The 72089-nt window shown below is 37.8% G+C and overlaps 4 protein-coding genes and 1 long non-coding RNA gene across 6 annotated transcripts; 4 read left to right on the plus strand and 1 right to left on the minus strand.

Annotated features, from left to right (window-relative positions):
* The first annotated feature begins 1541 nt into the window (after window positions 1-1541).
* On the plus strand, window positions 1542-2826 carry LOC104105299 (uncharacterized). The gene is made up of 3 exons (XM_009613558.4): window positions 1542-1760; window positions 1864-2128; window positions 2263-2826. Exons 1-3 carry the CDS (start codon window positions 1646-1648, stop codon window positions 2480-2482), a joined length of 600 nt encoding a protein of 199 aa, XP_009611853.1. The 5' UTR covers window positions 1542-1645; the 3' UTR covers window positions 2483-2826.
* A 1112-nt stretch (window positions 2827-3938) lies between these two features.
* Window positions 3939-21763, plus strand: LOC138906458 (uncharacterized). Of its 2 annotated transcripts, XR_011413857.1 has the most exons (5): window positions 3939-4176; window positions 4250-4356; window positions 9027-9095; window positions 17369-17884; window positions 18199-21763. It is a non-coding gene; the product is annotated as an uncharacterized lncRNA (long non-coding RNA). The 2 variants fall into 2 exon arrangements; XR_011413856.1 differs by having other exon boundaries at window positions 17369-21763.
* A 30348-nt stretch (window positions 21764-52111) lies between these two features.
* LOC104110720 (UPF0548 protein At2g17695) lies at window positions 52112-53899 on the plus strand. The gene is made up of 5 exons (XM_009620259.4): window positions 52112-52287; window positions 52409-52502; window positions 52593-52769; window positions 52871-53069; window positions 53423-53899. Exons 2-5 carry the CDS (start codon window positions 52444-52446, stop codon window positions 53600-53602), a joined length of 615 nt encoding a protein of 204 aa, XP_009618554.1. The 5' UTR covers window positions 52112-52287; window positions 52409-52443; the 3' UTR covers window positions 53603-53899.
* Window positions 53900-57265: 3366 nt separating this feature from the next.
* LOC138904748 (uncharacterized) lies at window positions 57266-57831 on the minus strand. Its single transcript, XM_070193253.1, has 2 exons — window positions 57609-57831; window positions 57266-57474 (listed from the first exon to the last, which is right to left on the minus strand). The coding sequence occupies exons 1-2, from the start codon at window positions 57829-57831 to the stop codon at window positions 57266-57268; spliced, it is 432 nt and encodes a 143-aa protein (XP_070049354.1).
* A 9516-nt stretch (window positions 57832-67347) lies between these two features.
* LOC138904608 (secreted RxLR effector protein 161-like) lies at window positions 67348-68223 on the plus strand. Its single transcript, XM_070193112.1, has one exon. The coding sequence runs from the start codon at window positions 67424-67426 to the stop codon at window positions 68207-68209; it is 786 nt and encodes a 261-aa protein (XP_070049213.1). The 5' UTR covers window positions 67348-67423; the 3' UTR covers window positions 68210-68223.
* The last annotated feature ends 3866 nt before the right edge of the window (window positions 68224-72089 follow it).

Raw genomic sequence — 72089 nt, forward strand, 5'->3', positions numbered from 1 at the left:
TATTCGTTTTTTCTTTTGTTTTTCCACTCGAAAGATAGCACGATTTTTTTCCTTAATTCGTACATTGGGGAAAAAGAAACACTATGGGCAAATCACATACCACTCTTGCTTTTGCCTGTGCAACATTTACCAATTCCCACTTCCAAATATTGTAAGAACATTTATTATTTTAGGTTTTATAATAGATTTTTAAAATCAATATTAGTGGAAAATTTGATGAAGTAACAAACTTATAGGCACATACCATAGGTTGGAAGAATTACAGAGATTGTCCAATTGGATGATTAAAAAAATAAATTCGCACATACTCTTTGATAGGAGGTAATTAAGCTTCATTATACCACCAACCATTACCAATCAAAATCTTTTGTAATTTTATGGCTGAAAATTATTTTCCACTCCTAATCTTTCTTTAACTCTTCCTTAAATTTTGAACAACAGACACTCTTCTTCTTCTATCTTAAGCGATGTCTAATTTTTATGTGATTTGACAAATACATGCGTGTGCATTATTGTTTCATATTAAATTCAATATAAGATAATATGAAAATTGTTGCATTGATAATACCAGGATTATTAATACTATACTTTATTAATCAAATAATACAAAATTAGTACTCCATGCATTTCAATTTAGATGAGGTAGTTTGACTTGATACAAACTTTTAAAAAGAAAGAAGACTTTTGGAACCATGTGGTCCTAAAAGCTTAAGAGATAAAAACTTTGTGGGCCCATAACATTTGTTTGACTATGAAAATTTCTTATTAAGAGTAACTTGAAAATGAAAAGTTTAAAGTTAAATTGTTTTAAAATATAGAAATGTGTTATTTTTTTTTGGACCGGACTAATAAAGAAAGTGTGTCATTTAGTGGGAGTTTGGACATAAGAATTGTAAAATTCCAAAATATGGGGAAAAAAATTTTCACCCAAAATTAGAGTTCTGTTTCGACATGAATATAATTTTGGGTTGTTTTTGAAGTTTTGTGAGTGATTTGAGTGAAAAATTTGAAAAACAGCTTTTTGAAATTTTTTAAATTTTCGAAAATTTTCAAAATGCATCTTCAAGTGAAAATTAAAATTTTTATGAACAAACGTTGATTTCGAAAAAAAATAAATTTTTTTTGAAAAAAATAATTTTTTTTTTATGTCCAAACGGGCTCTTAAATTGAGACGGAGGGAATATTAATATTTCTCCTATTATGATAAGTCTAACCAAACTAGGCTAGCTGGCTACTGGCAGGTAAAACATTAGGCTATGAAGGGAAAAAGAAAAAGAAAGAGAAAGAAGATAATATATCGGGCCCAGATCTGCAGTGAAGGTAAAGATAAAGGCCCATATAATTGATCCTTGATCCAAAAGAAAGGGTCCCACGAGTGATCCAGTAGATCACGGAGAAGTGTCTCAGTAATAACACAAGGAAGCAAATTAGGTCCCACCTTCAAAACCGAAGATCCTTACGAATATTCCCCTAATATTCCTCTCCTCCCACCCCTCCAAAATGGATAACATTTCTCTTTACCTTCCCTTTAAAGCCACCGCCCATCTTCTTCTTCCTCGTCATCACTATATAAAGCCTTCGTTTTTTCCTTCAGCTTCCTCATCTTCACATAACGATTTGCAGAAGTTACACGAATTCTATAACAATGTTTTCAGAAGTTGAAGAAGAACAGCTTATTGAGAAACTCGAATTCTTCAAGATCCAAGGCAGAGATAAACGTGGCCGGAAAACCTTGCGCATCATCGGCAAATTCTTTCCTGGTACATTATTTATTAAAATCCTTTATATTTCATTTTCCTGATTTTATCCTGTTGAATTTTTGGCCTAAAATATCGATTTTGTTTTTATTTTGGGGCTAATCAGCTAGGAATCTGAGTGTTGAAGTGGTGAAGAAGTATTTAGCGGAGAAGATCTTTCCAGAACTTGAGAAACGCCCGTTTGCCGTGGTGTATGTTCACACTGATGTGGAGAAAAGCGAGAACTTTCCTGGAGTATCAGCTTTACGATCCTTCTACGATGCGATTCCGGTGAAAGTTCGAGAGAATCTGGAGGCTGTTTACTTTCTTCACCCTGGCCTTCAAGCTAGGCTTTTCCTTGCCACGTTTGGTCGCTTCATTTTCAGCGGAGGGTAAGATTGTCAATTCCTAAGAATTCGTGCATTTTAATTTTTAGTATTTGATTTTAGAACGAATTCAATTTTAGATTACTTAAAAATGGATGTGGTCCGGGTTTTGATTGGGTGTTTGGCGGGTGTATGTGCAGGTTATATGGGAAATTGAGGTATGTGAACAGGGTGGATTATTTGTGGGAACATGTGAGGAGGAATGAGATTGAGATGCCAGAATTTGTGTTTGATCATGATGAAGATCTTGAGTACCGTCCGATGATGGATTATGGTTTGGAGAGTGATCATGCGAGGGTCTATGGTGCGCCTGCAGTAGACTCTCCCGTGTCAATGTATTCCATGAGATGCATCTCATAGGCGAATCAGACGGCCTTTGCACTCTTTTTGTTCCATAGTTTTAATATGTAGAAACCTTTTTTTTTTTTTTTTTTGGATCTTTCCAACCACTTTAGGAGCCTTTGTTTTGTCTGTACATACAATTAGGTGTAGGTTAGTAACTAGCAAGCCCTTTGGCCTTGGTTTTTTGTTTTTCCCTTGTTATATAGAGGAAAGAAGGATGATAGAGCTATCAACTAAGAAAGTATTGGTGATTTCTTAGATGAAAAATCCTGCTGTATATTTTGTGATTCGGATCTGGGATGTACTTTTTATCTTATCCAAGATGAATATCCTTAATGGGGAATAAAAAGATTTGTGGTGTAGAGGATAAAGAAAATAAATTACTGCATTGTTAACGCGTAAGGACCAAAAGACTAGACACTAATTTATTCAAGTATATCTAGTGTTCACCTCTTCCCATCATTAGCAATCAAAATGTCTTATTCTGGCTAAAGGTGGATGAATTGGAAAGCCACATTTATTGGTGGATCTGTGGCGTCAAATATGTTCAAATTGATCATTTTGTGAAAATGTTGAAGTCAGGACAGATATGGAAACATAGTTTCGAATTGTAAACAGAAGATAGTTTTTTTTTTTTTAAAGAAAAATATGATTTGGTCCTTAATCGAGTTGATATATGCCAGTGCATACACATACTATCGAGAACATGATTATTTTCAAAAGGTGTTGAAACAAATGCATCTTCCACTAGATTTGATTCGAAAATTAAACTGATGTCCTTTCGGATTGAAATTGATTGCTATATGCTTCAATTTGTCTAGTTGGAAAACTTGTTATAGTTGTGAACCCGCTCTTACGGGACGAGCTGCGAATCTCCAAGACTGTAGCTTAATATTTTAGTTTGTTTCTTTTAGGTATTCCCTGTTCCAACTTGTTTGACTGAGCACATAGTTTAAGAAAAAATGGGGACTTTTGAAATTTGTAATCCTAAACAAATCAAAAAGGGGTCTAGACTATTTGTGTGGTTATAAAAGCTTTCTCATTAAGGATAGAGTTGGAAGTTTAAGTTAAATTGTTTCCAAATTTAGAAAGGAATCATTCTTTTTGAAACATAAACAGACAAAAAAGTAAATAGGTTCGCATAGACTGGAACAGAGAGAGTATTATAATACTACATCCGTTTCAAATTAGACGAGGTACTTTTCTTTTTAGTCTGTTCCAAAATAAATGACATATTTTTAAATTTGAAAATAATTTAACTTTAAACTTTTCATTTTACCCATTTGATTCTTAATGAGAAGTTTTTATAACTATACAAATGTCATGACCCCCACAAAATTTTTATCCCTTAAATTTTTAAGTCACAAGTTTTAAAAGTCTTCTTATCTTTCTTAATTTCTGTGCCGAGTCAAGCTGCATAATTTAAATAATTTAAATGGAACACTAACGAGTTTTGGTGAGAGAAGTAAAAGAATGGAGTAGGATTAGGGATAGGACACGCTTTTCGTCCACCTTTATTCTGGGGGCACTAAAGCACAAAGCACTACGCAAAGAAGGAAGGGAGACATGAAACTTTGGAAGCCTGCAGCTTAACATTAACGTTTTTGTGAAAGTCCATTCATACTCTGCATTCTTGTCCAATGACCCATCCCATCTGATATTCTTTATGAGGGAAGAGTATCACTTCGTTTTCAAGAAAACAAAGCAAGAAAGTAAGTGGTTGAGTTAAGCTACAAATGCCTTTGAAATGCAAGCTAATTCTCCTTTCTCTTTTTTTTTGTACAGGCCCTGTAATGTGGAATTCACTGTTCTCAGTTTTGTTCAGGACAGGTCTGGTTCCTTTAATTATGAGAGCAGATGCAGAGGAGCTAAACCAAAACCTTGTTTTATAGGTCAGCTAAGCCCGAACCTTTTTCAGTTGTTTAACTTTCTTTTGGGTATGGGAGGCCAAGAGTCAAAATTCAAATGGGACGAACAGACCTAACATGTTGAGAAAATACACTTCAATAATGTAGCAACTATCAAGTAACAACTCAATGCTCCAGGCCCTTAATCACAGTTCATATACTTTACTCCACTGGACCACAGAGCTAGCAAATTATGAGACTAAAACGCATTAAATACTCAATTAAATTAGAATGAGTTTTGTCTAGACAATTGAAGTAGTAGTGCTCTGAACATACAAAATATTTTTCACTTTTCAAGATTCAATCTAACACATAAAATGGATCACGGAGTAGAATTTAACCATGACATTGGAGAGGGAATCTCAGCCGAGCCAATTAGGAGGTGGCCAGAAAAAATCAGTGTACCAGGGAAACATGCCATTGGTCCAAGAAATGCATCCTCCATATGAAATCCCCCAAGTGAGTAGCCTTTATCATGTTTTAGCGCATCCCAAAAATCATGAAAATCTCCATTCTCAGCTCCCCTGAACTGATCCGTGAAGAAAATCATATTTCCTCTACACCCTGGAAAATCTTCAGCAGACACACAGTAAGACCAAAAAGATGCATCATCTCCTACAAATATGACTTGGTCGTTCAAGCTTGTAACCTTCCTCTGTTAAGAGGAATAATGACGTGGGTTAGTTAGACAATTGGTCAGTGGTAACTATAGTTAATTATGTGAGTTAGTTGTTAGTTAGTGGAAGTTAGTTGTGTATAAATATATGTGTACAGGTCATAACAGATATAGTGGAAAATGAGATTCTCTTCTTCTCTGTTTCACTCTTCTCTCTCGATCTAGAAACTTCCATGGTTGCGTCTCAACATGGTATCAGAGCTATGGCAGCAAATTGATCGCGCAATTCACATTCTTGTGACTGTAAGTCAATTGTTTCTTATTCTCTGTAGTCGCTAGGTCGAGTTCTGTTTCTCGTTCATTTTGATCGAACAATGGCGGACTCTTCGATGTCAACAATGGCGGAGATTAAAATCGATCATACTTATCCTTTGTTTCTACATCCATCGGACACTCCAAGCTCTGTTTTAATTCCGGTTCAGCTCCAGGGATCTGAGAATTATGGGCTATGGAGAAGGTCGATGAGAATTGCACTCTAAGCCAAACGAAAGCTAGGGTTTGTTACTGGTGCGTGTGTTAAGGAATCATTTCCTATTGTATTCCACGAGGATTGAGAGACATGCAATGCAATTGTCCTCTCTTGGATCATGAACACAATATCTCCACACTTGTTGAGTGGAATTGTTTATGCTTCGAATGCACATTTGGTTTGGAAGGACCTACAAGAGCGATTTGATAAGGTCAATCGTATGAGAATCTATCAGTTGCATCGTGCAATTGCAACAATTTCGCAAGGAACTGATTTTGTATCAGTTTACTTCACAATATTGAAGGAACTTTGGGATGAATTTGATGCTATGGCTCCTACTCCTAGTTGTAGATGTGAGAAGTCAACAGACTATGTTGAGCATCTTCACCAACAGAGATTGCTTCAATTATTAGGAGGATTGAATGATTCCTATGCTCAAGCAAGGAGACAGATACTGATGAAGACCACTGAGCCTACTTTGAATTAGGCCTATGCTTTGATCATAGAAGATGAGACTCAGAAATCAAACTCTACTCAGAGCCACGTCACTCTTGGAGAGGTAAACAACATTACTGCCTTGTGGACTGCTAAGAATTCACAGCAAAAGCCCAAGAGAAGCTACAATGACAGGAGCCACAACATTGTTTAGTGTGAGCATTGTAAGATGAAAGAACACAGCAAGGAAAATCGCTACCAGCTCATTAGATATCCACCTGATTTTAAAGGGAGGAGAAAGCAAGGCGCTAATGCTGTGAGCTATGGTGGACCTAATGCTGTGAATTATGGTGGACCTAAGGAGACAAATTGTTTTGGTAGATCTCATAATACGTCTGGATCTATAGCAGCTTGCTCTACTCAACCTCACGGCCACACTCACTTTGATACATACAATGTGACAACAGGAGGAATCAACACTAGCAATGGAGGACATCATACTGGGCAGGATGCAGGTGTGATGACCCAAAATATCATCTTTAAATTTAATAAGTAATTCTGTGTTCTAACCTCGAAAAGCACCATTTATCATTTCTCGACTTGCGTGCGCAGTCCGTAAAATTTTTCGAAAAGGTTTCATGTGAAAAATGGATTAAAATGTGAAATAGAGCTTTAAAACTCAACTGAGTTAACTTTGGTAAACATTTTTTGCAAACGGACCCGGATCAGTATTTTGACAGTTCCGGTAGCTCCGTATCGTGATTTGGGACTTGGGCGTATGCCCGAAATTTAATTTGGAGGTCCCTAGCTCAAGTTATGACCATTTAACGGAACTAACAATTTAAAGGCTAAAGATTCCAAGTTTGATCACGGGGTTGACTTTTTGATATCGGAGCCGAAATCCGATTCTGGAAATTCGAACAGCTCTGTTATATCATTTATGACTTGTGTGTCAAATTTGAAGTCATTCCGGATTCCTTTAATATGTTTTAGCACGAGGTTTGCAAATTGAAAAGTTTAAAACTCAAAGTTTGAATCGGGATGTGAATTGTAATTTCAGCGTTGTTTGACGTGATACGAGACCCCGAGTAAGTCCGTATTATGTTATTGGATTTGTTGGTATATTCGTATGGGGTCCCGAGTATCCCGAGAGTGATACAGATTGAAATCGGATCAAGGATTGGACTTAAGCAAAATCTGAATTTTGCTAATTCTGTTGTAATCGCACATGCGGATTTTTGCCCGCAGGTGCGAGCTCGCAGATGCGAGCCTTCCATCGCAGATGCGCCCAGGTGTGTCAAGGCTTCGATCGCAGAAGCGTGTCTGCAGATGCGCACCAAACCACGCAGATGCGGGACTGGGCTGGCCTGGGGTCTTCGCAGGTGCGGCCATTTTGCGCAGAAGCGGATGTCGCAGGTGCGACAGGAGTGTCTGCAGATGCGGAACTTCACCTGGCAGCCTGGCATCGCAAATGCGAGCTTTGTCTCGCAAATGCGAGTCCGCAAATGTGGAACTTTTATCCGCAGATGCGAAAATGACTTGGCAGAGCCCATAAATTCAGAAGTTGCCATTTTTACTCATTTTTGAGTTTCAAGTCTCGGATTTGGGCGATTTCAAGGGGAATTTTCACGACTTTGAATTGGTTAAGTGTTCTTTAATCAAAAGTGATTATATTTCATAAATCCATGTCTATATTCATCATTTATTTCTGATTTAGATGGAAGAAATCAGATTTTTTTTAAAATCTTTCAAAAACAAAAAGTTAAGATTTGAAGGTCCATTTGATATCGGAATTGAAAAATTTTTGTATGGTTGAATTCGTATCGGAACTGGTGTTCGGATTTCGTGAGTTTTTTTAGGGATTTGAGACGTGGGTCCCACTGTCGAATATTTAAATAAATTTCGAATTTTTATCCGGAAAAGTAATAAATTCATATGGAATTAATTCCTATGATTAGTATTGAATATATCGAATTGTTTGTGAATAGATTTGAAACTTTCGGAGATAAATTTAAAAGAAAAAGTTGTGGTTGAATAATTGATTAGAATTTGCAAAGCGATGTAAGTGTCGTGGTTAACCTTGACTTGAGGGAATAGAACCCTTAAATTATTTGTTATGTGAAATGCATGTGAACGACGTATAAGCAAGGTGACGCGTGTCTATACGTCGTGAAATTTATTGTTTGCCTGCTTACTTGAAAAACCATAAATTGTTTTAAACCATAAATTAATTGTTATAATAATTGTTTCTCTCCTATTCTTTGCCAAATATTAATTCTTAAATTCCTGTAATAATTGCTACATACTTATTTGAATTATGTGCACTAATTGCTTCTTGACATTTAGCGTATTAAATATTAAACTGTCTATTTTCTCCCTGATTTCAAAATAAATTGTTATTGCCATTGTTTGTTCATAAATAAATTATAATTATTGTGTGCCTTGATGTTTAATAGTTCTCATTGGACGTGGTATTTATTGGAGTAATTTTTATTTACATTATGAGATGTTTAAAGTTATATATATTGGGGGAACGGGTTGCACGCCGCAACGGAAATGAAAGTAAATATATCAATATTGGGGGATCAGATTGCACGCCGCAATAGACTTATTTAAAAGTCAATATTGGGGGATCGGATTGCACGCCACAATAGACTTAATTAAAAGTCAATATTGGGGGATCAGATTGCATGCCGCAACAGACTTATTTAAAAGTCTATATATATACTTGATTGAAATAAATATATGACAGACTTGATTAAAAGGAATATATATATTGGGAGAGCGGGTTGCACGCTGCAACAGAATTAAATGTGAATATAATGTGAGAGCGCGTCGCACGCTGCAACAGAATTGGTTGAAATGATAATGGATTATGACTGTTGAGTTGGCTTCAGTTATTATAAATGAGTTACATATTTTATTTCTATTATTTGTTGTTGTCATTAATATTGCTTACATGTTAATGTAAGTGAACCGCCTTAGCCTCGTCACTACTTCGTCGAGGTTAGGCTCAACACTTACCAGTACATGGGGTCGGTTGTACCGATACTACATTTTGTACTTCCTGTGCAGATTTTGGAGTTGGTCCTAGCGGCGTACCATAGACTTGCTCGGATTTCAGCTATTCGGAGGAGACTTGAGGTATAACTGCATGGCGTCCGCAGTTCTTAAGTCCCCGTCTATTTTACTTTAGCTGTGTGTTTATTTCCAGACAGCTTTATTTTATTCAGACCTTTATTTGTATTTTTTCTAGAAGCTCGTGCACTTGTGACACCAATTCTGGGATGGTATTTAGACACCGTTATTTTTATGGATTATTTCACTATATTTTAAACTTTGCTTCCGCATTTGTTTCCTTGATTATTAATAATTTAAAAATTGCTTAAAAATTAGTTAATATTATTCTAACGTTGGCTTGCCTAGCAAGTGAAATGTTAGGCGCCATTACGTTCCGAAGGTGGAAATTTCGGGTCGTGACAGTTTGTATCAGAGCACTAGGTTACATAGGTCTCACGAGTCTCGAGCAAGCTTAGTAGAGTCTGAAGGATCGGTACGGAGATGTCTGTACTTATCTCTCAGAGGCTATGAAGTTTAGGAACAATATCACTTGTTTCTTATTCTGTCATGCGATTTTATTTTATCATCGATGATTGGACCATTCTATTCTTATTCTCTCGCAGATGGTGAGAACACGTAATACCTCTACCGATGGACAGGGACCAGAACCCCCGATGGCAACTATGGCCAGGGGTAGAGGTCGTGCTAGAGGCCGAGACAGAGGCCGAGGTAGAGCTCAGTCCAGAGCTCGAGCAACTGCACCTGTTGTAGAACCTCAGGTGGACCTTCAGGAGGAGGTTCCAGTTCAGAATGTACCAGCTAGACCAGTTCAGGTCCCGGAAGGATTCATAGCCACTTCAGTACTTCAGGACGCTCTAGTCCGTCTAGTAAGTCTTATGGAGGGCATGACCCAGAATGGTACATTTCCAGTGGCACCAGCCATCTCACAGGCTGGGGGAGGAGCACAAACTCCCACTACTCCCGCTCCGGAGCAGATGGCTCCCCAAAATCAGGCTTCAGCAGCCCCGCCAGTTGGGGTAGTTCAGCCAGTTGTTGCGGCACAGACCGGTAATAGGCCCGCCATGTCTTTTGAGGCCTTATTGAGACTGGATAAGTTTACCAAGCTCTTTCTAGTTCACTTCAGTGGTATACCTTCTGAGGACCCATAGGATTATCTTGAATGCTTCCTCGAGGTGCTGCGGAACATGGGTATAGTTGAGACCAATGAGGTTGATTTTGCTGTATTTCAGATGATGGGTTCTGCCAAGAGGTGGTGGAGAGATTATACATTGACTCGACCAGTCGGATCGCCTGCACTTACCTGGGAGCAGTTTTCTCAGCTATTTCTGGAGAAGTTCCTCCCTATCACACTGAGAGAGGAATTCCGCAAGCAATTTGAGCGTCTACAGTAGGGCAATATGACTGTTACTCAGTATGAGTCCCATTTTGTGAATTTGGCCCGTCATGCTCTCCTTTTACTACCTACGGAGGGAGAGATAGTGAGGAGGTTTATTGAGGGACTCAATGACCCTATCAAACTTCAGATGGCCAAGGAGACCGAAAGTGAGATTTTTTTTTCAGACGGCTGCTAATGTCGCAAGGAAGATCGAGATGGTTCTTGCACAGGAGAGAGGGCAGAGGTCCGATAAGAGGCCTCGTCAGTTTGGTGGTTTCAGTGGTGCCTCATCTGGAGGCAGAGGTAATTTTGGTAGGGCTCATCCCCAGACCGTTTCATTCAGCACTTCATGTATCTCCCGGTGCTTCAGGGAGTCACGGTCCTGTTATGCCTTACTCTGGGCAGCCAGTATTCAGTGCACATTCAGCTCCTTTCAGTGCATCACCACTCCAGAGTTACTACAGCGGTTAACCGGCCCATTTGGGTCAGCTTCAGCTTCAGCAGCCACGACATCAGGATGGGTGTTATGAGTGTAGAAACATTGGTCACATCAGGAGGTATTGCACTAGTTTGGCCAGTAACAGATCTCGGCAAGATTCTCGTGCCATCATACCGGCACCGGTTGCTTCACCGCCTGCTCAGCCAGCTAGAGGTAGGGGTCAGGCAGCTAGAGAGGGAGGTCAGGCCATTAGAGGTGGAGGTCAGGCCATTAGAGGTGGAGGTCAGGCCATTAGAGGTGGAGGTCAGACCGTTAGAGGTGGAGGCTAGCCAGTTAGAGGCCGTCCCAGAGACGTAGTTCAAAGTGGTGGGGCCCAGCCCTGATTTTATGCTTTTCCAGCTAGGCCTGAGGCCGAGTCATCTGATGTTGTGATCACAGGTATTATTCCAGTTTGCCATAGAGATGTTTCTGTTCTATTTGATCCAGGATCTACTTATTCCTATGTGTCCTCCTATTTTGCTTCATATTTGGTTGTGCCTTGTGATTCTCTGAGTGCTTCTGTGTATCTACACCGGTGAGAGACTCTGTTATAGTAGATCATGTCTATCATTCGTGTGTGGTTACTATTGGTAATCTTGAGACTAGTGTAGATCTTCTACTTCTTGATATGGTAGATTTTGATGTCATCTTGGGTATGGATTGAATGTCTCCTTATCATGCTATATTGGATTGTCATGCCAAGACAGTGACCCTAGCTATGCCGGGGTTACCTCGGTTAGAGTGGAAAGGAACTCCTGGTCATTCTACCAGCATGGTTATTTCTTATATGAAAGCTCGGCGTATGGTAGAGAAAAGGTGTCTAGCCTATTTGGCTTATATTCGTGATCCCAGTGCGGATGTCCCGTCTATGGACTTAGTACCAATTGTTCGTGAATTTCCAGAAGTATTTCCTGCAGATCTGCCGGGGATGCCACCCGAAAGAGATATTGACTTCTGTATTGATTTGGCTCCGGGCACTCAGCCAATTTCTATTCTGCCATACCGTATGGCCCCGCCAGAGTTGAAAGAATTAAAAGAGCAGTTACAAGACTTGCTTGATCAGGGATTCATTAGACCAATGTCTCGCCCCTGGGGTGCACCAGTATTATTTGTAAAGAAGAAAGATGGCTCTATGCGGATGTGTATAGACTATCGGCAGTTGAACAAGGCCACTATCAAAAACAAATATCCGCTGCCAAGAATTGATGACTTATTTGATCAGCTTCAGGGTGCCAAGGTATTTTCGAAGATCGATTTGAGGTCTGGTTACCATCAGTTGAAGATTAGGGCATCTGATGTCCCTAAAATAGCTTTTCGAACTCGGTATGGGCATTACGAATTCCTAGTGATGTCATTTGGGTTGACAAATGCCCCAACAACATTTATGGATTTGATGAATCGGGTGTTCAGGCCTTATTTGGATTCTTTTGTGGTTGTATTCATTAATGATATCTTGATTTAATCCAGCAGTCGAGAGGAACATGAGCAGCATCTTCGAAGTGTGCTTCACACCTTGAAGAATAATCAGTTATATGCCAAGTTTTCAAAATGTGAGTTTTGGTTAGACTCAGTTGCCTTTTTTGGGACATGTTGTATCGGCAGAAGGTATAAAGGTGGATCCTAAAAAGATTGAAGCTGTTCAGAATTGGCCTAGACCTACTTCAGTTACAGAGATCCGGAGTTTCCTGAGTTTAGCAGGTTATTATCGTCGGTTCGTGGAGGGGTTTTCATCTATAGCAAGCCCAATGACCAGATTGACCCAGAAAGGTGTCCCATTCAGATGGTCAGACGAGTGTGAGTTGAGCTTTCAGAAGCTCAAGACCGCTTTGACTACGGCGCCAGTGTTGATATTACCCACAGGTTCAGGATCATATACGGTATATTGTGACGCATCTCACATTGGGCTTGGTGCAGTATTAATGCAAGATGGCAAGGTAATTGCATATGCATTGCGGCAGTTGAAAGTTCACGAGAAGAATTATCCTGCTCATGACTTAGAATTGGCAGCCATTGTTCATGCGCTGAAGATTTGGAGGCATTACCTCTACGGTGTCTCGTGTGAGGTATTTACTGATCATCGCAGCCTTCAATATCTCAAATAAAAGGATCTTAATTTGAGGCATAGAAGATGGTTGGAGTTGTTGAAAGACTATGATATCACCATTTTGTATCACCCCGGAAAGGCCAATGTGGTGGCCGATGCTTTGAGTAAAAAGGCTGTGAGTATGGGCAGTCTTCCGTATATTCCGGTTGGTGAGAGGCTATTAGCTGCAGATGTTCAGACTTTGGCTAATCAGTTCGTGATGTTAGATGTTTCAAAACCCAGTCGGGTTCTGGCTTGCACAGTCGCTCGGTCTTCTTTATATGAGCGTATCAGAGGGAGGCAGTATGATGATCCTCATTTACTTGTCCTTAAGGACACGGTGCGGCACGGTGATGCCAAACAGGTTGATGTGAGGGAAGATGGGGTTCTACGAATGCATGGTCGTATTTGTGTGCCTAATGTAGATGGGCTTCGTGAATTAATTCTTGAAGAAACATACAGTTCCAGGTATTCTATTCATCCAGGTACTGCCAAAATGTATCAAGATTTGCGGCAACATTATTGGCGGAGGAGAATGAAAAAGGATATAGTTGCATATGTAGCTCGGTGTCTGAATTGTCAGCAAGTTAAGTACGAGCATCAGAGACCTGGTGGTTTGCTCGAGAAGTTAGAAATTCCTGAGTGGAAGTGGGAGCGTATCACTATGGATTTTGTTGTTGGGCTTCCCCGGACTCAGAGAGAATTTGACGCAGTTTGGGTCATTTTGGACAGGCTGACCAAGTCAGCACATTTCATTCCAGTGGCAGTTACCTATTCTTCAGAGAGGTTAGCTGAAATTTACATTCGTGAGATTGTCCGCCTTCACGATGTGCCCGTGTCTATTATTTCAGATCGAGGTACGCAGTTTACCTCACATTTCTGGAGGGCTGTACAACGTGAGTTAAGGCATGCCGGTGGAGTTGAGTACTACATTTCATCCACAGACGGACGGACAGTCAGAGCGCACTATTCAGATATTGGAAGATATGCTCCGCGCTTGTGTTATAGAATTTGGAGGTTTTTGGGATCATTTCTTGCCACTTACCAAGAACATCAGCTTCTCAAGTCGATTTTCTATTAGGCCAATTGGACAGCATTTGCTTATAATAAAAGCTACCGGTCGAGCATTCAGATGGCTCCATATGAGGCATTATACGGAAGGCGATGCCGATCGCCAGTTAGTTGGTTTGAACCGGGAGAGGCTCGGTTATTGGGTACCGATTTGGTACAGGATGCCTTGGATAAGGTCAAGATTATTCAGGGTCGACATCTCACAGCTCAGTCTAGGAAAAAGAGTTATGCCGACTGTAAAGTTTGTGATATTGCATTCATGGTTGGAGAAAGAATATTGCTCCGGGTTTCACCTATGAAAGGTGTAATGAGGTTCGGAAAGAAGGGCAAGTTGAGCCCTAGGTATATCAGACCCTTTGAAATTCTTAAAAGGGTGGGTGAAGTAGCCTACAGGCTTGCATTATCACCTAGTTTATCAGCGGTTCATCCGGCGTTCCATGTGTCTATGCTCTGGAAATATCACGGTGATCCGTCCCATGTATTAGATTTCAACTCAGTCCAATTGGACAAAGATTTGACTTACGAGGAGGAGCTAGTGGCTATTCTAGTCCGGCAGGTCCGACAGTTGAGATCTAAGAGTTATCCTTCAGTTCAGGTGCAATGGAGAGGTCAGCCGGTAGAGGCATCTACCTGGGAGTCCGAGTCGGACATGCGAAGTATATATCCATACCTTTTCTCCATCTCAGGTATTCTTTTTTTTTTCTAACTCCGTTCGAGAACGAACGTTTGTTTTAGAGGTGGAGAATGTGATGACCCAAAATGTTATCTTTAAATTTAATAAGTAATTATGTGTTCTAAGACCTCGAAAAGCACTATTTATCATTCCTCGACTTGCGTGCGCAGTCCGTAAAATTTTCCGAAAAGTTTTCATGTGAAAAATGGATTAAAATGTGAAATAGAGCTTTAAAACTCAATTGAGTTGACTTTGGTCTATATTTTTAGCAAACAAACCCCAATCAGTGTTTTGACAGTTCCAGTAGCTCCGTATCGTGATTTGGGTCTTGAGCGTATGCCCGGAATTTAATTTGGAGGCCCCTAGCTCAAGTTATGACCATTTAACGGAACTAGCAATTTAAAGGCTAAAAATTCCAAGTTTGACCACGGGGTTAACTTTTTGATATCAGAACCGGAATCCGATTCTGGAAATTTGAACAGCTCCGTTATGTCATTTATGACTTGTGTGCCAAATTTGAATTCATTCCGGATTCATTTAATATGTTTTGGCACGAGGTTTGCAAATTGAAAAGTTTAAAACTCAAAGTTTGAATCGGGGTGTGAATTGCAATTTCAGCGTTGTTTGATGTGATACGAGACCCCGAGTAAGTCCGTATTATGTTATTGGACTTGTTGATATATTCATACGGGGTCCCGAGAGTGATACGGATTGAAATCGAATCAAGGATTGGACTTAAGCAAAATCTGAATTTTGCTCATTCTGTTGTAATCGCACCTGAGGATTTTTGTCCACAGGTACGAGCTCGCAGATGCGAGCCTTCCATCGCAGATGCGCCCAGGCGTGTCAAGGCTTCGATCGCAGAAGCGAATGCGCACCAAACCATGCAGATGCGGGACTGGGCTGGCCTGGGGTCTTCGCAGGTGTTGCCATTTTGCGCAGAAGCAGATGTCGCAGGTGCGACAGGAGCGTCCGCAGATGCGGAACTTCACCTGGCAGCCTGGCATCGCAAATGCGAGCTTTGTCTTGCAAATGTGAGTCCGCAAATGCGGAACTTTTATTCGCATATGCAAAAATGACTGGGCAGAGCTCATAAATTCGGAAGTCGCCATTTTTACTCATTTTTGAGTTTCAAGTCTCGGATTTGGGTGATTTCAAAGGGGATTTTCACGACTTTGAATTGGGTAAGCGTTCTTTAACCAAAAGTGATTATATTTCACAAATCCATGTCTATATTCATCATTTATTTCGGATTTAGATGGAAGAAATCAGATTTTTTTAAAAATCTTTCAAAAAAGAAAAGTTAAGATTTGAAGGTCCATTTGATATCAGAATTGGACAATTTTTGTATGGTTAAACTCATATCGGAACGGGTGTTCAGATTTCGCGAGTTTTTCCTGGATTTGAGACGTGGGTCCCACTGTCGAATATTTAAATGAAGTTCGGATTTTTATCCGGAAAAGTAGTAAATTCATATGGAATTAATTCCTATGATTAGTATTGAACATATCGAATTGTTTGTGAATAGATTTGAAACTTTCGGAGACAAATTTAAAAGGAAAAGTTGTGGTTGAATAATTGATTGAAATTTGCAAAGCGAGGTAAGTGTCGTGGTTAACCTTGACTTGAGGGAATAAAACCCTTAAATTATTTGTTATGTGAAATGTATGTGAACGACGTATAGGCAAGGTGACGAGTGTCTATACGTCGTGAAATTTATTGTTTGCGTGCTTACTTGAAAAACCATAAATTGTTTTAAACCATAAATTAATTGTTATTATAATTGTTTCTCTCCTATTCTTTGCCAAATATTAATTCTTAAATTCCTGTAATAATTGCTACATGCTTATTTGAATTATGTGCACTAATTGCTACTTGACATTTAGCGTATTAAATATTAAACTGTCTATTTTTTCCCTGATTTCCAAAATAAATTGTTATTGCCATTGTTTGTTCATAAATAAATTATAATTATTGTGTGCCTTGATGTTTAATAGTTCTCATTGGACGTGGTATTTATTGGAGTAATTTTTATTTACATTATAAGCTATTTAAAGTTATATATATTGGAGGAACGGGTTGCACGCCGCAACGAAAATGAAAGTAAATATATCAATATTGGGGAATCAGATTGCACACCGTAATAGACTTATTTAAAAGTCAATATTGGGGGATCGGATTGCACGCCGCAATAGACTTAATTAAAAGTCAATATTGGGGGATCGGATTGCACGCCGCAATAGACTTATTTAAAAGTCAGTATTGGGGGATCAGATTGCACTCTGCAAAAAGTCTATATATATATATACTTGATTGAAATAAATATATGACAGACTTGATTAAAAGGAATATATATATTGGGAGAGCGGGTTGCACGCTGCAATAGAATTAAATGTGAATATAATGTGAGAGCGCGTTGCATGTTGCAACAGAATTGGTTGAAATGATAATGGATTATGACTGCTGAGTTGGCTTCAATTATTATAAATGAGTTACCTATTTTATTTCTTTTATTTGTTGTTGTCATTAATATTGCGTACAAGTTAATGTAAGTGAACCGTCTTAGCCTCGTCACTACTTCGTCGAGGTTAGGCCCAGCACTTACCAGTACATGGGGTCGGTTGTACTGATATTACACTCTGCACTTCTTGTGCAGATTTTGGAGTTGGTCCCAGTGGCGTACCATAGACTTGCTCGGATTTCAGCTATTCGGAGGAGACTTGAGGTATAATTGCATGGCGTTCGCAATTCTGAAGTCCCCGTCTATTTTACTTTAGCTATGTGTTTATTTCCAGACAGCTTTATTTTATTCAGACCTTTATTTGTATTTATTCTAGAAGTTCGTGCACTTGTGACACCAATTCTGGGATGGTATTTAGACACCGTTGTTTTTATGGATTATTTCACTATATTTCAAACTTTGCTTCCGCATTTGTTTCCTTGATTATTAATAATTTAAAAATTGCTTAAAAATTAGTTAATATTATTCTAACGTTGGCTTGCCTAGCAAGTGAAATGTTAGGCGCCATCACAGTCTGAAGGTGGAAATTTCGGGTCGTGACAGCAGGAATAGGAGGAGCGGGACCTATGTCTTTCACTCTAGAACAATACAACCAGTTACTCAGAATGCTAACCAAAGATAATACCTGAGCCTCAACAACTAACATGGCAGGTATCATTAGATCATTTATGGCCACTTGTATTAATCCCGAATGGATAGTTGATACATGAGCCACTAATCACATGGTTTCTAGTTCTAAGATGATGTCTGAAATGCATACCCTTGATAGTGAGTCAGGTACAGTACACTTGCCAAATGGATCTCAGCTCCCTATAGCTCATGTTGGTAAATGTAAACTTAACCAAGGGGAAATCTCAGGAGTTCTTTGTGTGCCCGATTTTAAATACAACCTTATCTCTATCTATAAGCTTACTAAAGAACTGAATTGTTGTATGGCATTCTTTCCTGATTTCTGTCTCATGCAGGACCTTCACACTGGGAAGGTGAAGTTGACTGGTAGAGTTCTCAATGAACTTTACTACTGGGATCACAAACATAGCAACTAGATGGCTCACTCAGTAGTATTACATGTGAGAGGTGATGAGGAGACTTGGCACAAAAGACTAGGCCATGTCCCTCGCAAAATATTGCAGCAAATGCATATAGTACAACATCATAATAAAAGTAGCAGCCCATGCTCAATTTGCCCTCTAGCCAAACAGACTAGGTTACCATTTCCACAGAGCACTAGTAGAGCAGCATGTTCTTTTGATTTAGTACATGGTGATGTATGGGGACCTTATAGAGTTCCCACTTATGATGGGAATAGATACTTCTTAACTCTAGTGGATGATCATAGTAGACTGCTTTGGATTTTTTTGTTAAAGCTCAAAAGTGATGTCTCAATTGTAATGAAGGATTTTCTCACTTTAATAAAAACTCAGTTTGATAGAACTGTCAAGGTCTTCAGGCGTGACAATGGTACAAAGTTTTTTAATACTCATTGCCATGATATTTTTAGCTCAGCAGGAATCATTCACCAAAGTTCATGTGTTCATACACCCCAGCAGAATGGAGTGGTGGAAAGGAAACATAGGCAAATATTAGAAGTTTCTAAGTCAATCAGATTTCAAGGAAGCATTCCCTTAAGGTTCTGGGGATTGTGTGTGCATAGTGATGTGTATCTTATTAACATGATCCCTTCTACTCCATTGTCAGGAAAGTCTCCATTTGAAGTGTTCTATGACAGGAAACCTAACCTTCAACACCTAAGGGTCCTTGGATGCTTATGTTATGCAACTAGAACAGGTGCCAACACAGACAAATTTGATGCAAGAGCAAAAAAGGCAGTACGCCTGGGGTATTCCTCTACTCAGAAAGGCTACAAACTGTATAGCCTGACTAACCATATTATGTTTGTTAGCAGGGATGTTGTGTTCTAGGAGAATGTGTTTCCTTTTAGCTCCCTTGCTGCAAGGGGCACATTTGAACTAGTTCCTTCCTCTCAAGCAGCAGATGCTGAGTTCTTTGTGTCCGTCCTTGTCACAGATAATGCACAGGTTGATCACAGTGGTAGTTCTCCCACTATGGTTGAACTAGTTAAAAGTTCAGTTGAATGTTCACCTACTACTCATCCTGCTTTAGTTCACAGTGAGCCAGCTTGTCCTGTAGAATCACCAGTGCTATTCACACCAGCTGTTACCCCTACAACAAATATTAGGAGCACTGATGCACCACCTGTTGCAGTTAGGAGATCCTCCAGGCCAACCAAGACACCAGGCTGACTTCATGGTTTTGTGCACCAAGTGCCTACATGAATGTCTTCTTGAGACTCTACTGCAAGCTCAGCTTCCCTGTATCCTATTTCATCCTATGTCCTATACTTCATTGTCAGCCCCTTACTTCAAGTTCGTGTGCAACTTTTCAGCAGTCAAAGAACCAACTTCTTATGCAGAGGCCATGCATGATCCTAAGTGGATTGGGGCTATGGATCAAGTATTGAAGGCCCTGAATGAAAACAACACTTGGTGCATGGTGGATCTGCCAGCAAAAAAAAAGGCCAATAGGTTGCAAGTGGGTCTTTAAAATCAAGTATAATGTCAATGGTGAGGTGAAAAGATACAAGGCAAGGCCGGTAGCCAAAGGTTACACGCAGCAGGAAGGCCTTGATTATCTGGAAACCTTTTCCCCTGTGGTCAAGATGGTGACTGTACGAGCAGTCTTATCACTAGCTGCTATGCATGGATGAAAGTTTCATCAGATGGATGTATTCAATGCCTTCTTGCAAGGAGATTTGGTGGAGGATGTATATATGATTCCACCACCTGGCCTTGTTAGCCAGGGGGAGTCCCACCAGGTATGCAAGCTTCAAAAGTCACTCTATGGCCTCAAGCAAGTCTCTAGGCAGTGGAATCTCAAACTCTATGAGGCCTTAACTGCTTCTGGTTTTGTCCAAAGCCTTCATTATTATTCTCTCTTTACTAAACACTCTGGTCATGATCAGGTTCTTGTTCTAGTGTATGTCAATGATCTTCTAATCACTGGATCCAATCCCACCACGATAGAGGCTGCTAAACTCATGCTGCAACAACATTTCAAGATCAAGGACCTGGGAGAGATGAAGTACTTCCTTGAACTTGAAATTGCTAGAAGTAATCAGGGAATTCTAGTTTGCCAAAGAAAGTTTGCTCTTGACTTGATCAGCGATCTTGGTCTAGCTGGATCTAAGCCGCCATGCACACCACTAGAGGTGAATCAAAGGCTTACTAGTGAGGAGTTCGATGAAGGAGGAACCTGTAGTACCTACCAAGATGAGCTGCTGCCTTATCCCACCAGTTATCAACAGCTGGTAGGAAAGGTGCTATATCTCACTATGACCAGACCAGACATAGCTTATGTTGTGCAGAATTTGAGTCAATTCATGCACAAACCAAAGAAATCTCATATGGAAGGAGCTCTAAGGGTGGTAAGGTATCTAAAGAATGCACCAGGGCTAGGTATACTACTATGAGCTGAGGCTTCATCACAACTCACAGTGCATTGTGATGCAGATTGGGCAACTTGTCCAATGACAAGGAAGTCAGTCAGTGGTTTTGTAGTGAAGCTGGGAGATTCTTTGATCTCTTGGAAATCAAAGAAGCAGAACACCATTTCAAGGAGTTCAGCAGAGGCAAAATATAGAAGCATAGCAAATGTTGTGGTAGAGATAGTCTGGTTAGTAGGATTGTTCAAAGAGCTGAATTTTGATGTAGAATTGCCAGTAAAACTATTCTGTGATAGTAAGGCAGCAATTCAAATAGCAACAAATCCCATATGCCATGAGCGAACTAAGCACATAGAAATTGATTGTCACTTCATTAGAGAGACGGTGCAAGAGGGTCTTATTCAAACAGTTCATGTGCCATCGAATCTGCAGCTAGCTGACATTCTCACAAAAGGACTTGGTAACTCACAACATGATTTCTTATTGTCCCAGCTGGGAGTATTCAATCTCATCTCACTACACAGCTTGAGGGGGAGTGTTAAGAGGAATAATGACGTGGGTTAGTTAGACAATTGGTTAGTGGTAACTATAGTTAATTATGTGAGTTAGTTGTTAGTTAGTGGAAGTTAGTTGTGTATAAATATATGTGTACAGGTCATAACAGACATAGTGGAAAATGAGGTTCTCTTATATTTTCTTTTCTTCTCTGTTTCACTCTTTTCTCTCGATCTAGAAACTTCCATGGCTGCGTCTCAACATCCTCCAACTATGCTCCTCCTCATCAAGTTTATACACACTGAATCTAACTGCCATGTCATAAACTGCTTCCTCTGTAAGACTGTAACATCAGATGTAGAATATTGATCGTATTTTCTTTGCACCGAGGATTTATCCAAGTATCTGTCCACTAGAAATAGATACAGATCTGTATCCCTTGATGATCTCACCAAGTATGACTTGTGGTTAGCAAACAAATCATTCCTGTTTGGGAGAAACAGAGGATTTGTATCTAGGCTCACGTTCAAAGAAGAATCGACTATAAACCCACGCCCGTATTGGTCAATAGCGCACCACTTGTCCTTGTACTTCACCACGTCGTGATAAACAGGCTTGTCCAGATTATGGTTTGTAAGAAGACGGTCCATAAATTCATTTAATTCTACTTTCACTCTTGGTTCACGTGTCAGTAAACCCAACTTTATTCACCCGCTCTTGGTAAGAATAGCAGCCGCTTTTCCATTACGTCCATTGCAGGTTAATTCGACCGCGAGCAGATAGACAAACAACTTTATTGGAATGATAATCATTTGTATCGTGCCAAAAGAGGGTAGATTAATGCAGTACTGAGATACGGAATGAATCTCTTTAGGGAAGTTTAATGGTATTGAGGATATAGGAGTTCCAGTGATTGGGTTCAAGAGGCGGAGACGTTGGCTTTGGCCGTCTTCGCCAAAGTGTTCCTCTACGGCTATCAAATAGCTGGTGGGAGATGATGATGTTGAAGGTGGAAGTTGTTGAAGTTCAAGCCAGTAAACCAATCTTCTGATGCATATTCTATGAGGTTTCTTAGTGGGTTCAGTTGTGATTGCTGCTCGAGAGTTTCTTACAAGGGGGACGTGGAACTGCGGATCTCCAAGAGGTACAAACAGCACGAAAATGACCAACTTGAAATGAGTATTTGAGGCATTTGCAAATCTTGACAAGTAGCTCATCAGGAAGGTCAGCCCATTTGGGCCAAGAATACAGGTTCGTCTTGGTCCTTCTCTCATTCATCTTCAGGAAAAAGTTGATGATATGGCAAGAAATGAGCTTGAAGATTTGCTTAACAATGGAGTTGCATCAGGAAATCGTGTGATGTTATGTGGTTTTAATCTTACCGTCCATGACATAACAAAAGCAGCTGTTAGCTATAAATTACCACCTAGTTTAGATTAAATGGAATAGAGACATGCAACTTTTGGAGCACGCTGCTCAACTTACTACTTCTGTGAAAGCCCATTCACTCTTTTTTAAACCTTGATTTCCTCGTACAGGGAATTTAATACCACCTTATCTCAGTTCTCAAAAACTCTTACTACCCTCCGTGCCAATTTATGCGGCAGACGGGAGTCAAACGAATTTTCTTTTACTATAATTTTTTTATGTCTTTATATTTGATATTGTTTATTATTGTGACTTTTAATATTTTTTAGGTAGTTTCCAAATGTATAAATTTTGTATCATTTAAAAATTCTACGTTCAAAATTCACATCAAAATTAAGAAGTTTAACTCGCGAAATTAGAATTTTGACACATAAATTGGGACATAAAGTGCGATAGAAAGCAAGGGGTGTTGGGGCACTGAAATTTGCCCAACATTTGTCAAGTACACTTTAACACAAATATGAAAAAATCTTATAACGTAACAAATATGCCACATCATATTGACCGAAAATAACGTTCATGTGATATAGATTGGACTTCCTAAATTTTTAGCATAAATAAAATGTCAAGGAAACATTTTTATAGGTTATTTACACGGAAAAGGAGTATACACTATACAATAAAAAGCTAGAAGAGATCAGTAGACTGTAGGCATGATGTTTCTTTTGTTTCTGCAAACGATATCCCCTTTTTCCTATGTTTCTGCAAAGATATTCCCTTTTTCCTACAACACCAAGCAAACGTTGATTTGATAATTTTTAAAGAATATTGACTGAATAAATGATACTCCATAAAAAAGCCATAAATTCAACCGAAAAGGGCCAAAAATGCCCCTTTACTATGTGAAATAGGACACGCTAGTCCTCTATTAAAAGTTGGCATCTATTCTGCCCTTACTGTGAACAAATGGGCTCGTATATGTCCTCCATCACTAACGGAGCATTCATAAATCCACGTGGAATAAAATTTGGAATTTTAAAAATCTAAAATCATATATCCCCTAATTAAAAAAGTCACTTGGATTTAAAAAATACTCCCAACCCTCTTTTTTCCAAACCGCACCCCTGCCCCACCCCCAAACAGGAGCTCCATCTCTCCTTTTCTCTCTTCTCTCTCTGAGATGCCTGCCAACCCTCCTTCTCGTCGGCCAGTGATGGTAGGCTATAATCTCATATTTTAGTCGATTATTACACTCTAATTTACTGTAATTTAATTGAGTTGGAGCTTTAATCGCGAGTGTTTTGCACTAATTGTGTGTTTTATGCCTTGTAGGAGTGATTCCGATCTATGTAGATGTTATGGAATGAATTCAAGCTATTCGGGAGCTTTGAGGTCTGAGTAAAAGCCCAAGGATTAAGTCGGGATCGAGTTCGGGGATCATCAGATGATAGTACAATGAAACGAAGAATCAAGCAGGTATATTGCGCAGTGTCTAGTAAAATGTACATAACATTTCGCTCGGAACTCCGTTTGGGCTCCACATTATATCGTTGGAAAGTTATGTAAAAGGGATACAACTTTTCAAGTTTTAAGTTTTCCCAAATTCCCAACACAACGCCGCCCACATGCGCGGCCGCGCACTGGCTGCACATTGGGCGTGCATATGAGGCAGAACAGGGTGAAAAGTGCGCGGCCAAGTGTGCGAGCACACTTCCAGGTGTGCGGCCATGCACGTCCTGTCCCGAAAAAGTGTCCTATTTTGTGTAGGAGAAGGTTTATTTGTTTGGGCCCCACCCTACTTGGTATATTGATGTTTTAACTTCAATACCACACGGGGGGAGGGGGGGGGAATGATTTGTGTGGTATCCAATTTTTCGCGTGCACAAATTATGGAAGGACCTGGTTCTTCTATGTGTTCCTTATACTATTGTTGCGGAATAATAAATGCAAAAATTAAAGAACACAAGTATTTTACGTGAAAAATACCTAGCTCAAAAGGTGAAAAAACCACGACCTACTTCCCAGTAGGATTTTCCCAAAACTCTTCACTAAATCACTGAGCCAAAAATTGCATTTACAAAACACTTTTGTAAACCTAGGATTAACTCTAATCCCGTTGTGGCAACCAGCCTCTAACTGCTGCGACAACTTCAAGTTAACTCTAACTTGAATACTCTCAGTACCTATTACAATTGCCTCTAGATAAAGCTGAAAGGTACAATATGAAAACACCTACTACAATTGAACTAGAATAAAAGACAGACACTTGGAGCTGATTCTTCTATTTGGTTCATGTAGCTTCAGGTTCACACACTTGAATCATACACGAACTGCTTGCAAAATGCCTTGCTATTTTGCTCTCAATTCACGTTTAACTTCTGCTTTTGTGCGTCACCTTTAGAATTAGAACATCCTGCGATTTATAGAGTTAGTAGAGTAGAAAATAACTAGAGTTCTAATGCTACTCTTCCTTGGTGGAAGAGTTCTAATTAATCTCAACTCCTAACTCCTTCCTTATCTTGGATAATGTTCTCGTTGAGTAAGAAGTCCTTCTCCTTATCAATTATGCAATCTTTTCGATCAGGAGATATCTATTATTATGCCACATTTCGTTTATCTCCTGCATGTGCATCTCACGTGCTTTGAATCTGCCCGTGTCTATACCTACCAGTGACGTGCTAGGTTCATCCCTGAGTTCCTTTGTCAATCTTCAAAACTATCCTTTACTTGGGCCAACAAATTTCCTCTTTTTGATGATGACAAATTCTGTACTTCCATAAGCTTAGGCCCTGTTTCAACTTAGCTCAACATCAACATAATGTTAGAAATATTTTTCCTTTTTATCACTTATCATCAAGGACCAGGTTCATTAGGTTATAAATATCATTGTTCAAAGTGTAAAGCACAAACTTTTTCCCCTTTTGGCATCATCGAAAAGTTGCATAAAAAGTGTGAGATAACTAGATTTTAAAACTTACTCATGGATACTGGGGCTACTTCAAATGCAATCATGGATTAATCATCATAGATCAAGCTAAGAATTTTAACCATCAAAGAAATTTAAACAAACAGTTAGAGAAAAAACAGTGAATTTCATTGACGATTGATAAGATTCTACCACAAAGCATAAGAAGAAATAAAAAATACTGAAAACATAAGCAAACAAAAAATATCCCAATTTGGGTCACTGGTTGATCTACACTAGGCTAGGATCTTAAGGCTGGGAAGAACTAGGTGCTTGATTTTTTTTTTTTGCTAGGAGAAGTTTCAGCATGTCTTGCTTCTCTTCGATGGAAGTTTGATTTTCTCAGAATGTATCCTAATTTTTGGCCTAATTCTTCTTCTGATGATCGATTCAACCTCTGATAAAAAAGATATACCTTGGTTATATTTCATCTCTTCAATAAGTTTAGTAATGAGCATAACAACTCTATTGTTCCGATGGAGAGAGGAACCTATGCTTAGCTTTTCGAGAAATTTCCAAACGAACAATTTCGGGTTATCAAAGGATTTCCTGTGATTATTTCTAGTATGGAATGAGTCAATCATCCGCTTTGGTATCTTCTTGAACAAAAATGGTGATATTGTTCCTCCATTGATCAAGAATTTTGATTTTTTAGGAAGTATCATGATCGTCGAATAAGAAGGGTGTGTGAGATAGGCAGACGGGGAGTACGCAACCGAACAACCACTGGGGTTTCCAGCAGTGATAGCTGAACTAATCAGATGGGCAACCGTTTATTTCTAAAATTCACAATCATATATGTCATCACACGAGAATAGGTAATATTCAGACTTGGAAGCAAGATCTTCACCCGGCTTAACCACTAAGCCGGATCGCCACCTACACAAGCAAATTGTTGATAAAACTCCAAAATGGCATTTTCTATTTGCAGATGAAAAGATGTCAAAGGGGCTTCTTACTTCCCAAACAGATCCTCCTACATCTATATATAAACGCTGGTTTATCAAGAATACGCAAGAAAAGCACTTCGAATTGTTGATTAATCGTCAGAGATGGCTTAGAACTAACAGTTCGTTATCTAATGGATCTTTCCGTTCTAATTAGAAACAAAAATAAATAAAAATATAGAGGCGAGTTGCAACCTGAAATCCGAACTGTGGACGGGTTTTTTGGAGTTAGCTCACCCTAGCAGCGGAATTGAATCAGAAAGCAAGACAGAATAGGCTCTCACTGCTCTAGAGCACAAACTGCTCCCACAGACACGTATGATAAGGGGGTGTGGGGATAACCAGGCCACCACTTTTACCAGATATGGGTCCGGACGACCCAAGAGCCCGCCACTAGAACCCAACCCTTAAGAGGCTAAGGTCCACTAACATTGAACTTGGTAAAATGAAATAGTTGAATAATTTAAAAATTAGATTATTCAGGTAATAATGGGGAACCCTTGGATGTTAATTTCAAAGAAATAAGACTAAAGAAAATACAGTGAGCTATCTCCCCATAACACAGCTATAACACATGAGGGAAGTAGAAAATTTTAGCAAACCAGTGAGCTAAAGCCTTATAGCACAGGGATAGCAGCAGTGAAAAAATACTGCACCTGATTTTAGCAAACTAGAGAGCTAAAGCCTTATAGCACAAGGATAACACCAGTGGAAAAATATTGCACCTGATTATAGCAAACCAGTGAGCTAAAGCCTTATAGCACATGGATAACACCAGTAGAAAAATACTGTACCTGGGCCTATTAATACAAGAGCGGGGAGAGAGAAGAATAAAATAATTTCAAGACTAGGGTTTTTCTCTCTATCACCCATCCGGCCAAGGCTTCCAATATACACCTATGGTAAGTTTTTAAGTATGGTTTTATGATGATTTCACTTCTCAATCACTAGTTACAACAAGGTTTTGATTGGATTCCATAGGATTTCTTCAAAATCTTAAGAACACCCCAAAAGTTGACTTTCAAGATTTGATCTACAAGAAGTAATCTTTCACCCTTAAACCTACACGCATGGATTGGTAGTGAATAAATGAGCAAGGAATAAGTACTAGCACTTATGAGATGGTGATTGGAAGCCATAAATATTTAAACTAGATTATTGGGTGTTGTAGAGATTTTGTAATGAGCTAATTTGTGAAATTTGGTGGATGTGAGTTTATTGATGATTATAATGGTGCTAAAAAAGGTAGTTAGTAATCAAAGGATATTGTATTATATCTTGTTGGTGGGAAGGAGGGATTGTTGGATGAAGAAACACCATTACTAGAGGTAGTTGAATGCTATGCACTCTAGGTGTTTGGTAAAATGTCAAAAGGACCAAAAAACCTGGAAATCTTTACTAATATTGGTCCAATTGAATTATGTTGATGTAGATTGAAGTTGTAAGAGTAGTGGGTGGTTTTAGTAGCACTAAAGAGCTCCATCAAGGTATGTTGGCTAAACTTTCTCTCTTAAAATTGAATTCCATAATATTCCCATAAGTTTCAAAGTATGGGTTGCGTATTAAAATGTTATGGCTTTGAGTCGTGCTTCAAATGAAAGCTAGTATGCCAAATTGTGTGAGAAAAACTCGATATGTTTAAGGCTCTAAATTGCTCATATGTATAACTAAAGTCTTGATAGAAAATGTCTTATTGTTGATAATCTATAAAGATGCTTGAAAATGAAATAAGTGAATTGGGAATATAGAGTGTGACCATCGTGCCAAGAATTTAATTTATAATTATGGCTAGTGCTGCCAATGAAATGAGAGGGTGTGATAAATATTATGAAATGAGCCTAGACTCAACTGTTTAAAAATGATTTCGAAAATAGAATTACCTAAAAGCTTTTGTACTCAATTCATGCCCATAAGTGGCTGTTTTAACTAATGCTTTGCTTTATAAATATATCCAGTGTGATTCGAGTTCTTACATACTCATGTGTAGAAATTGTACATTTTCATTTCTGGGGAAGAGTATTGCAAGAATAAATGGTGTATTGATTGTTTATGGTTTTGATATGTGTTTTTATTGCTGGTTGGTACACCCCATTCTTTGGGAAGAAACCATTTATGTTTAAAGTTCCCATTACAAATAGATTTGAAGTATATGATTTCTAAAATATTTTATATGTTGGTATTTGATGGTGATCTTTAAAATTGAAAGAGGTGAAAGTGTGAAATATGAAATACGGCCATCGTGACAGGAATAAAAGATTTTGTGAATGACCAAATGAGTTAAGGAAATATCGGCGTTGTGAATGACTAGAAATACTAATGATAATTTATTCAATGTGAAAGATGTTGAGGTGACTACAATTATATTTATGTTACCTCTGTGTGCAAATCAAATCAATTTTTTTTTTGGGAGAATCATTAGCAAAATTGAGGAAGGGTGGGTCATAAGGCCTATACCTGAAACTACACGTGCCGGTGTAGGGGTGGATTATGACTATTTCCCTTATTTTGGATGAAATTGAAATATTGGTAAAATTGTGATATTATTCCCCTTAATTGGGATGAAACTAGTAATAATTGTGGATTGGAAAAGTCAACCCACACGGCATATGTGGGAAGACGGCCTAGCTGATCGGGTGGAGATCTGACGCGATGTTGCACACATGGTGGTACTACTTTTGGTAACAACTTTCTTTCACATCGCATGTCAAACCACATTGTCCGTGGGGAGATGGCCTAGCCGATCAGGCGTGATCGGACTCCGTGCTAACAAAGACGGTGGTATATCGGTGCTAATGATCTCCCAACCAAAATTGTATATGAAGTTCGTATTTTAAAAATTATTATGCTTTAACTGGACATTTGGATATTATTGATTGTGACTTGCTGTTTCTATGTGTTGCCTTTTCTTATATGGGCATTCTATTTTAAAAGAGGACTTTTAGCTATACATATTAGTGCTATTCGACAGTACTAACGTCCCTTTTGCCGGGGGCGCTGCATCTTTAAATGATACAGGTGGTTCTACAGCAGGAGGCATTGATCAGTGATAGAAGTACACTCTTTTCAGATGATTTGGTGAGCCCCACGTTATTTCGGGGTCATGTATCTTTTATTTTCTCATGTATTGTGTTTTGAGGTATAGCCGGGGCCTTGTTGCCGGTATTTCCATATTACTCTTCTGCTGTACTTAGAGGCTCCGTAGACAGGTTGTGGGTTGTGGTTGATGTTGGGAATTGGACTAGAAATGTTGGTATTTGGAAATCATATTTTTCGTTAATTCTATAAGCTCATAATATTTTGAAAATTATGAATGAAGCTGCTAATGGGAATGAAAAGGAAGTTATTAATACAATCTTTTCAGTGTTTGATTAATGGAGTACATCTCCTCTTTATTCATGGATGAGTTTGGGTAGAAGGAAATCTAACAGGCTTGCTCGGCCGGGTTCTCTCGGTTGAGCGCCGGTCACGCTCCCCGAGTTTGGGGCGTGACAAACTTGGTATCAGAGCCTAAGGTTTTAAAGTGTCCTAGGATGTCTCGGAGCCGTGTCTAGTAGTGTCCTTCTTATCGGTGTGTTGTCGACCACATCTATAATGAGGAGGCTACATAGAAATTTAGGAATGTCACACTTCTTTGATACTCCATATCGTACGATAGAGTTCAAGATAGGAAGTTAATTTCCTCGCCATGTCTTATTTTCCAGATGAGTAATCCACGAGTTCAAAGTAGTGAGGAGGGAATGACCGTGCCATTAAATTTGGGGGGGGGGATTACATAAGAGTTCGTTAGGAGAATGCGTCGAGCCGTGGAGGGATTGGAAGAACTTGTTGCTAAGGTAAGTGTCCTTGTTCCTACCAATGTCACCGCACCACTGGATCGTGTGGTGAGAGAATCTAAGAAATGAAAGAGGGTTGCTGCTGCTAATGAACTAGGTTGTGTGATTTGCAGCAAGCGCCACTTGGGAACATGTTGGTGACCCTTGAAATATGTTATGGCTGTGGAAAGAGGGGACACAAGAAGAACAAATGCCCTAGGTTTGGTACACCCATCCCGGTTTGCCCGATGTGCGGGAAGGAACATTTGGCATCGTGTGGTGAGTATGCTCACCAGCATGTTAGGGGTGGCAGGTTTGGGAAATTCCAAAGGCCCACACAGCAATCCGGTGCTGGAATTGTTACTCCCGCATTGGAATCTTCGAAGAAGGATAAGGGGGATGCTTATAATGTATGCAAAAGGGTAAATATCAGGTTAGTGGGACGAGTCAGTTTAGCGGACCTCATCCCTGTTGTGTTAAGTGTGGGAGATGTCATCCGGGAGTATGTCACTATGGTACCTATGTATGTTACAAGTGTGGTATGAGGGGTCACATCTAGAGAGATTGTAATTCGTCTCGCTAGAGCATTGGCGGGGGAGCGACACAACCATCCAGTTCCATAGCTACTACATCCAAAACGCCTCCCCCGGCTAGAGGCACTATATCGCCCATAGGGCGTGAAGAATCTAGGGGTGGTATTCAGAGCTCGGGAGGGCCCAACAGGTTTTATGCTATGAGGAGGCATCAAAAGTTTGAGGCTTCTCCAGATATGGTTACAGGTATATTGACTGTCCAGTCTCATGATGTTTATGCTCTTATTGATTTCGGTTCCACTTTGTCATATGTCACTCCTTATGTTACTATGGAAGTTGGGATAGAACCGGAAAAACTTTATGAGTCGTTCTCTGTATCTACTATTTGAACGAGACGCAATATTTGTGAAGCCTCTTTATCACAATTCCTTATATTTACAGCCTCTTGAGAAATTGAGTTCTATAATGAGCTCCTTGAATTGGGTTATAACCCTAGGCTAATACTTCCCACTTACTTTCCTAAATTGTCAACAAGAGACTATACTTGATGAATTTCTGACGGAGCCTTTTAATTCAAATGGATAACATCTGCTCACTTGTGCTTATGCATGTACCGTCACAAAGTTTGCCTATGTGGTATCAAATCCAATGTAAAGCAGCCTAGTGTTTAGATCCTTCTTGAGCCACCCTTTTTATCTCCGGTGTATGTGGATCCTATGGTTTGAACAATCACTTCACTCCTTTGTGAATATTATCATGAATCCTTTTCATTGTCTAGTAACATGAGAGCATATCTCAACACCTATCATATGTGTACCTGTAATGACCCGACTTATCATTTTAAGAATTAACGCCTCGTTCAGTGACTTAAGGTCTCAAGCAACTTCGCAATATGTATTATGACCCACGAGTGTGGTCGAGTTTAAATTACTGAAGATTCAAAATTAAATTAAAAGAACAATTCTTATTTAAAAGCTTAAATGGAAAGAGTTGACCGGAGAGTTGACTTTGAGCAAAACAACTCAAGAATGGAATTTTGATGATGTAAATAGCTCCGTATGGTGATTATGGACTTAGGAGCATGTCCAGAAAATTATTTGGAGGTCTATAGTGGAATTAGGCTTGAAATGGCGAAAGATGAATTTTTGGGAAGTTTGACCGGGGGATTGACTTTTTGTTATCGGGGTCGGAATCCAATTCTAGAAATTGGAATAGATTCGTTGTGTCATTTCTCACTTGTGTGCAAAATTTTAGGTCATTTGGACATGGTTTGGTAGATTTCGACGTCGTTTGTGGAATTCGGAAATTTCTAAGTTCATTAGGCTTGAATCCGTGTGTAATTAGTATTTTTGGTGTTGTTGAAGGTGATTTGAAGGTTTGACTGAGTTCGTATGATGTTATGGGGCGCGTTGGTATATTTGGTTGAGGTCCCGAGGGGCTCGGGTGAATTTCGGGTGGTTAACGGATCATTTTTGGCCTTGGTGAGATTGCTGATATCTGTTGTTGCATTCTTCTGGTTTCCTCTGGTTTTCTCTTTCGCATTCGCGAGTAGGCCCTCGCATTTGCGAAGAGTGTTTTCTAAGTGGTGAGATTTTGTTCTTCGCGTTCGCGAAGGGGAGGACGTGAACACAAAGGTGTGGTTTGCGTGTGCATCGTGAACGCGTGAGTAGTGTCGCGTTCGCGAAGAGGAGTGAGGCAGCTGGGGACCCCAAGTCCTTGTTCTATGCGTTCGTGAGGTGGTGATCGCATTCGCGAAGGTATGAGCTAGTAAAGCATAGCGTTCACGAGTCATGTATCGTGTTCGCGAAGAGTAAAGTGGAGAGGCAGTCAATTCGGTCTATGCGAGCGCGAGATGACGGTCGTGTTCGCGAAGAAGAAAATATCTGGGCAGACATAATTAAAAGTTCCAAAAATGGAGGTTTGAGTTCATAACACAAAAATTGATTTTTTGAGCTCGGTTCTTGGGCGATTTTGAGGGTTTCTTCATGAATTCAATTGGGGTAAGTTTTCTACATCCTAAAGTGATTATATTTCATGAATCTATGGTTATATTCATCATTTAATTCGGATTTTAATAGAGGAAATCAAGATTTTTGCAAAATCTTCCAAAAACGAAAATTTAAGATTTGGAGGTCGAATTGTTATTGGAATTCGATAAAATTTATATGGTTGAACTCGTATCGGAATGGATGTTCGGATTTCATGAAAATTTTGTCGGGTTCCGAGAGGCGGGCCCCGTATTGACTTTTGTTGACTTTTTGGAATAAATTTTTTAAGTCGACATTTTATTATCCGGAATTATTTCTGATGAATTTTAATGAAGTTGTACAATTAATTTGGATGGATTTGAGCTGTCTGGAGGTCAATTCAAGCAAGAAGGCGATTTTTGGAATATCGGCATAACTTCAAAAAGGTAAGTATCTTGCCTAACCTCGAGTGGGAGAATTACCCCTTAGGCATTGAATCTTATGTGAAAATTGTGTGATTGGTAGCTGTGTACGCGAGGTAACGAGTACGTACTCGGGCTTATATGTGCAAATTGTATTGGTTTAAAGTTTTAGGTATTTTATGTATTAAATTGGATAATTGTTGGCATTAGTAAATCCTTGCATTATCACGCCTCATTCCTTATTCGTCAAGTTTGTATTTTATATAATAATTTGGTGTTATTGTCACTTGGATTTTATGTGAATTTCGTGTATTTGTTGATTTGATATTTTTCTTGGAATTTAATTTCATGATGAAATCCTTATCTGTAAATATTTATTAAATAAGTTTAAATTGAGGAGTTAATATAATTATCAAGAATTTGGATTAATGAAAGTGTTGTCCTATACTGAGTATTTTTCACCTCTGTTGATTGTTTTGAGGTTTTATATACGATGTGTGGAGCCTTGGGCTATTTGTTGAAAAATTTATCGATTCTGCTACATATTTGGAATTTGATTGTGGTCAGTGGCAAATTGTGATATGAATTATTGTATTGTGTTGTGGATTAAAAATTCTCCTTGATGTTATTTATGCTCCTACCTTGCTTGTTAATGATATACATGTGCTTGGTAAGGAAGAGTGTAAAGCACGAAGAGTGATGCCGTGTCATTTGAATTATATTATCATGTGAGAGAGAGTATAAAGCACGGAGGGTGATGCCGTGCTATTTGAGAGTGTAAAACACGAAGGGTGATGCCGTTCCATTAAGAGTGTAAAGCACGAAGAATGATGCCGTGCCATTCATTTATATTATCCGGTGAGAATGAGTGTAAAAGCACGAAGGGTGATGCCGTGCAATTATTTTTATGTTATCATATATTCATGGCACGGAGGGTGTTTCCGTGCAGGCGAGGACGAGAGACATACATTATATTGTGATATCGTTTTGTTGTGTATACATTCATGCCTTTATCTTGAGGTGTTATTGTGCACCTATATTTTCTATGTGACTTGTAGTCGTTATTGCATCCTGTGTGCCTCCACTTTATTTCTTTTATTGTTATTGGCATTTCTCCTACCTAGTTGGTACTGTTATATGTATGCACAGTGAGAAAGATATAAATGCACGAAGGGTGTTATCGTGCCAATTGATTTGATCTACATATAAATATTGGGTGATAATGAGATAAGTGCATGAAGGTATTGCCGTGCCATTTGATGTGATATGTTGAATATATTTCTCACGCCAGGAAAGTTAAATGAGGCGTCACATGGTGACTTTTATTTGAAAGAATTATATTCGGAAGATATTTATTGGAAAGAATTATACTCGGAAGATATTTATTGGAAAGAATTGTATCAGAAAGATATTTATTTGAAAGAATTATATTATAAAGATATTTACTTGAAAGAAGTATATTTGAAAGATATTTACTTGAAAGAATTATATTTGAAAGATATTTACTTGAAAGAATTATATTCGGAAGATATTTATTGGAAAGAATTATATTCGAAAGATATTTATTTGAAAGAATTATAATGGAAAGATATTTATTTGAAGGAAGTATATTAGAATTATATTTATTGAAAAGGATTATATTCTAGAAACTTTTATTGAAAAACTTATAGATAAAAGATGTATATTATGAAGGACTTGATTAATTGGTTGTACCTGTGTTTATTATTTGTTTGAGTAATGTTTATGGTGTCATGTTGCCTTGCTGTTTAAATCACTAGTTGATTGGTGTTGTCCTTATTGTTATTTATTTTCTATTATTTTTGTATGCTATATTGCATAGATTATTTGACTAGTGAGTGTCTTGACTGTACCTCGTCACTACTCTACTGAGGTTAGTCTTGATACTTACTGGGTACCGACTGTGGTTTACTCATACTACACTTCTGTACATTTTTGTGCAGAGCTATGTATTGAAGATATCAGACTCAGATAAAGTTAGAGAGTGATCTCAAGGACTTAAGGTAGAGCTACTTGGTCGTCGCAGTCCCTTGGAGTCCTTCTATTTCTATTGTACTGTTAATTTCTTATTCGAACAGTATTGTATATTCGGTTCTCGTGATCATTCTATGTATTCAGTTAGAGCTCGTGACTCAGTATTACCAGTCTTGGGAAGGTTGCTATATTTGTAATTAATTCCGTTGTTAGTTGCTAAAAAAATGGCTCGAATTGTAATTAAAATCGGCTTACTTAGTCTTAGAGACTAAGTGCCATCACGACGCCTGTGGTGGGAGTTTTGGGTCGTGACAAGTTGGTATCAGAGCTCTAGGTTCATAGGTTCTACGAGTCACGAACGAGTTTAGTAGAGTCTTGCGGATCGGTATGGAGACGTCTGCACTTATCTTCGAGAGGCTACAGAGCTAGTAGGAAAAATTCACTTCTTTCATTCCTTATCGTGCAACATTTATTCAGCTTGAAGCATATATCTTATGTTCTTTTGCATCCACTCGTGTATGAAATTGCGCACTCGGTATCAACTCTGCGCCAACAGTTTGTGATACTACAGAGGGGTTATAAGGGTGCCATGGTGACTCAACCATTGCTACAATGTGTCGTCCAGATCGAGGATGCGGAAGTATTTAGAGATCATTCAGTTGTGCACATGGGGATACAGCAGGTTCTGACATCTGATTGATAAGTATGATCTTAAGAAGGTTTAATTACTTGCCTAATCGTCACAATCGTGGTAGGGTCACGAGGTGGATATAGATATGAAGATAGTTAGTGGTATTAGAGACTATGTAGTTCGTATAGGATTTCTATTTAGCGAAGGGCACATACTAGCAGCCAAGGCACTGGAGAAAGTGAGTTTAACTGTCACGAGGATGACATGCGCCAAATAAATGGCATGAGGTATTTTATGACCGGTGAAGGTTAGTATTGTGGATCATCGGAATGTGTTCTATGGCTTCGCGCCAAGTGAGGGGGGTCCACTATCAACGATCAGATTGCGGGGTCATGTGTTATATCAGTTTTGGCTTGAGATGTATTTATGTAGTAATGAAAGGTTCTCCGAAACTTGTATATGATTAAGAGGTGAGATTTGTATGGGATGATGTTGGGGCTTGCGGTATTCCCGTGTCCTTAATAATTCTACATTTCAGTACTAGCGGGGTCACATAAACTATTTCAGAATATTCGGGGTGCTACAATAAGTTCTTTTAATGCACCACCAGCACGGGGTTCTTACAATGGTTATTCCATTTATCCGGCAGAAATTCAGTATGAGCAGCCGCGCCCGCAGAGGGGTTGTTATGGGAGTGGTGATACTAGACACATCAAAAAAAATTGTCCCATACTTGGGAGGGATAGATTTCATCAGAACACTCAGGCTACAAGCTTTATTCCAGTTAATACTCCACGTGCTCAGCCAGTTAGGGGTGGAGGACAGGCGGGTAGAGGGCGCCTAAAGGATGGAGGCCCGACCCGTTGAAATAATCGCTATGATTTGGCTGAGGCCGATACACCAGATGGTATCGTTACATGTACGATTCCGATTTGTTATAAAAGGATATTTTCCCTTAATTTGACTCGGTTCTAAATATTGAGGTGCGTCCTCCTATTATGCTCCGCTTATGGGTGAGTTTCGTAATTTTGTAGCCCACTTATATGCTTATCCCTGTTGGGAGATTTGAAGATGTGAGTCTGTGTTTGTCATTTTTATTTTTGTGCAACATTGAGGGCTATAAGTCCAAAAGTAATTTTTATTATTCACTACAGTGGGTTGATGTGTTTCGGAATAATTGATTCCAATTTTATGAATTATATGCCCTACCGGTATTAGGGTTCATTATGTGTTATGAAAAATGTTACGAAATTTATTGAAAAGAAGAAAGAAAGGAAATTGAAATTTCAGTTGGCACAATGTAGAAAATACTTGTGATTCGGAGTTGAGGACGAGATCCTCGCATTTTTATATGATGTAAAATATTTAAATCGGGCTACAAGCCACAGTGGAAATTATATAAGGACGAGGTCTTTGTGGTGAAATATTTATGAGTTTAAATTCTCCCCTTGTGAAGTTTAATTTGTACTATAGTACTAATAGGGAGTTATGCTTGATATGCTTGTGTAATAATTCTTTTATGTGTTTCTGTGCCATAATTGTGCTGTAATTATTGAGTTTTAGCCTACGAGGTGAGTGACCAGGTGGCGTTAAATGTGACTCGTTAAGTCGGGTAAATAGTTATAAGGTATTCATGCCTCACATTCTTTTGTCAGTGCTGTAAAAATTCGAAACGAGGTGTTGGTTAATACGAGATTAATTGACGATGCTGGAATTAATTATGAACAGCTTTTAAGACCAGAGATGTGGTGATGGGCATACATATGATGTGCTTCATGTCCTGATATCATTATGATAATGCAGTGCTTGTAATGCTGAGATTAGTGCTATAGATATATACCTTGTGGTGTTTTGTTGGGTTGTGGATGTGTTGTTAGGAGTTGTTTTGGTATTACTCTGGCAGGTGGATAGGCCCAATTACAGGGAAGACTCTGCCGAAATTTCTGAAAAATATGGGAGTTAGTAAAATTTGGGGGATTGAGACGTGCGAAAGAAGAGATAAGTTATGTTATGCATTTGAGGGAGGTCTCTACTTCTCATTCAAGGGCGAACGATCCTAAGTGGGGGAGAATGTTACACCCCGAAAATAAAAAAAATTTGATATACTTCAACACTATCAAGAAAGTTTATGTGTGCGTAGACACGAGTTGCTATAGCCAGTTGAGACTAATACCGTGCGTTGTTATGAAAATTAGGCCTTTTGAAAATGTTTGGAGTGTAAGAAATTGGTCTTAAAGTTTACAAATATGAATAAAAGAAATAACCTCAATTGAGATGGTGTTGTTGGGCTTATCTCCAATGTGGTAACGTGGGATCAACCGTGAGTATATGTGTAAAAGTAAAATCATCAATTTGGTAACCTCAGAATAATTCTTAGCACGTTCGAGGACGAATGTTTGTTTAAGAGGTGCAGAATGTAACGACCCGACTTGTCGTTTTAAGAATTAATGCCTCATTCAGTGACTTAAGGTCTCGAGTAGCTTCACAATATATATTATGACCCGCGGGTGTGGTCGAGTTTGAATTACTGAAGATTCAGAATTAAATTAAAAGATAAATCCTTATTTAGAAGCTTAAATGGAAAGAGTTAACTTTTGAGCAAAACAACTCCGGAATAGAATTTTGATGATGTCAATAGCTCCGTATGGTGATTATGGACTTAGGAACATGTCCGTAAAATTATTTGGAGGTCTATAGTGGAATTAGGCTTGAAATGACGAAAGATGAAATTTTGGAAAGTTTGACCCGGGGGTTGACTTTTTGATATCGGGGTCGGAATCCGATTCTAGAAATTGGAATAGCTTCATTGTGTAATTTCTGATGTGTGTGCAAAATTTGAGGTCATTCGGACGTGGTTTGGTAGGTTTCGACGTCGTTTGTTGAATTCAGTTATTTCTAAGTTCATTAGGCTTGAATCCGTGTGTAATTCGTGTTTTTGTTGTTGTTGAAGGTGATTTGAAGGTTCGACTAAGTTTGTATGATGTTATGGGACACGTTGGTATGTTTGGTTGAGGTCCCGAGGGCCTCGGGTGAGTTTCGGGTGGTTAACGGATCATTTTTGGCCTTGGTGAGATTGCTGATATCTGTTGCTGCATTCTTCTGGTTTCCTCTTTCGTGTTCGCGAGTGGGCCCTTACATTCGCGAAGAGTATTTTCTGAGTGGTGAGATTTTGTTCCTCACGTTTGTGAAGGGGAGGACGTGAATGCGAAGGTATGGTCTGCGTGTGCATCGCGAATGCGTGAGCAGTGTCACATTCGCGAAGAGGAGTGAGGCAGTTGGGGATCCCAGATCCTTGTTCTACGCGTTCGCGAGGTGGTGATTGCATTCGATTTCGCGAAAGTCTGAGCTAGTAAAGCATCGCGTTCGCGAGTCATGTATCGCATTCGCGAAGAGTAAAGTGGAGAGGCAGTCAATTCGGTCTATGCGAGCGTGAGATGACGGTCGTGTTCGCGAAGAAGAAAAAATCTGGACAGACATAATTAAAAGTTCCAAAAGCGGAGGTTTGAGTTCATAACACAAAAATTGATTTTTTGAGCTCGGTTCTTGGGCCATTTTGAGGGTTTTTTCATGAATTCAATTGGGGTAAGTTTTCTACATCCTAAAGTGATTATATTTCATGAATCTATGGTTATATTCATCATTTAATTCGGATTTTAATGGAGGAAATCAAGATTTTTGCAAAATCTTCCAAAAACTAAAAATTTAAGATTTGGAGGTTGAGTTTTAATTGGAATTCGATAAAATTGGTATGGTTGAACTCGTATCGGAATGGGTATTCGGATTTCCTGAAAACTTTGTCGGGTTCCGAGAGGCGGGCCCCGCGTTGACTTTTTGGAATAAATTTTTTAAGTCGATATATATAAATATTGGGTGAGAATGAGATAAGTATACGAAGGTATTGCCGTGCCATTTTATGTGATATGTTGAATATATTTCTCACGCCAGGAAAGTTAAATGAGGCGTCACATGGTGGCTTTTATTTGAAAGAATTATATTCGGAAGATATTTATTGGAAAAAAGTATACTCTGAAGATATTTATTGGAAAGAATTATATTAGAAAGATATTTATTTGAAAGAATTATATTATAAAGATATTTACTTGAAAGAATTATATTTGAAAGATATTTACTGGAAAGAATTATATTCGGAAGATATTTATTTGAATGAATTATAATGGAAAGATATTTATTTGAAGGAAGAATATTCGAATTATATTTATTAAAAAGGATTATATTCTAGAGACTTTTATTGAAAAACTTATAGATAAAATATGTATATTTTGAAGGACTTGATTAACTGGTTGTACCTGTGTTTATTATTCGTTTGAGTAATATTTATGGTGTTCATGTTGCCTTGTTGTTTAAATCACTAGTTGATTGATGTTGTCCTTATTGTTATTTGTTTTCTATTATTTTTGTATGCTATATTGTATAGATTATTTGACTAGTGAGTGTCTTGACTGTACCTCGTTACTACTCCACTGAGGTTAGTCTTGATACTTACTGGGTACTGACCATGGTGTACTCATACTACACTTCTGCACATTTTTGTGCAGAGCCAGGTATTGAAGATATCAAACTCGAATGAAGTTAGAGGGTGATCTCAAGGACTTAAGGTAGAGCTGCTTGGTCGTCGCTGTCCCTTGGAGTCCTTCTATTTATATTATATTGTTAATTTCTTATTCGAACAGTATTGTATATTCGGTCCTCGTGATCATTCTATGTATTCAGTTAGAGTTCGTGACTCAGTATTACTAGTCTTGGGAAGGTTGCTATATTTGTAATTAATTCCGCTGTTAGTTGCTAAAAAAATAGGTCGAATTATAATTAAAATCAGCTTACTAAGTCTTAGAGACTAAGCGCCATCACGATGCCTGTGGTGGGATTTTTGGGTCGTGACAGTACCTATCAATTGAAAGGGGTCACTTGTCCGCATAAAGTTTCTGGAAAATTTGAGATTTTCACAAATTCGTCACATGAAGATCTTTTTGATCACCCATCTCAGTATGACTTTCATGTCCACCTAGATCACGCCTCAGTGACTAACTCACTTTGTTCCTAATATAGTAGTTGCCCATGATGTGGCCTGATATTACAGCTTGAGAGTTATTATGGCAGAAACATGTCTAGCTCATAGCAAAGTATTCATTCTCTATAATCAATACATGATTTCATCCCAACATTAAGATTTCCTAGCTACATGATTTCACTCGTGTGTGGTTAAAAGTTAAGCAGCCTTACAATGACTTTCCTCCCCACTTCAGGTGGATGTTTCAGATTCTAGCACATATGGTGAGCATATTGATTTGAAAGACAAGTTTGTAGTATCTCTAGTCCTCTCATATAGGATAAACTATTGTGAAGGGTTAATCTGTTAGAATGATAATAATCTCACAAGTGTTCAACTTCGTTTTTCATCATCATGGGTTTGTGGCATATCTATTCCTTGTGTTAGTTAATGTTAAGAGCATAATGCAACTTCATGTATTTTGAAACCCATATCACATTCAGGGTGCTAGAATATTCTCATTTCGAGTTAAACTGATTTTTTTTACATTCCAAGAGGCAAATGGTGTCACGTACTTGGATATTTCTCTTGAGGCCTACTATTACCGAACAAGGCACATATGGAATGAAACAATTGTTGTTGTCCTTTTTATGACTCATAGTCTTCCAAGAATAACTGACGCTAATGTCTTTATCCTCCCGACCATGCCTCCCATATGTCACATGTCTAAAATGACTCATTTCTTTTAAATCACAATATCATGAACATGGTCCCTACATTATCAATACCTACTAGGCAACTCTATGCCTCATTTGTAGAATCAATGATGTCATCACTGATTAACCATGTCAGTGTTATTGGTAGTAACCTTCATGTCTCTTAGGATATAATCTCCTGACTAACCTCGGTGGAGTAGTGACGAGGTACAGTCAAGACACTCACTAATCAAATAACCTGTGCAATATAGCAGTATACAATAGTACTGAAAAACAACTAGCAGTGATAGCAACAAAAATCAACCAATAATATAAACAACAAGGCAATAAGAACACCATAATTATTGCTCAAACGAATAAGGAACACAAGTACAACCAATTAATCAAGTCCTTCAAATATAAATCTTTCACATATAATTCTTTCGAATAAATATCTTTTGAATATAAAATTCTTTCAAATAAATATCTTTCGAATATACTTCTTTCAAATAAATATCTTTCGAATATGCTTCTTTCAAATAAATATCTTTCGAATATAAATTCTTTCAAATAAAAGTCACTCTGTGACACCTTATTTCATAATCATAAAATACGGGTCTCAGCCCACTTTTATATTTTCGTAACACGGGTCTCAATCCATTTTCATGTTTTCACGGCACCTCGAGCCCATATTTCTATCAAAATCGCACGAACAACTCACATGCCAATAATAAAAATCATCATAGTTTTCCCGATCCCTCGTGCCCAAATTTCATATATGTTGCAGCGTGCAACCTGATCTCATATAACATTAATTATACCTGTTGCGACGTGCAACCCGATCCCATATAACATAATTCGCTCGGCACTAGCCACATGATCACAATTTCAACATAGATCAGACTATTATCAGGTTTACCAAAATAACAAGACAAGTTGTACAAGATATAAAAATAAACACAAGGAAAATCACAACATCACATGAAAATTACCAACGCAATAACCCCACATCATCACATAAAAATTACCAACACAATAACCCCAAATCATCACATATCATCCCTGATAATAGCCGCCCTTATCTCTCATATAACCACCCTTATCACTCCTATAATAGCCTCCCTTATCCGTCCGCTGTGACAATATCAATATCCACCTTTATCGCTCCCATAGCCACCCTTATCGCTCCTATAATAGCCTCCCTCATCACTCCGTTTAATAGCCTCTCTTACCACTCCGCCCAGATAATATCCCAACACACATAACAACAGTGAAATGCCACCCTTATGCCGCATAATGTCAACAATGGAATGCCTCCCTTATACGCCGCATAACAGTAACCTAAGTCACACAACAATTCATACAGAATATTATCACAACAGCACAACATCATCAACTCGTATTTAAAAATTGCCCGTAAGCCACAACTATTCCAAAGGTACAATAAAGTCAATTAATTTTACAACAGATAGTCCACGGCTCAACACAATATATATAAAATCTCAAAAAAATAACCACAAGGATGGGAACATAACTCATCATAGGACAACACCTTCTTTAATCTAAATTTTTGATAAATATATAAACGCCTCAATTTAAACTTATTTAATTAATTATTTGCAGATGAAAAATCCATAATGTGATTAATTCCAAGAAATATCAAATCAACAAACACACAGAATTAACATAAAATCCAAGTGGCAATCACACCAAATTATCATATAAAATACAAACTCGACAAACAAGGAATGAGGAATGATAAATCAAGGATTAACTAAGTTCCAACAATTTTCCAATTTAATACTTAAGGGCGTCTACAAATTTCAAACGATATAATTTGCACAGATAAACCAAGTACGTACTCGTCACCTCGCGTACATGATTTTTCAATTACATAATTTTCCCATAAGACTCAATGTCTAAGGGGTAATTCCCCCACTCAAGGTTAGGCAAGATACTTACCTCAAGCAACTCAATCCACTGGTAAGCCTTTTTCTGCGATTATCCAACTCCGAATGGCTCGAATCTAGATGAATATTTCCTTGAAAATCCTTCGAAAAATCGCGACAAACCGAGCTTTCTTGATTTAGCTCTTTAGTGATATTAAAACCTCCAACTACTCTCACAACTTCGAACTACATCAACATAATTCGATTGGACCAATATTAGTAAAATTTCCAGGTTTTAGGTCATTTAGGCATTTTATCAAACACAGGTAGGCATGAATCTCTACATCTCTTAGCCATATAATTAGTTCATCCAACTACTACTATTTACCAATAATTTATTCCACCATCATTCTTAAACAATTCATAACTTCCAACATCACATATATGACCATCCATCCATACCCAACCAACAAAATTCCATCAAATAATCACCTTTCAATCTATACAATGGTTATGTATTTAAATTGGGAATTTATGGCTTCCAATAACCATATCATAACTTCAAATACTTAATTCATACTCATATTCCCATAATATATCGATACATGTAAGGAGAGTAATATATCGTATGAAGCTATTCAAGACTTTAAATAGTTGGAAGGAGCGTAAATGTTCAAAACGACAAGTCGGATCGTTACACCTGTGATGTTTTTGCATTATCTTGTTGGTTGAATTCATTGATTCTTCTTAGTAATTGAAAGGGGCTAGTTGAATTATTGTTTAGACCTAGTTAGGAGGATAATCGAAATAGGTTCTCCTAAAAGACCAATCCACTACGAATTCGTTCATATCTTCACCAAGCAGAAATTGGTTCATATTGTGAGGTTGAGACTTAATCGAGAGAGGAGTTTCTACCAAACGTTTGAACTAATAATTGAGTGAATTCGAGAGACTCACTTAAACATTAAAAGTGAATTAACTAGAGTTAAATCCCAGATAATTATCTTGCACCTATTCAATCAACCCCTATTTTCTCCTATTGATATCTTCCTTGCTACTTTTGTTTGATTGTCATTAGTCAATTAGCTCTAGATTCTTAGTTAATTTTAGTTTTAATTCACATTATTCTCAACTGTTGATCATCTTGGATAGCAATCTAACTACAAACTACTATAATACTCTTTAACTCTAATCTCTGTGGATACAATATTATATTTTGCTATATTCGACGAGCGAGCATAATTTTGTGTTGTGTTTTTAGCTTATCAAATTTTGGCACCGATGCCGGGGAATGGTAATCAATAGTGTTGGAAATAGTTTGTAGTGCTAATTCAGGAATTTTTCTTTTTATTTTATTTTTCTCTTTTTACGTTTGGGTGCTCTTTGACTGTGCGTAGGCTACATGTTAGATTGGTGCATGGCCCGATCTTCTAGGAAGGAATTGCTACCATACGAACCAGAAATCGAGAAATATATATGACATTTGAGGAAGGAAAAAAAATCTTCTCGAGAATACAGAGACAGTTGGGCAATCCTCAACCAAAGAAAAGATGGCGGGAGATGATGATAATGTTGATTTGGCTGCGAGAGAGGTAGCCCAACTTAGAGAAAAAGCTGCATGAGATACTGAAGAAGCAGCTCTCAGAGATGCACAAATTGTTTATGAGGAGGAGATAACTCGAAGAATAGCTCAGAATCAGCCTTTGGTTCCAGACCTGTTCGAAAATGTTGCTCTAGGCCAAGGGAGACCACTTGGTGATTACGCTAGGTCGGTCTACAACCAAGGTTTATCAAGTGTGAGACCTCCTCCAATTGCAGCCAACAATTTCGAGTTAAAGCAAGGGTTGCTTCAAACCCTTCAAAACAGGTGTGTCTTTAGAGAAAAGATGAACGAAGATCCAAACAATCATTTGATTAACTTCGAGGAGATCATGAACACCTTCCAATATAATGGTGTGTCACAAGATGCAGTCTACTTAAGGGCATTCCCTGTCACTCTCAAGGATGATGCAAAGCACTGGCTTCGAAGCTTGGCTAATAGATCGATTAGAACATAGGATGAGATGACCAGAAAATTTCTTGACAAATATTTCTCATCAGCTAAGACGGGCAAGTTTAGAAGGGAAATCCACAACTTCTGTCAGAATGAGACTGAAACGGTATTTGAAGTGTGGGAGAGGTTCAAAGAAATAATGCGTAAATGTCAGTATAGTGGAATAAAACTCTGGATACAACTCCAGGATTTTTGGGATGGATTGCACCAACCTCACGCAGGACATTGAGCAACACAGCTGGAGGTCCATTGATAAAAAAAACTCCAGAGGAGATAGTCACAATTTTAGATGAGTTGTCTGAGGATGCAAATCAGTGGCCCTCTGAAGTTGCAGAAAGAAGAAGAACAACGGGTGTTCACTAAGTTGATGCTAAAACATCTGTGTAGGTACAACCTGATGCCATGACAAAGGAAATAAGGAAACTAACTTTAGCTTCAATACATAGTGATCCCCATACAGCGTGAAATATATGTGGAAGAGGGCACCCTACTCATAAATGCCAAGCCTCGATCGAGGAAGTTAATGTTATTGGTAATTACAACTTCAATGCAATGGGTCAGAAGCACCCCAGTTTTTCATGGAGTTCACATGGGGGTACAACAAATGCATGGCAACAAAACAACTCCAGATTTCAAGGAGCGCCTGGTTTTGTGAATCAATAGAGGCCGTAGTTTCAGCCTCAATAGCCAATTCAGTCGGGGTTAGAAGATCTTATGAAATCCTCTATTGTAAAGACTGATGGAAGATTAGATGATCATGGTGCAGCTATCAAAGAACTTGGAACATGTTTGCGTAACTTGGAGAGACAAGTGGGACAAATTGCAACTTTATTAGCTGAGAGAATCCCAGGTACTCTGCCAGCTAATACTAAAAATAATCCCAAAGAAATGGTAAATGTTGTGACCTTGAGAAGCAGACAAGTGTTGAAAGATACCACTCCAATTCAAAAAGAAGCTGCACTTGAAAAAGAAAGTAGGAAGGAGCTGAAAATTGAAGATGGTAAGAAGAAGAAAGGTAAGAAGGGAGTAGAGAAAGAGAAGAAGGAGGAAACTTCAAGAAAGGGAAGACCCTAATGAAGAGAGCAAGCACATGCCTGATCTACCTTTTCCCCAAAAGATCTATAGAGAAAAGCTGGACAAGCAGTTTGAAATATTTTTAGATATGCTGAGATAGGTTAATGTAAACCTGCCATTCACTGAAGTTCTCTCACAAATGCCAGCTTATGTAAAGTTCTTGAAGGAGATCCTTACAAAGAAGAGGAAGATAGAAGAGACCTCAGTTGTCAAACTTAGAGAGCATTGTAGTGCAATATTGCAAAACAAACTCCCACAAAACCATGGAGTTTTACGATACCTTGCTCTTTAGGCACTCTTAACTTTGATAAATCTTTATGTGACTCTGGTGCCTCAATTAATCTAATGCTATTGTCTATTTACAGGAAAATGGAGAAGGGGATTGGAGAGATAAGGGCAATGCCAATATCATTTGCAGCTGGCAGACCAAACGACTATAACACCCGAGGGGATAGTAGAAGATGTTTTGGTGCGGGTGGATAAGTTCGTATTTCCTATAGATTTCATAGTGGTGAATATGGAGGAGAACAAGGAGGTCCCCCTCATTCTAGGAAGATCATTTTTAGCAACGGGTAGAGCTATACTGGATATACATGATAGAAAACTCATTCTTAGAGTGAGTGAGGAGACAGTGACTTTTGAGATGAATGTAGTAACTGGAGTAAAAAAGGAGAAGTCAACTGCAAGTGTTGAGTGGAAGCTGAAGAGTTAAAGAGAGAAGGCTCTAGTGATTGAGAAAGACAAGTGTGGGGTATACCCCAAGAAGGCTGAGAAGAAGCTCTCTGCATGGATGTGTGCACTAGTTCGGGCACGTGGAATGGAGCCCAACTTTGATTCAGACCCCGACTAGAGATTCAGGAAAGTTTCCTCTACCTTATGCTTTTTAATTGTGTGTCATGGAGACATGTCACAAATTTAAGTGGTAAATTTTTTGATTTTTCCCGACGATGGATATCATTCGACGGGTTTCTTGAGGGAATTAAGTCGAAACAGAAAATACCAAAAAGATTTTCTTTTGTAGTTAGTGTATTAATTCCCCCTTGGTTTTTCTTTGTGTCGCGGTTCTTTTCCAAGGGTTTTGTTTGAACCAGGTGTAGTTAGATTTTTGTTTTTAGAAGTAGAAAAAACTTGTGCTATGATTTGAAATGGAAGAAATATCTCTTGACTTTGTTATGCCTTGAGAATAGTGAGTGCTTTAGTTGTGACGCTTAAGCTCAGTTTTTGACTCTTATATAAGTACCTTAAATTGTATGATCTTAACTTTGCTTAACAACTTTGACTAGAGTGTCTTTATGAATCCAATCTTGAGTGAGTTATGTGCCATGTGTATGTGAGGTTTGTATGATTCTGTTTATTGCATTTGATGTCTAGAACTTGCCCCGTGTATTTGTAAAGCAAAATAGTAGTTTTGTTTAGTCTTGGAAGTGATATAGACGTTTCTTTGTTGAGCCAGCTATATAGTTTTACCCACCCAATTGTTATGTATCTTAGTTAACCCCTTTGAGCCTGTAATCCTATTTATTTGGCAATCACATTTCAAGCCTTACCCATTTATTTGAATTGACCATTTATTTAAACCTTGTACCTCTCGTGAGCACTTGAATCGTTATGAACTTTGTAAAAGTTGAAGTGTGGGGTGGTTGGTTTGGCTTTGGAGTAGAACTAATGAAATAAGGAGGAAGGTGCACTGAATTGAAAAAGTAAGAGCCACTTGAATTGAAATTTGTTTTATGTAGTTGTATGATTGTGAAAAATAATTTTTGATAAGGGGTAACTCTTGATGTTTTTGTGCTTAAAGAATAGGGAGTTAATGCATATTGATGTTAAGGTGGAGTATGGTTTGACATAAGTGTGAGGTTTTAAATGTTAAATTGTATGTATTAAAGTGCTTAGGGAGGTGTAGTCATTCTTATATCCAAATATATCCTACCCGTCCCGCAGCCAACATTATAACCAATTAAAGTCCTACTTGATCCTTGACTGAATAAGCTCAATTAGTAGAGTAGTATACTACGAGCAAACTTATGGTTCATCTTTTGTGACATATGAATGTTGTTTCTAAGAGTGAGTGAATTCTTTCTATCTTGAGTTCTTGATTGTTCTAAATTTTTATGGTGTGTGAAACTACTCTCTTTTGTTGTGTGAGGGCACTTGATTCATGAAGGAAAGGTAATGTCATTGACCTCTATGTTATAGTAAGTGAGTAAATTGTGAATAATATGTGGTGCTTTGAGTCAATTCTTGAGGTGAAGATGTTACAGCATTGTGCTTAGTCTATTTTAATATTCTTAGTATGATAATTTATGAGAGTTGTTTAATAAAGTCGTGTCATTATGAAGTGTAGTTTGATTGCTCGAGGACGAGCAATGGTTTAAGTGTGGGGTGTTGATGGCAGGCTATAATCTCATGTTTTAGTCGATTCTTACACTCTAATTTACTGCACTTTAATTGAGTTGGAGCTTTAATTGCTAGTGCTTTGTACTAATTCTGTATTTTATGCCTTGTAGGAGTGATTCCGATCTATGTAGATATTATAAAATAAATTCAAGCTATTCGAGAGCTTTGAAGTCCGATTAAATCCCAAGGATTAAGTCGGGATTGAGTTCCGGGATCAACGGATGATAGTGCAATGAAACGAAGAATCGAGTAGGTATATTGCGCAGTGTCCAGTAAAATACACATAACCTTTCGCTTGGAACTCCGTTTGAGCTCCACAATATATAGTTGGAAATCTATTTAAAAGGGATACAACTTTCATGTTTTAAGTTTTCCGAAATTCCCAACATAACGCCGACCACATGCGCGATCGCGCACTGGGTGCGCATATGAGGCAGAATAGGGTGATAAGTGCGCGGCCAAGTGCGCGAGCACACTTCCAGGTGCGTGGCTGCTCACGTCCTGTCCGGAAAAAGTGTCCTATTTTGCGTAGGAGAAGGTGTATTTGTTTGGGCCCGACCCTACTTGGTATATATACATGAAAAAATGGTATTTTAAGGATTTTTGACACATCCAAGACCTAAGGAGGCTAAGGAGGAGGTGGGAGAAGGAAAAGCACAAGGGATTCATCATTCAATCCTCACTCAAGACAAGAGTTTGGATCGTTTTATGATTTTTTTTTATATTTGTGATGAATTGCTCCATATCTGTGAAATAGTTCTCTTTAGGGATTGATGGATTTGATGTATTGATATTTATTTGTGGATATTAGCTCTAGTTTTCTATGTAGTGAATTGTTTTGGGTGTTTTAATTGTTGCATCTATATTCACATGTTCATGTAATCGAGAGAGGCATAACTTGTGATGTTTTTGCATTATCTTGTTGGTTGAATTCATTGATTCTTCTTAGTAATCGAAAGAGGCTAGTTGAATTATTGTTTAGACCTAGTTTGGAGGATAATCGAAAGAGGTTCTCCTAAAAGACCAATCCACTACGAAGTCGTGCATATCTTCACCAAGCGAAAATTGGTTCATATTGTGAGGTTGAGACTTAATCGAGAGAGGAGTTTCTACCAAACGTTTGAATTAATAATTGAGTGAATTCGAGAGACTCACTTGAACATTAGGAGTGAATTAACTAGAGTTAAATCCCAAACAATTATATTGCACATATCCAATCAACCCCTATTTTTTCCCATTGATATCTTCCTTACTACTTTTGTTTGATTGTCATTAGTCAATCAGCTATAGATTCTTAGTTAATTTTAGTTTTAATTTACATAATTCTCAACAGTTGATTATCTTGAATAGCAATCTAACTATAAACTACAATAATACTGTTTAACTCCAATCCCTGTGGATACGATATTATATTTTACTATATTCGACTAGCGAGCATAATTTTATGTTGTATTTTTTATCTTGTCGGCCAGCCGCCGGATTTGACCACCGGTAGGTCTGGTCGGCCAATCATGGCTATTCCCCTATCTTTCCCTTCTCACTCGTTCTTGTGGAAAAAAACACTGCCGATCGACAGTGAATCGACGACCTCAAATTTGCCGGAAACTTCTCTCCGACGTACTTTAGCTTTCTTTAACTTCTTTTGTATTTTATCTACTTCTGCTTGCTAGATCTAATGAAAGACAAGCAAGAAAAGGTTGCCGAATTTTTGCCGGAATCTTGCTGGAAAAAGTATTGGCGGCCATTTGCCTTGCTTCTTTAGCAATGCTATTCCGGCGCTCATCGTCGTTAGAGTAGCGTCCTGGCTAATCATTTCCAGACATTCTCCAATCTCTTGATGCCATTACTGTTTTGGCTTTACTATTCATTATTGCTTTGCTTTATGACCCATTTTGGTTTATAGTTTTGTCTGGGTTTCACGACCTTTTGTGTGTAATATTTTAGTGTTGTTCCGGTGTTTTCCGCCGTGGTAGCAACGCCGTCTCCGGACGTTAATTGTGGCTATAAATTCGGGTGCATGTCTTTCTTTGAATCTAATCAGATTTTGGATTTTTGGTGACTTTAGTTGGTCGGATAATTTCCGGCGACTCCGTTCGTTTCAGCCACTGTCCCATGGCCGGCGCTTTGAATGGTCCTGATAATTTGAAGAAACCCATTTTCAAATCTTGTTCTTTAGTTGAAATCCAGGTGCTTTGAATGGCCGCCGGACATTGCTTTCTTTCTTTCTTAGTATTGTTATCCAGCAAGATTGGGGATCGGGCAGGGGTGCGGTATGAAAAAAAAGGAGGGGTGGGGGGAATTTTTTAAATATAGGTGGCTTTTTTAATTAGGGAATATATGGTTTTAGATTTTTAAAATGTAAAATGTTATTCCACGTGTATTTATGAGTGCTCCGTTACGGATGAAGGACATATATGAGCCTATTTGTTAATGACAAGGATAAAATAAAAATAACTTTTAATGCAGGACTAACATGTCCTATTTCACATGGTAAACAGACATTTTAAACCATTTTCCGTACATTAAATGAGAGGAGTACTTTTTTTAAAGTCTTTACTTTCCCTTAATTTCTTATCAATTAATTTTCACTTTTATGATTTTGCAACATATAATGTTCTATTAAATTAACGGCTATTTCAACTTTCTCAAATCGAACACAATGTTCCCAATTGAATTATCAATTAGTTTTCACTTTTATGATTTTGCAACATATAATGTTCTATTAAATTAACGGCAATTTCAACTTTCTCAAATCGAACACAATGTTCCCAATTGAATGAAATTGGAGACATTCATGGACTAACCTGAATTCATGTCCGATAAATATACTATTACAGTAATCTTATTAGATAACTACTGAAACAAATAAGTATAGTAGTACAACAATAACAAATTCAGTAAACTTTTACAAGTGAAGTCTGTGAGACAGAGATAAATTAAGAATTTGAACTTTATGGGTTCAGATTCGTAATTCTACCACATCTTATCTAATTTAATGAGTTCAAAGTTTATTATTTATATATATTTAATAATTTTTGGGCAAAAATATAGGATATGAGCAAAAACTATTAATTATAATAGTATGTAGGCACACCTTATCCCTATCCTAACACGACTAAAAAAATAAATATAGTAGTAGATTTAAGAAATTAGAAAAAAAAATCATTGTATGTAATCTGTTTTTTTTTTTCTTTTTAAGTTTCTAAACGCAAAAATTAGGAAACAAAAATCTCCCTAATCAGAATTCCCAATCTGGAACACAACGTTATAATCCCAATTCCAAGTTTTATCTGCTCACTATCACTATCGCCTCACTGCCGGTGCCGGAATCTCACGCTATCCGGTAAGTTTTAAGGCGATCTCATACTCTAAATCTCCTTTATTCCTTTTCATTTTGTTGATAAATAAATGCTTTCTGTATTCCTGTTTCAAGGTTTTTGATGCTCGTATCTTTTCTTTAGCAGAAAATTAAGTGAATTGCTTACACATTTAAGTACTGATGGTATTTCTTTGCTGGACTCGTCCATCTCCTGAAGAGCAGAAAACATGTATCAACAAGTAATGAATGCCTAGAATTTGTTGTTATTTATTTCCCTTTCTATTGCTTTAATTGTAGACATTATTGTTGAGCATTTCCCTCTGTAACAGGTCTGGTTCCTTTAACTATGATAATAAATTCAGAGGAGCTACAGAAAAACCTGCTATTCAACTTAAGCAAGACAAAGAGCTTGCAAAAGATGGTTTCTCTGTTAATTACGCACGCGTTTTAGTGGGTTCAGGCCTCGAGACTTTTGAGAAGGGAAAGACTGCCCTTCAAAGCTGGAGGTATGCAAATATGAATTACGTGTCTTTATGTGCATGAACACATATGCGATCAATGCTCCTCGAAAGAATTTTTTTGATTATGTACCGCAACAACTATGCAGGCATTTTGGGTTGAATTGGGCTTTTGTTGATCCAAAAGCTCCAATTCAAAGTGGGACAAAGTTCTGTGTTTGTGTGAAGGAGTTGTTCCCGTGGCTTATGATGCCTTTACAGGTGGTTTATGTCAATGAGAACAAGAACTTGAAAAAGGGGGTGGCCTCATTTAGTTTTGGAAGCGGAACTCTGCAAGGACATTTGCTGGTCAGCTTACTCTCCTAGTTGCAATTGTCTGCTGTTGCAATATACCTTTCGATTGTTTTGGTCTTTTGGCTGTGATATATTTAGCTTCGTGTCACTCTGAATCTGGATAATCTTTTTAGCTATAGTTGCAAAACAAACATTAACAATTTGAGATTCTGTTCAATAACATGCCGCTAAGCCAGCCATTGCGAAAGGTTAACATGGGCATAGTGTCTATCAAACTGCCATGTTTATTAGAAACGATAATATTCTATTTGAAGATTTATGTTTAGCATCACATCTTAATATCATTCTCCTTTATATTGTGGTAACTTTACAATATACGGTGTTCATGATACCTCTTATTTGAGCAGGCTGGTGAAGAACGTTTTTCAATAGCATTGGACGAGAACAACCAAGTTTGGTATGAAATACTTTCCTTCTCAAAGCCTGCACATTTGCTGTCACTTTTTGGATACCCTTATGTACTACTCAGGCAAAAGTACTTTGCTCATCATTCCGGTAGTGCAGTGAGGAAACATCTATCAGCTTAAAATATGTATAGTGCACTGAGGAAACATCTGTCAGCTTATAAAATGCGGGACTATAGCTTCCAGTTCCCCTTTGTAGACAAGAAAGCTCTAGTTGTAAAAGATTCCCTTCCATAATTGTATTGGTTTTCGATCTCATGTTTTATGCATGATATGCACCACCTTGTTGCCTATAATGCAATTCAAGTCCATTAGCTGGATAATGAGTTTGACAAGATTAAGGGAATGCGTAGAAGAAAATCTACGCATAAGGACCTTGTAATGAGTACCGTTTCAGGATAAGGTCATTCGATTCCGTGTGTATTTCTCTACTGTTTCCATCTTCCTTGAGTAGCTGTTATTGTTGTTTCGCCAGACATAAAGAACGGGAATGTCAGTTGATCAATCACTTGACAGTTAATTACAGCTGAATCCCATCCCTAGGCCACTCACACACCTTTCTCTCTCCATTATCTCATAATCAGGATTCTGTTGGAAGATTTATAATCTTGTTGCTACCATGTTTAAAGGTTTATACAATTGTGGCCATCATGCACCTTATTTGAGATTTTCTTCAGCTACCTTAGGTTTTATACTTCAAAGATCCCATGGAGGTTTCACGTGTCCAACTCCCCCTTTTAGGAGGAAGAGAATAATACCACAGTGGTGGAGCTCTGATTTCTTTGGGGTGGGGGGAGGGGAGGGGAGGGGAGAGAGGAGGAGTTACATGGAAAAAGTAGAGGAAATCTTCACAAAAAAGATTAGGGGGAAAACTTATTTATTTGTGAAAGTAAAGCTTGAAAGTGTTGAACCACTGCTGTTAGCTCCCATCGTTGGTGGAAGGTTGAGACAAATTCAGAGTAGTCATTGGAACTCTTTTGTTCTAAGAAATCTTATTTTCTTGTAACATATTGGTGTAATAATTTTTAGGTAAAAAGTGGTAAAATAAATGTAAATTTATCTAATTGATAGCTGAGCGTAGAGGGAGAGAAAGGCAGGACTGAGTGGAGAGACCGCTGCGCCCAAACTGATCCAGTGGGGGCCATACTTGTGTGTCTGAGGTATGGAGGAAGAAGCAGTATGATGTGATTAGGTTCTTGCTTAGGGTAAAGTGCTGAGTGTCGCAACTCCCACCCATTGTACATGTTACCAGACTACAAAGCCAAACAAGGCTTTGTGATCTGCCAAGTTGGTTGCAGAGATTGTGGAAGGAAGAGGCTTGTTCTCGAGGGTATTGTTTATGGTAAACCCACCAACCAGGGCATCACCCAAATTGAAGTTCTAAAGCGGTGCGAGCTCTCTATTCTTGATCGGATCTGGAACTTTGCTGTTAAAAGATAAAAGGGTGTGCGAGGAAAGGGACATCAGCAGCACAAAGCATGTCCTTAAAGAGGACAACCTGAAATACTAACCAAACTCTGTCGACCGCTACCGTTGATCAGCTTGGCATTTTTGAGCAATTGTCATTGCTTAATTTTGCCTTCTCTGTTGCTCCCTTTTCAGTCTTTTTGTGCACAAGTCCTGCTGTTTACTTTGCTGGATAATAAGCAGCAAATTCCAATCCTGGATAGTTTGATACACATTACTACTATTCTATCAAGTAATTGTTTCGTTATAAAATGCATGTACACACCTTCCGCCTTAATTATTAAGTTCCATGTCTCGAAAATAACATTCTTACTGTTGAATACTCCACTAATTTATAATTTGATCATGCAACTTAAATTCTATGAAAGTTAAATCTCAAAACCTCACAACTTAACTATACATGTTACCGATTTTGGCACCTAATGCACTGCACAAACTTTACTATATCTGAACAGTTGAACAAAAATCTGATGCTTAACCTTAGTGAATTTCTGTAACCTTATGTTTTGTTCTTCACATTGTTTATATCTATGTTTAACTTCTCTTTGAGTTAACATTTTGCATTGTGTGCATCTCATCTACTAGCAAAGTAACATGAAGTGAATAGCAAGATCATACCTTGTTGCCAATGAAAGGCGAAATCCAGGACATAAAGGCAATGTGTGGAGTCTCCCTACATCCATTATTTAAATCTGATAATGAGTTTAGATCTATTCCAAATATATATAATTTAAAAAGCTCTTTATATATACGTATATCTCGGGTCAAAATCTGTATACAGCCACCACTGTCTCCAGTTCAGAACTTTGTTCTGGTTAACATTTCATTCTTTCATTATGCATAACTTGGAACTTGAGTATCGTCTTTCCAATGAGACTAGCTAAAAGGGCATGTGAGGAGCTCTTCTGCGTGAGAGGAGTAATAGTTCAATTTTGAGACAGTATTAACTTCTTTTTTTTTTTTTTTTTGAGAAGGTAACATTTGTGTGTATTGATATATAATAGTACATAGGTTGTACTGAAACCATATTTACAATAGTCAAAAGGATAGACTACTGAGCTACAATCCTAGCAGTATTCTAGGGCTTCTAGGATCGAGACAGTATCTTCTGGCCACTTTTGTTCACACCAAAAATAAAAAAGTAGGACGCAATTCATTTTGATCTTCTGTATTGAATTGCTACTATCCTCAAAGCATCTAGAGTTTCTCTCCTTCCAGATTGTTCATCATATAAATGCAGGGACAGTCCTCCAACTATCTCTGCTTCCAGCTCCAGTTCCAGCTTCATCCCAGCTAGAGGGGCATTGTCCATGAAATATCTCTGAGGTTAATGAATATCTTCCATAGTTGATCCGTGATCTTGCAGTGTAGAAATAGATGGCTAACTGTCTCATCTGTTTCCCCACATAAAAAGCACCTAGAGCATAGTGGGATCCCTCTTTTCATAAGATTATCTTGGGTCAAGACTGCCTCCTTTGCAAGTAACCAAGTGAAACATGATACCTTGTAAGGTATCTTGACTTTCTAGATATGTTTCCATGGCCAATTAGTGATCTGTGCGTTAGTATGATTTAGCATCTTATATGCCTCATTCACCTTATAGATTCCTCTGTTGTGGCCCTTCCACCATAGTGAATCCCTTCCATTCTGAAGTCCTTTGAATGCTTCCAGTTTCTGGTAAAGTTCAGCCAACCTCATCAGCTCCCAATCATTCAGCCCTCTTCTAAGTATCAGATCCCAACCTTGAGGAGTCCACATTTCGGCTATTGTCTTTTGCTGGTGTTGAGCTAAGCCATTCATATCAGGAAATAGTTCCATCAAGCTTCCAGATCCCATCCAGTTATCCTTCCAGAAGGAAGTTTTGGTACCATTTTTCACTCTGATGTAGGATTGGCTCTTCACTGTAGACCAGACTGTTCTGATGGATCTCCATAAACTAACCCCATATGATGTATTGACTTCCTTTGAAACACAGTTATTTTGCTCTCCATATTTAGCTTTGATGACATTACTCCATAGGGATTGAGGTTCTTGAGAGAATCTCCATAACCACTTCATCTTAAGAACCTTGCTTTGGTTTTTTAAGTTCCTGGTGCCTAGCCCACCTTTGTTTTTGCCAATCGTCAGAGATTTCCATTTCACTAAGTGATACCCCTTCTTTTCTTTGTTTCCTTGCCAAAGGAAAGATCTCCTGAGTCTATCCAATCTCTGAATAACACTTACATGGATGGGGAAGAGTGACATCATGTATGTAGGAAGTGAGTCAAGTACTGAATTGATCAGAGTCAATCTTCCTCCCATAAATAGATACCGAGCTTTTCATCTGGATAACTTCTTCTCGCATTTTTCAATTACTGTATTCCATATCTCCTTGGACTTGGACTTAGCCCCTAAAGGCATGCCAAGATAGATAGAAGGAAGAGATCCTATTACACCTCCCAAAATCAGTGATAGTTGCTCCATGTCAGGCACAACATTAATTGGATACATATGACTCTTTTTCCAATTGATATGCAGTCCTGAGATACCTTCAAACAAGACCAGAATAATTCTCAAATACCTCAACTGCTCTTCTTTTGCATCACAAAAAATAGAGTGTCGTCACCATATTGGAGATGCGTAATCTCCAGGTTGTTGTTGCCGCTTCTTGCTACCTCAAAACCTTTGATCCATCCATTGATTTTTGTAGTTTTGATCATATTGTTCAGCCCCTCCATAGCAATTAAGAAGAGAAAAGGAGATAGGGGATCTCCTTGTCTTAGCCTTCTGTGTGTAGGGAAGAAACCTTCAGGGGATCCATTAATGAGAATGGAGAATTTAACTGAAGATATGAAAGCACTCACCCAGTTGATCCATTTCTTCCCAAAACCCATTAGTTCCAGCATTTTCAGCAAGAATCTCCAATTAACATGATCATATGCCTTCTCAATGTCTAGTTTGCACAAAATTCCTATTTTTTTTTAGTTTGTTTCTTGAATCTACTGCTTCATTGGCTATTAGAACATCATCCATTATTTGTCTTCCTTTGATAAAAGCCATCTGCTGTGCACTCACCAATTTGTTTATCACCCTTTTGAGTCTCTCTGTTAGAACCTTCGAAAGGAGCTTATAAAAACTGCCTATTAAGCTTATAGGTCTGAAGTCTCTGAGTTCCTTGTCTCTAGTCTTCTTAGGAATCAAGGCTATGTATGTTGCATTGAGGCTTCTTTCAAACAGTTCTTGAGAGTGGAAATTATGGAGAGCCTCCATGATATCCTGTTTCAAAATGTCCCAATATTTGATGAAGAAACCCATAGTGTATCCATCAGGCCCTGGAGCCTTATCTACTGCACATAACTTCAAACATGACAACACTTCTTGTTCTTCAAAGTTGCTTTGCAAAAGCTCATTTTCTTCTTCTGATATTGTGGGGCAATTATCGAAATTAACTTCAGGTCTCCATTCCATAGCCTCTGAGTAAAGATTCTTGTAGAATTCAGTGATCTCAAACTTGATTCTCCCTGGTTCCTCAATTGTTTCATCATTCACCACTAGTTGATCAATGTTGTTGCATCTTTTATGTGCATTAGCAGTTTGGTGAAAGAACTTAGTATTCTTGTCTCCTTCCTTAAGCCAAGGAGCCCTAGATCTTTGCCTCCATGCAACTTCTTCATTTTTCAGGTGTTCCTCATATTCCATGAGAATAGAAGCCTTTCTCATAGATTCCTCCTCAGTCAGTGCTGTTGTTTCTTGGATAGCATCAAAGACTGCCAATTGTTTTAGCAGGACGGATCTTTGGACCCCCAAGTTTCCTTGGCTACTTTTGCTCCATTCTCTGAGTTTGTCCTTTAAAGCTTTGAGTTTGCACGCTAACACGTAGTCTGGCCTCCCATGAAATTCGAAAGAGGTCCACCATTCTCTGATCCTATCTACAAAGCCCTCTATATTCAACCACCAATTATCAAACTTAAAGTAGGATTTGGTTTACTCCCAAGACCCACATTGTAGTGAGATAGGAACATGGTCTGATATCAGTCTTTGTAGGGTTACTTGTTTTATGTTCCTAAATCTGCCATCCCAATTTTCTGAAATTAAGATTCTGTCAATTCTGGATGCAATGACCTGATTATCTCCTTTGAACTAAGTATAAGTTCCCCCTTCTAATTGAAGATCAATAAGTTCCATGTCTTCGATAAAGTCTGAGAACTCTACCATAGCTCTAGACCTTCTGTTGCAATTCCTTTTTTCGGAAGGAAATCTAGTGACATTAAAATCACCACAAACAGCCCATGACCCTTCCAACAATCCTCTTACTGCCCCTATTTCCCCCCATACAGTTCTCCTCTCAATGTCATAATTAGGAACATATACTCCTGTGATATGACAAGTAAAATTTTGCAAAAGAGACTTGAATTTACATGTCAGAGTATAAGCTCCTATTGTAACACTTCTCCTTCCCAAACGCTACCGTCCCATAGCATTGCAATACCTCCTCTTGTACCACTGGCTTCCAGACGTGCATACCTCACCCATCTCCCTCCCCAAACCTGACTAATAACCTCCTTTATATCCCCCTCTAATTTTGTTTCCTGAAAGCATATAATATCTGCCTTCCACTCCCTCACCAGACTTTTTATAATCCTCATCTTAGCCAAATCATTCAGACCCCTAACATTAAATTAATCAGCATAATTCAATGATTGGCAGAATATTCCCTCTACTTCTTTTTTCATTACTTTTGAACTTGACATCAAAAGAGACTAGATCTTTCAACTCTTTCTTACCTTTGAATCTATTCTTTTTGATATCTAAATCTGATTCCATCCTTCCACTTTGTCTGCAACTATCGATTTGTAATAGAAGCTCCAAAGCTTCTTCTTCATGACCCTGAAAATCCACCCCAAACATCTTACTCAATTTGATTAAATTCTGATGTACCCAAAGTGTTGCATTCATCTCTTTTTCTGGAAATGAATTGCGGTGCTGAACTGAGACAGGAATAGCATCTTCGACTCCCCAATCTTCATCATTGATCCCCGAATTGAGCTGCCTCAATTGTTGTTGCTGCCCAGATTCGACGAATGATCGATCTTCTCCCACTCTGTAATGGCCATAGCATCTTCTACCTTATCTTCCTGTATCTCTGTCCCAATTTCTACTTCTGGCCCGATGCAAATAATTGAATTTCCAGTGTAGCTAGCCATTCTTTCAGTTTTCTCTTCATGTGATGGTTGAGTGTTTAGAGAAGTGTTCTGGTTTGCGTTGAAAGCTGCTTTCAGTTCTTCTAAGCAGCAGTCAAATTTCATATCTACTGTGGGGCTTTGTTGAATGTCATTAAAAATGACTTGGGCCGAAAAATCAGGCCCAATTGTTGTAACAGGTCGATCCCTAAAAGAGTCTAACAAATTTCCTTCCACTACCCCATCTGCATGCTTAGCACGTGCCTCTTCATTAAATTCAAAACTGCTTTTGCTGCACCCTACGTGCTCCACAACCCGTTGGCTGTTCTTCTCCGGCAACTCCGGCAAGCCTAACCCAAATCGAGTTTGTTTTTTCGCCCAGATTGGGATAAAAAACTTTACCCCGTCTCTTTCTATGACAACCTCTAATGGTATATTCCGACCATCTCCAGTTATTTCGATCCTAGCCCACTTTATATGGTTCTTGAGTTCCGTCTCTTCCTCAGTAGCTATCCACCGACCGCATAGTTCTCCAATTTCTTTGAAGATCTTTTGTGACCACAGGTGCATAGGTACTCCTATGGCTCTGATCCATGTAGTTTTAACTGGAAGGGAGTTGGGGATACACCCTGCAATGGGATTCCACCATTCTAGGTAGAACCTTTGATTCTTCCATCTCCATTCTCCTTGGATGATCTGTTCAACCATGTTCCTGTTTGGGAACTCGAACAGGTACAAGTCCCCAGCCATGTCGTACATATTCACCCCAACAACTTTATTCCATGCGACAGAGGCCCATCTCCTGATATCTGCTAGGGTGGGTCTCTCCTTGACTTCCTTCCCAAAATATCCAATGACGCATCTTTTCAGAAGTCCATTATCCTTCTCTCTAGGTATTTCCGTGATCTTTATAGTTCCATTTAAAATGTTGCCTTGAACTCCATGAGGCATGTTTGGTTGCCATTTACTCTCTTTAACTGCTTTGGCATATGGGTAGTTTGCTTCAGTGATTCTGGGTGGGACTGGGATGATTAATTGAGGTTCACCTTTAATAAAACTTTCTATCTTAAATGCTACATCCTTCCATCCTGCATTTATGACTGACTCAGGAATAAGAATAACTAATCTAGCTACCCCATGTAATGACAAGATGCTCATATACCTCCCATGTTCATTGTACTTCCTGGTACAGAAATATTCTGAATTTCTGTCTTTTGTTTTCCATCTCTTTACCACATTCTTTTGGTCTTTTGAAGCCTCTTTGAGTACAAAACAGGTCCATTCCATAATCTTTTGACTCATTGTTGATCGCCTCATCATGTTTCGACTTCTTTCCACCCAGTCAAAGCATGTGTCTTTGTTGGAGTACCATCTGGTAATGTCAAAGGATTTAAAACCAGCATTGAAATAGATTCTGCTTTCCCCCATTTCAGATCTTATTTCAGTTGTAATTTGTTGTTGCCTTGGGTGGACATTGGATTTGAAGAAGGAAAAAGAGGATTCCGATTAGCAGGTACACCGAAAAATAGTAAAAGACGTCGGAATTAGTGTATTGTTGGATTGGATGGCTCGGAACAACCTCGCGATGGGGCTGTCTGAAGAAGAAAAATTGAGATCTGGTATGAATATTACTCACGCGCCGGCGCGTGACGAAGTAGTCGCCGGAACTGGGTCACGCGTGAGGGCGCGTGGGAGGTCGTACGCCGGCGATTCTAGCTGGGTTTTGGTCGCGGTACGCTTGTCTCTTGGATGGTGGTGGTACAATCCTAGGATTCATGAGAGAGAAATGCCTCGGGGTAAGTGCCTGAGAGCATCTTTTAAGTCTGGTATATAATACTAGAACCTTTTTTCTTCTTCTAATATCTAGACAGTATTAGCTTTTAGAAGAAAACAATTCAAGCATTGAACATATAGAAGAACAGGTCTAACTGAAAGACATACTTAAAGACACGAATATAGCTAGTAAGACAAATCAAAGTTAGGGCCATAGACATGATAAGCTAGTTCTTCAGATTATTGTCCTAAACAGTGCTAAAGTGAGGAGACTGGGATGCTCAAGCCATTTAGGCGGAGGCCAGAATATCTCAACATGCTCTGGAAATGGCGTTATTCCCCCAAACATTCGAGTCTCGAGGTCATAAACTTCAGTCTTGAGTCCACAAAATCTCAAACGCTCATCATATTCTTTTCCTTCATCATCAAATTCTTTGAAGTATACACAATTACCTTTACATCCTGGAAATTCTTGAGCAGAAACAGAGAAGGAGCAATCTTGAGAAATGAAAAATATCCGATCACCCAAACTTTCGACTTGAATCCAAGCCTTTTCTTCCCAGTTTAACCTGTAAACTTTAGTCTTCTCCTCGTAGAGCTCAAGCAGAAACAGCTAGTTTCTCTGTAATATCACTCCATAATTCGGGAGGAAGATCTGGCCATTGGACTTCTCTGTGTTCCATCTTCGCTGGTTTTCGCCACATACCCTAGTCCACATTGTTCGTTTTGTAGTTTTCCTACTTTATGAGGGACCGTTTGCAGCCATATAATTCTCCTACCTTTGATAGAATTCCCTTATTTGCAAATTACATCCAAACTAAAAGTATGTCTTTTAGAATAATTTGTCGATGCTCCTTTATTTTAGTAATCAAAATTACTTTGATAATCAACACATCATTTATTTTAGTAATCAAAATTACTTTGATAATCAACACATAATCGATATACATAAATATAAATATTATGAATATGTTAACTTCTCCACAGCATATACGGCCAAGTACTCATCCAGCCAACATATGTACATACTGACTTTCCCTTTCTCCATATAACGAGGACTAGTTTTTTGTTCCTTTCTTAAAAGTTGAAACGCATTTAAAATTTTTTGAGGCGGTATGCTTGTATTTTTTTTATCAAAGGTGGATGTTATATTAATGCAGCGAATAAACAAGTAGAGCAAAGGTGCCATAGCATCCTTTGAATTTGGCTCACCTCCAGTAGGTAATCTCTCCGGTGCCTCCAATGCCACTCTGTATAATTTACACGTGTCCATTCAATAATTTAATGGACAAGATTTATTTTGTTAACCAACTAGTATTAAGTATTAACTATAGTTACCAATTATCATTGCCCTATCATTTCCGCCTTTCCCTGTGAAAGGCAAGTAAGAACCTTTCCTTACCTGTCCAATCTCTCCGAAATGTAAAACAAGAAGATGTAAATTACTAATACGAAATCACTATAAAAAAAGAAAACAATTTTATCCCAAATCTTTCAATAAGAAGAGGAGCAAAATCAAAAAGATGTACTTGGTTATAAAATTTAAAAAATCCAAGAAATGAGAAGCATTGGACTATTTTAAAGCTTGGTTTTGACGGCAATGGTGATGGACAAGCTACGCTGTTGTCTCCAGGAAAGAAAATTTTTAACTTGGGGGATTTTTTTAAACTATAAAGGCCAACTAAAAGACCTAAAGAGGGCATGAAACTTGGGAAGAATGAATAAGGGTTGATGCACTGATGCAGAATTTGTGTTTCTCTTATGAGATCAACTATGTTTTTTCTTGGGTTTTCTTTTTCTCTAGTTTTACATCTATAACTGTAATCTTCAACTGAGACTACTCTCTTAGTTTCAGCATTTCTCTGTTGAGATTCTTCCCATTTGTTCATTTACATGATAACAATTTCAGAGGTATAAGATATTATGAAATTGTAATTTTCCAGTTATTTGGTTAATATAAAATTACAAATAGATGTTTTCATTTACTTGCTCTATTTTCTTGAGAGAATTGGGATCGAGGGAGGGTTTCCTGCTATGGCAGTGAAAGGAAAGAGGGAAGAGGGAGAAGAGAGAACTGTTGGTAACCATAGTTAAAACCAATTGGTTAACAAAATAAATCTCGTCTAATAGATTATTGAATAGACACGGGTAAACTATACAGAGTGGCAACGGAGGAACTGGAGAGATCATGAACAGGAGGTGAGCCAAATCCGCATCGTTTACAGTCCAATTTGGGAAAAAAGTCCTCCCAATATAATTCCTTTAACAAAGTAATAGAAAACTTAGTTAAGTTATGTGCTAGCTTGTTTAGACTTCTAGGAAAAAGCACTATGCTGTATGACTAGAGTATAATCGATGAAAACTACTACAAAGTTGTCGCGATGGTTTTGGATATTGAAGGCTTAATGATAATATCTTGGACATGACTTTCGGTATTAAAGGGTTATAAACAGAAATGTCATAAAACGCATTTTAAAAAAAATTCAAAAACCCCAAAAACAGCACTAGTCATTTTTCTCATTTGGTTTAAGGGCTATCTTATCAAAATATATTAATTTCAACAAAACATATATATATATTTTTTGAAAAAAATGATGGTGTTGGAGCTAGTTTGTACCGAGGGCACAACCTATGGATTACTTATTATCTCCTGTTAACATAGGTCACAAGTAACTCTATCCATCAAAACTTAGACAAAAAGAAACAAAAGAAGACTTGGTATTCACATAAAGAGCAATAACATTAATGTAATGAAACAGGAAAAACATGGTGAAGATTTCTTACTAATTCTGAGTAAACAACAACTTCCTGTAAAGGAACACATTCATCAAGAGTACTACTAGTCTTAACTCTGCGCTAAAAAACTTGAGGAATTAATGGCAGATAGCACATTCCTCATCCAGGACAGTTTGAGGGATATCTTGCAGGATTGCATAGAGGTGATCATAACACGCAGCGGAAGACAATAACAATCCTAGGCAGATCTTTTCGTGTTTAAAATTTATTTTGCATGTCAAAGATCGGATTTAAAACGCTCTTCACCAGGTACGTCTTAGATCCGATCTTTGACATGCAAAATAAATTTTAAACACGAAAAGATCTGCCTAGGATTGTTATTGTCTTCCGCTGCGTGTTATGATCACCTCTATGCAATCCTGCAGTGGTATCAGAGCCGTGGTTTATTGTATCTAAATTTTATTTAAGAAATATTTTAAGATTATATTTGAAGAGTTCAAATCATAATACATGTGTTTTGTGCAATAGTAAAATTATTTTGAATGCATATGAATTGATATTATTTTATTGTGAATAAAATATGTATTCATATAAGTTAAGCTATTGAGATAGTTCGTAACTTAAATTTGAAATTTCGTACAAGATACGACGGTAATCTATAATAGGTTATTAGATTATACAATTATTTTAATTGTTATTAGTTTATGAGATATAAATTAATAATAATGTTCTAGCATGAGTTATTTTATGTGACATATAGGATAAACATGTTAGAAGATGTTGAATTTCGTTTTTATGTCACGTGCTTGTTCATTACATAATTTTAAATTATTTATTACATGTGATGTAAATTAATTTAGGACTAAGCATGTAGACAACTTGAACTAAATTCACATTCTATAAAAGATTTGATCTTTATGTTATTAAAAATTATTTTAGTAACAATTCTCTCTTACTAAAATTTGAGTTCTTAAATAATAAAATATAAGATATTTTATTGTAAAGCTATCCATCAAAATAAATAATTTTATTTATTTCTTGTTTATAAGGAACGGCCTGACAACCAGGAGACTTATAGTTCGAGAATATGTTAAAATTATTTATTGCATTAGATATATGGATTGGAAGAATTATTTAATTTTACACTAGACGCCTGGACTACCCGGGAGAGTATAAAATTTAATAAGTTCTTTGCTTTCATGATGGTTGAACTCAACTATGCCAATAGGATCAACCTGACTACCAGGAGACTATTTAACATAGAGCTATTTAAGGATATCGTATGGGGATACAATTGGTAAAAGTACCTACCTTTAAAATATATGTGAGAAACGACTTGACTTCCAAGGGGTTCACTAATCTTTCAATAAATTTATGGGGATATGCTTTGGAAGCAGCAACATACTTACTTAATAAAGTTCCCATTAAGTCAGTCTCTACAACACCATATGAGATATGGAAAGGACGTAAGCCTAATCTTAAGCATATTAAAGTTTGGGGTTGTCCAGCTTATGTTAAGAGATTTCAATCTGATAAACTTAACTCAAGATCAGATAAGTGTAGGTTCATTGGGTATCTCAAAGAAACAATGGGATATTATTTTTATCACCCTTCTGACTATAAAGTGTTTGTGGCTAGAGGAGCAACCTTTTTGGAAAGGAAATTTCTTTTGGAAGGAAATTATAGTGGAGAAATAGAACTTGATGAAGTTCAAGAAACAAATGAATCAACACAAAATCAAGATCATGAGACACAAGTTAAAGAACCTTTATTGGATGTTTTGAAGTTGACAAGGAAGTTGCCATCTTCCACGGTTGAAGTTTAAGAACTAAATGTAGTTCAAGAACAGGTTAATGAACCAGTTCCAAACCAAATTGAACAACAACCAAATCCAGCACAAGGTGAACAAGTTGTACAAGCACCTCTTAGAAGGTCTATACGAGAACGTCATGTACCAACTAGATTAAATCTAATGGTACAATATGATGTATCAAACAAGGATGATCATAATAATGATGACCCTAAGACCTATGAAGAGGCTATACAAAGTTCTGATTATGAGAAATGGCAAAAGTCCATGGAATCTGAAATGGAATCCATGACGGAAAATAAAGTATGGACTTTAGTTGAACCTTCAAAGGATATAAAAACCTATAGGTTGTAAATGGGTTTTTAAGAAAAAGATCGGAGCAGACGGAAAGGTGGAGACCTATAAAGCCCGTCTTGTTGCCAAGGGATATCGTTAGAAAGAAGGAGTTGACTATGACGAGACTTTCTCTCCCTTGGCAATGCTCAAATCAATTCGGATTTTTCTTGCTATAGCAGCCTACTATGATTATGAAATATGAAAAATGGATATGAAAACAGCTTTTCTTAATGGTGAGCTAGAAGAGGATGTGTACATGACACAACCTGAAGGTTTCACATCTCCGTCTGATCATAATAAAATTTGCAAGCTATAAAGATCCATTTATGGACTAAAGCAAACTTCTCGAAGTTGGAATATTCTCTTTAACAAGACAATTGAAAAGTTCAATTTTGTTAAATGCGAAGAAGAACCTTGTGTATACAAAAAGGTTAGTGGAAGCACAATTATATTCTTAATACTTTATGTTGATGATATATTGGTCATAGGAAATGATATACCGCATTGCAAAGTACCAAGATTTGGCTATCTGAACAGTTCTCCATGAAAGACTTGGGAGAAGCAACTTATATATTGGTAATAAAGATCTATAGAGATAGATCTAGGAAGCTGCTTGGGCTTTCCCAGTCCTTGTACATTGATAGCATCTTAAAGAGGTATAACATGGATAATTCCAAAAGAGGTTATCTACCGATAGGCACTGGAATTACTCTCAGCAGGGAGGATTGTCCTAAAACACCTGAAGAGAGAGAACGCATGAGTAGGATCCCATACGCTAGTGCAGTGGGAGCTATCATGTATACCATGATATGTACACGTCCTGATGTGGCTTATGCACTAGGAGTGACTAGCCGATATCAGGCAAATCCTGGTGAGGAACATTGGAAGGTGGTGAAGACCATTCTTAAGTACTTAAGAAGGACTAAAGACCAATTCCTTATTTATGGAGATTCTGAGTTGAAACTTGAAGGTTATACTGATGCAAGTTTCTCTTCAGATAGAGATGATAGCAAATTTATTTCTGGTTATGTATTCACCTTAAATGGTGGGGCAGTAAGTTGGAAAAGTTCCAAACAAGCTACAGTAGTTGATTCAGTGACTGAAGCAGAATATATAGCAGCTAGTGAAGCTGCTAAGGAAGCTGTATGGATGAAAAAGTTCTTAAATGAACTTGGTGTGGTTCCTTCAATAGAAGGTGCAGTTCCATTATTGTGTGACAATACTGGAGCAATTGCTCAAGCAAAAGAACCAAGATCACACCAAAAATTCAAACACGTCCTGCGAAGGTATCACTTGATAAGAGAGATCATTGAACGTGGAGACGTCGAAATTCAAAAGGTTGATGAAAAAGAAAATGCTGCAGACCCATTCACTAAAGCACTTGGAGCAAAGGAGTTTGACAAGCACAAGTGGAATTTGGGAATGAAGTACAAGAGCAATTGGCTCTAGTGCAAGTGGGAGATTGTTAGGGATATATTATATATGTCCTAGATCCAATCTCATATTTGATGATTTGAACATATTTTTGTGAATGTTATTTATAAAAATATATGGCATTTGATATTCGTTTATCATATTTATTATTAATTACTTGATTAATTTAATAAGGTCCTTGATTAAATTTTGAGACTTGTCATCATGATGGAGATCATGATAATGAGAGTAAAGTCTCTTACAATTTAATCTAAATATTGTTCTCGATCGTAGGATTATTAATTTGGACATTAGTAATCCGGTTAGATCAATATTTATGTGATGATTGTCTTTATGGGATAAAGATTAGTTGATCTCATTAACTAAATAACATAAATAGATGATACATATAGAGATATGATCATTGAACCGATTCATTGGATAATTCCTAATGGTTAGAATTACCATAAACTGTCAATAGGATATTCTCTTGAAAAATGTGATGTAAGAGTTTCCTTTGACCTGATATCATCATAGTAATTGACAAGTTATTTATTGTGCTTTGATACTAGACACCTATGGCCCTAGGGCGATAGTTGAAAGGATATTGGGTACGATTAAATACTTGTAGAATTAATGATTGATCAAGATGGAATCTGTCAACTCTTGGTAATGAGTTTAAGCTCCATGTTGTCATAAATTATAACCGACCAAATTAAGACCTTGGCCACGGCGATTGAATGAAAGAAGAAAAGAGTTTCTTAGGTCATTCAATGGTCGATTATTTTTGACATGAACACATAGTCGGCTGCCTATTAGGATTTGACAGTTGAACCATATCCTAGGGTGACCCAGAGCTATAAGGACAGAAGGAATTAATACATTATTCTTCTACAGGTTCTTGATAGTATATTGTATACTTCATGTTATCCGGTCGTTAAGGAGTGTTGCTAGACGCCACCCTTGATTAGTATATTGATGTGATAAATTTACTATCGACAATATAGCAACTGGCATCCCCGATATAGCAACTGGCATCTTTTCATATCGACAATATAGCAACTGGCATCTTTTCATTCTCTCCACTTATCATCCCCCACATTTAAATAAATTAACTCACCCGTATGAACAATCGCCATTATAGAAAAATGATTGGTCTGATCATGACTTCTTGCATGGTTGGTAGAAAGCAAAATTTTACTATAAAGATACCCTACATCGTAATGTTCGAATGAGACGCGCTGCACATGATAAGCTTTAGAAACCTGTGAAACGCGGAAGTTTAGTAAATTCAGTACCTTAGGCATATAATCAGGCAAAACCTGGATCATTTGTCTCGAATCATTATCTTTATAAATGTAGATTAACTTGTCGGCTACTGGATTCATAACCCGCAATTTTCCATCTACCGTCTGTGTAACTTTCACCAACCAGCCTCTGCAGGACGAAGCAATGGAAGCGCCATCACGGGGTTGGAAAAGATAAATGGTGCTTTCAATGAGATAAAAATCACTGCTTTATTCACAATAGTCACGCTCGATGTTGGGCATGGGCCATTGGAGAGGTAAAGGAGGAGAGCTTTTGAAAGGAGGAAGCGAAGAACGCCATGTTGTGAAGACTGCACGAAAGCGAAGGACGTCAATATAGGTGTCGAGGCAACTACCGATCCTCTCCACAAGTTCTTTCGGAAGATCGGACCAAGGAATCACAGTTCTACTGTCCATGCTCGGCTGCTCTCCGCGCTATGCTACTGAAGCCAACGGTGAAAAGAGCTAGGGTACGTAGGATCACCCTTGTTAATTGTGCGAAACAAAATAAAATCCTAATGTAAAGAAAAAATGTCAAAAGTACATTCCTCAAATTCCTAAAGTAATTAAATTGTTTTCAATTCCTGATTTACCTTTTCAAGAGAGGAATCAAATTGGCTTCCTTTCCAAAAAACCGTATACTCACTCCGTTTCAATTTAGACGAGACAGTACGACTCGGCATGGAGTTTATAAAAAGAAAAGAAAAGAAGACGGGTAAAAGCTTTGTAGGGTATAAAATCTTCTCATTAATGGAAAAATAGGTAAAATGAGGAGTTTAAAATTGAATTATTTCTAAATTTAGAAATGTGTCATTTGTTTTGAAACAGACTAAAAAGGAAAGTACCTCATCTAATTTGAAACGGAGGGAGTACCTAACATAATAAAAAGGTTTTTTTTTTCAAGAAAGAATGAAATTGTCTAACACAAAATATACTCTTAGTTTCAAAAGGTAAAAAAAAATTATTTCTCTTTCGGTCACAGGATTTTATAATAATTTACTAGTTTTTGGTTACCGTTTTCTTCATTTAGGTTTAGGATTTCTTATACCAATTAATGTTACTAATTGTTTTTTTATTCGAAAAATGGTCAAAATTGCCCTTAACTGTTCGAAATAAACCACTTTCGATATGAAACTTTATTACCCTCCATAATCAAGTTTTAACTTAATTACATGACCATATACAATTTACCAATTATATACAAATTAATTTTAAATGAGTATCTTTTTATATTATGAATCGATTAAGGAATCAGTTATTTCCCACCTATTCTCTCTCTCTCTCTCTCTCTCTCTCTCTCTCTCTCTCTCTCTCTCTCTCCTTCTCTGTTCTTTCTCCAATTTTTCTTCCTTTGATGCTCTCTATTTTTTTTTATAAATCTTTTTATGTTATATATAGTTTCAATGGAATTCATCAATAGGTTTCAATCGTTTACTATAGAGTTTTAACTTAGCAATTTTCTTTCATGTTGCATAATTAGCGTTCAAATTGGAATTGTCAATCAATAAATTTTGAAGATGTTTGACTCTCCACCATTGACAGCCATTAAAAAGCTTTAAAGCTTTGAATTCGAATTTGGATTTTCAAAAACTATTATTTGTTTGGATTAGGTATTGTTGCAATCAACTGGATATATTATTTTGAGTTTATATTTCAATTTTGAGGGTGCTTGGTGAAGATTAGACTTGATTGTGGTTGAATTTCTAATTGAAACTCGAAGAAGAAGAACACATGACATACAATATACTTATGAAATTGTATTAAAATTGTATTATAGTTGTATGTAAATTGTATATACTTAAGTTGTATTCTATTGTAGTTATATATTTTTTTATTTAATTTGAATGTTGTATGAAAGTTGAAAAATAATTGTATAATATATGAATCGCTGTATGAAATTTGTATTTAAGTTATAAGTACTATCTTTTTACATGAAGTTGTTAATATGCATCAAAATTGTATTAAGAGAGGAAGTTTTGATTGAAATTTCAGAGAGGAAGAAGAGCACACCACATACAAAATATATACAAATCTTTTACAAAATACATACAGAAGACATATTGTATAAAATTTATATGAAAATTGTATTTAAACTGTATGGTATTGTAGTTGTATTTAACTGGGTAATGTATGAAAGTTATAGATAAGTTATAAATAAGTTTTATACTATATAATAATTAGCTGTACAAAATTTATTTTTAGTTTATATGTTATAGATATATCAAATTTAAATCAAATTTGAATAAGTTGTATACTATATATCACGTCTTCCCCCCTCACTGTGAGAGACGTGATATATATCTTCACAATAAATGACCGTGAAGAACACATATGAAACTGTACAAATCATCCCCAACCAACTCTTAAAACAATGAGATCATAAAATTAATTTAAAGTGCGAAACAATGGGCGTTGAATCCAAATTGTAGGCATCATGTTTGTTAATTAGATTATTTATGCATTGACTCCCTCAAACTATTGTATATGGAGAGAGGTGGCAGATAATAGGAAAAAAGGAGAGGAGAGAAAAAAGGAAAAAAATGTCACTGATCCCCTAATTTAAGGCACTAATAATGGATTTGTATATCGAGAGAGGAGACAACATTGAA

This window comes from Nicotiana tomentosiformis, chromosome 2, assembly GCF_000390325.3.
Source record: "Nicotiana tomentosiformis chromosome 2, ASM39032v3, whole genome shotgun sequence".
Lineage (NCBI taxonomy): Eukaryota > Viridiplantae > Streptophyta > Magnoliopsida > Solanales > Solanaceae > Nicotiana > Nicotiana tomentosiformis.

Coding starts and splice junctions, on each gene's coding strand:
- LOC104105299 (XM_009613558.4), top strand. CDS start 1,646: ATGTTTTCAGAAGTTGAAGAAGAACAGCTTATTGAGAAACTCGAATTC. Junction 1,761..1,863: donor CATCGGCAAATTCTTTCCTG/GTACATTATTTA, acceptor GGGGCTAATCAG/CTAGGAATCTGAGTGTTGAA. Junction 2,129..2,262: donor CGCTTCATTTTCAGCGGAGG/GTAAGATTGTCA, acceptor GTGTATGTGCAG/GTTATATGGGAAATTGAGGT.
- LOC104110720 (XM_009620259.4), top strand. CDS start 52,444: ATGGTATTTCTTTGCTGGACTCGTCCATCTCCTGAAGAGCAGAAAACA. Junction 52,770..52,870: donor ACTGCCCTTCAAAGCTGGAG/GTATGCAAATAT, acceptor ACAACTATGCAG/GCATTTTGGGTTGAATTGGG. Junction 53,070..53,422: donor CTCTGCAAGGACATTTGCTG/GTCAGCTTACTC, acceptor TTATTTGAGCAG/GCTGGTGAAGAACGTTTTTC.
- LOC138904748 (XM_070193253.1), bottom strand. CDS start 57,831: ATGCTGGAACTAATGGGTTTTGGGAAGAAATGGATCAACTGGGTGAGT. Junction 57,475..57,608: donor AATCAATGGATGGATCAAAG/GTTTTGAGGTAG, acceptor TCTTGTTTGAAG/GTATCTCAGGACTGCATATC.
- LOC138904608 (XM_070193112.1), top strand. CDS start 67,424: ATGGATAATTCCAAAAGAGGTTATCTACCGATAGGCACTGGAATTACT.